Raw genomic sequence first — 72089 nt, forward strand, 5'->3', positions numbered from 1 at the left:
AGTAGTAATAAAGTTGTGATCTCATGAGTGTTTTAATATTGTTAATTCGAAGTGTTAATTAGGTGATTAATTAAGTAGTTAATTGTAGTTAATATTTTGTCAATAATTCTAAGTGTTAGTGTCTTAACATTGAGAAGTAATCATATATTGGTGAGTGAGTTTAATTGAACAATAATTAGTCTGAGTCTCTGTGGGAACGAACTAGAAAGTATTATATATTACTTGCGAACGCATATACTTGCGTGTATTATTAGCGCGTGTTTTCGCCCTAACAGGAAGCACAAACATAGGCACACCCATAGGAACCTACACATGTTGAGCATGTTCCTTCAAAATCTGTAGAAGCTAGGAAACCAACCACCTCATCTTCCCAAAAGGATGAGGTGAGTAAAAGGAAGAGAAATGGGGTAACCTTTACAGTTATAACTGAGAGTGGTGAGGATCAAACTGAAGCTGAGTCACCCTTGGTCAAGAGATCAAAGAAGAGTAAGAAATCTGAGCTGACCACTCAAGCCACTTCTGTATCCTCCCAACAGGATGCAGTTGTAAAAATGGGGACTAAACAGACTCTAGATACATCTTCTCAATAGGGTGTTTCTATTGAAAAGAGTATTCACCCCAATGCACCTTGTACAGAGTCTGCACAGCCTGCACCTGAAGCAATTTAAGTGTATGGTAAGAGCAATAAGGATGGCACACACAGTGAGGGCACATCTTTTAAAGCTCCCTCATCCATTCAGGGGGAGCTGCCAACACTCACATCTGAGCAACAATCTCTCAAATCTCAAATTTCTTCTCTACCAACAGCACTTGAATCCAATTCTCAAGTGCAAGCTAACTAAAGTGACTTGGTTCAAGAAACCTTACTCACCACCCAAACACTTCAATTAGATGGTGAGAGGCTACTAGCTGGGGTAGACCTTGATGACACCTTCAAAACCATCGGGGATTCATTAGTTTTTACTGAAGACCTCATGGAGATACTAAATGCACCTTCATGTGCAAATCAGTCTTCACAGACTGTAAGGTTTGAGGGTAGTACTCCTGAGGGGGAGCTATCTAAATTCTCTCTAATTCAATTGGAGGTTCCTCATGTAGGAACAACTCCCCTCAAAACCCTAGCAGAAATTGCTTTGGCAGTTAATGCTAGGAGTACAATTGTCAATGATTCTGCTATGGGGGAGGCAAGTTTATCACATTCAAGTGATAGTGCTTTGCAAGAAGCACAAGGGTTTGAATTGGTGCACATGACAGTAACCCGGTCAAATCCCCTCCAATTCAATTGGAGGTTCCCACTTTATGTGAGGAACAACAACTTGTCAAAACCACTGAGCAATCTGTGAGTAAAACTGTGACTTCAGTCACAGGTGGTTCTGATTCAAAACCATCTACTTCTCAATCACACCTCATCTCCCAATGGCTCCAAGACACTGAAAATCAACCTACTACCATTGAAGATCTTAGAGTTGATCGACTTGGAGGCCTGGCGCAAATCTCACAACAGCTACTCACATCCAATATGTCCAATCAAGACTACCAAGCTATCACGCTCTCATACCAGGCTGATGTGGAAGATAATCAAGCAAAGATTGTTGATGAAGCTGATCAGAATGTTAAATGTGATGCTTGGTTGGACAAGGAGTTCACAATTGAGATGGATGCTATGTCGGCAAAATTCAGGGAGGAGTACATTACAATCTTAGGAAGCAATTCTAGATCCCTCACTCCACAAGAGTTATAAGATGCCATCAATGAGGTCTACAAGACTCAAATCAAGGCTTTCCACAACTTTGGAAAAGCTCTACAAATAACATTGAATGGACATCAAGACAGAGTATTAAAGATGGTTAGAGAAAAGATGGACCATATTATCCATTCACAAACTGAGATCAAAAACTAATTTAAGATCTTCTCAGAACAAATGTCTAGGTATGATCTCAGTGGGATTGACAAAAGTATAAATCAACTCAATGAATCATTTGTAACCTTGCACAAAGTTGTTCAAGATCATATCAGTAAAACCAATGACACAAGGTTGAAGTTGGATCAAATGCACACTGCAAGATACACTCCTTCACCTTTAGTCATGGATGAAATTCAGAAATTTGTGCAAGCTACTTTTGGTCAATCTACTGCAATCTCTACTACAAGCTTTTCTTCTCAAGATATTCAAGAATTGAAAACTCAAGTAGCTTCTTTGGAAAACTCCAATGCTTCTCTCAACACTCAAGTTCAAGCTTTGACTTCTCTAGTCAAAAGCCAACAGACAAACATCAAGACCCTGGTGGACTCTCACAAGCACCTCCAAATACAAAGCTCTATTGCTTTGGGAGCCATCATGAGAAAGCTCAACATCCCTCTACCATCACTCCCATAATAGATTAGGCCTGAAATTCCTACTCCCCTTCTCATGCCTGCCAATAAGACTAAGGGGGGAGAGAGGCAAGGCTAGCAAAATCAGTATCATCTACTCAACATGTCCAGGGTGCTGAACAGAATTTAAGTCAAGAAGTATATATTAGTATGGAGAGGTTCATTAGGGCTGCTGAAAGACCAAGTCTGAGCAGGGAATTTGATGAATTACTTAAGGCTCTAAGGGCTTCTCTCAACAATAATCACTTCACCTACAAAAAGGCCTTGGACAGGACAATCAATTCATTAAGGGTGATTTTGGTAACTAAAGACAACTTTCAGGAGAAGAGGATAGTGGTCAATATAAATGATTCTTGGGTAGATAGGTGTATGCACGTGTCTCTCAATTATCTTATCTCAAGGAGGGCATCTGAATTGGATATTCTGATAAACAAAGTCAGAGTTGTGATCCATGAAGACACCCAATTGCTAGGTGAATTGAGAAATGCTCAAATGGCTGCTTTTCCAGAAGCATACCTTCAGCCAAGCAAGGGAATAACATACATTTGTCCTACCACCAAGCACTTTAAGCACTTCCAAATCCCTAAACAGTGTGTCATGGCCAACAAGAAGCTAATCATGATTCTGGAAACTGCCTTAAAGGTAAAAAAGAATAAGACTTTTGAGGATGTAGAGATGATAAAGCTGTTGGGAAGATTTTTGAGTGATGTTGAAGCCAACTTGCCTAAAATTTAAATCAATAAGGATAATTTGGATGATGATGAGCAGAAGAAAGGTGATCAAAATCCTTCTGGCTCAAATCCAAGACAATCCACTAAACCATCTGGAAGTAAGGATGGAGAGAAGAAGGAGGATGAGAAGAAAAATGAAGAGAAGAAGAAGGCAAGTGAGAGAAGAAGTAAGAGAAGACATGATGGCTCAGAACTACAGCAAACCCTAAAAATCCAAACAGCTTTAGCTCAACCTCTAGCCAAAACTTCTGTGCCAACAACCTCAATCAACAAACCACTTTTAACCTCTAAGCCAAAATTTCTATACAAATAAACAGTTAACTCTTTCCTAAAAATTCCAATCACCACAAGCCAAATATCTCTAAAGAAAATCTCAGTCCTACCTCTGTCAAACCATCACACAAAACTCATTTCAAGACTGTTGGGAGAAAACCTAAGAAGACCAAGTCTGCTGAGAAAGTTGAAGTTACTGAAATGGTCATCTGAAACCGCTTCGAGCAAAGTGACTTTCTACCTTTAAATTGGTGCATCTCAGATGAAGATTATTTCCAACATCTACCTGAAGAAATAGTTAGTGTCTGAGTTGTATCTCTAAGGGAAGTTAGAATTTACTATGAAGATGGGTCTTTCACCTTTCTTGGCTATGATTTAATGGATTCTCTTTCTCCCACAGAAATTAAGAGAATGGTAAGTTTGCTAAAGGACAAGGATACTGCTACAAGGGCATGAAGATCAGTTCAAGTTGAATGGCTGATTACAAGGGAGGTAAGAAGAAAAAGAAATGAGGTTGAATCTGAAGAAAGAGTGAGGAAATATGATAAGGAAATTGAGATGTTCATAAAATGATCAGAAGAACTCAAGGCCAAAAGGATGAGTAGAATCTCTAAGGATGGGAAATTTCTAAACATCAAGGTTGGTGGATTCTCAAGATTTAGGATTGATTTACTAGATAATGGTTATCCAAAGGTACCAAGACAAAAACTTGTAGAAGCTCTAAGTGGGACACCTATAATAAAAGAACTTGAAATTCTTGATCACTTAAAAGATCTCCTTAGAGAAGAAGCAGAAGCAAAAATTGTCTTTACCTGATACTTGTAACCATTCAAACTCTGTAATATTCTAATGTATAAAAGTTATAATTCTGTCAAGTTTTATGTATTAATTTCTTTTTCCATTTTAACTTGGGGTTAGTCGTGTTAACAGGCATGAATTTGTGTTAAGTAATCTTCTCACAAATTGGGGGAGATTGTTGTACAAGACATGCCTGTACTTTAACAAGACTAAGTCAAATTGACAACCCTAAGTAAGTTGTATTGTAATCTTAGTTTGCATTTTGTATTATAACATTAAACTCTGTAAAAATGTCAAAGAGTAGACTGGAGTCTTTTTCCTTGAACAGTATCAAGCCTAAGAATTCTATCTGGAAGAAGATCAAGAAGATCATGCCTCTGAAGAATTATGAAGAAGCTTGGAGTTGAATAAATCTGTTTTGGGAAAAATTTTCTAAGTCAAGATCTCTACAAGTTAGAGATTTAGTGTTATAGAGAAGTCATTCGAGAACTCCAAATGACTTATCGAGAAGTCAGGAAAACTATTAGAGAACTCAGAGATATCGACAAGCCAAATTGAAGACATGAAGATTGGAGATATCGACAAGTCATTTTTCACTAGAGAACTTAGAGTTATCGACAAGTCAACATTCATTAGAGAACTCTGAGTTATCGATAAGTCAAATTTCACTAGAGAACTCAGAGATATCGATAAGCCAAAATTCACTAGAGAACTCTGAGTTATCGACAAGCCAAATTTTACTATAGAACTCTGAGTTATCGATAAGTCAATAAGCCACTGAAGAACTCAGAGATATCGATAAGTCAAAGTGAAGATATGAAGACTAGACATCTCAACAAGCCAAATTCTTTTATAGAGAGCTCAGAGACCTCTACAAGTCAAATTTACAATGGAGGATTAGAGATCTCGATAAGCCAATATACTTATCGAGATGTCAAGTTCTCTATAGTTCAAACTGGAGATCTCGAGGTAAAATCTCAAAGTACAAAATTGCAGTCCAGTTCAATATCCAAGATTTACAATCAACAAACAATCCAACCAGCTGGATTGACAAGTCTACAAAAAGTATGTTGAAGAGTGTGCAAGATCAAGGGTGAAGATTAACTGACAAAGGAAGATCAAAGTTAACACGGTATGCAAAGATATGTTAAGCCAGAAATGGAAGATATACTTTTCCTTAAATGGAAATGACAAGTGACAGTTTACTAAAGTTAACAGTGTTGGATTTTAATCACAGCGGAAGCATGGTAAAACACTTTTACACATATAAAATCCATATAAAAGCATATAAATCGTGATTAAAACATATGAATCGATTACTAACCTTTAATAGCGATCCAAAAGCAATGATCGGAGATCCTTAGCAGCTGCTCCTCAAATGTGAAGCACTCCACCGGTATCCACCAAGAAAACGATGCTAAGGAGGAGGAGGAGGTGGAGAGAATTAGGTTTTTCTAAAAATTTTGGGTTCAAATAAAAATAGGGTTTATAATAGTATATTTATAGGCAAAATTTTCAGCTGAAATTTTCCCATAAAATATTATTATTATTAACCCTTTATTATTCACATTAATAATTAAAACATTTTTTAATTATTAATCCTTTTTCTAAACACTTTAGAAATAATTCTCTCTCTTGATTTAAATTCAAAAAATTAAATTCTTAATTAATAATATTAAAAACTTTTCTTAATTAATTTATAATCAATTAAATCTCATTTAATAAATTATTAAATTTGCCAATTAATTATTTATTTCATAAATAAATAATTATTAGCCATTATTAATTAATTCCTCCACCATTAAATCATTCTCTTTTATGGTGTGACCCTGTAGGTTCAATATTAAGCCGGTAGTAGAAATAAATAATAATAAAACTATTTTATCATTATTTATATAAATGCTCTAATTTATTAAATATGATTAATTAATTAATCATATTTATTCTACATCGTGAGGGATACTTCTCAGCATATCGCGACTATCTGGATAATACGAATTCACTGCTTAGAATACCAAGAACCTATTCAGTGAATAGTTACCGTACAATTAACTCCTTCTACCCTACAATGTCCCGATTAAATACAAGGCATGGAACTTGTGTCAAGCCTATCTAATCTAATCATTTGCTTTCCCATTTACTATGCTCAGTTCTATATAAATTAGAAACTCCTTTATAATTTCATTCACTCTGGCCAGAGATTCCTGAACTAGCATAAGTGGATCAGCCTTGAACATTCTCTTCCTTCACTGGAAGGGGTAGATCCTTTATTGATCATTCACTATCTTCGTGTACAAATTCCTATACCCAGTAGAGCCCTAATAATTGTCCCTGGAGACTAAGAACTAAACCAAAGCATAGTTCAGTGTACACAAGATGACTATGATGACCTCAAGTCTAAGAATACTTGTACAACTATCACTTTGTGAACAACTGCTGACACATTAGTGAACTCCATCAGTTGTTCAGCTGTGCGAGTCATGTTCAGTGAACTTATTCTATAATAAGCACCTACATACTAGCTATAGTGTCACCACACAAATATCTATGAGAACAGACATCCTTCATAATGAAGCAAGCATAGTATGTACTGATCTTTGCGGATTATTAATTACCAGTTAGTAATCCTATGACCAGGAACTATTTAAGTTTAGAGTTATCATCTTTTAGGTCTCACTATTATGATCTCATCATAATCCATAAAAAGCTTTACTCTAAACTATGGTATATCTTATTTAAACACTTAAATAGATAGAGCCCGTAATAAAAAAAACAAAACAAGTCTTTTATAAATATCAATGAAATCAAAATAGATTACATGAAAAGTTATTCCTAAATCCTCATACATGATTGGACTTAGGACATATCTCTTTCAAACAGCATGTCTTATTATACACTGTGTAAACCAGCAGTTAACTAAATTATAAAGTTAACATTGGTCCTTTGTTAGTAGTAACAATTTTAGATCAGGAACTCTTGTATTCTCTCAAGAAAGAAGCTAAGCTCTTTATCACCAAAGAGCCTAGAAATTTTGTAGCAAAACATTCTTAATTTTAATATAAAATTAAGTGAGTTTTGAAAGATCTGTGTTCTTTATTATTACATGTTTAATTTCTGCATGAACATATTTCACTACAAGATTTGATTTACTTTGTTCAAACAAAATAGTTCAAGAAAAGCAATAAAAATACAAAAACACATTCACCCCCCCCCCCCCCGTGTGTAATTCATTACATAACAATCACTGACATAAATTCCGACGACTTTTTATTTCTTCCGCCTCGATCTTCATTTGTCTACACTAAATAAATTCGATTATATTTAAAAAATTCCAGATTTGATCTTTCCTCATTGATTCATGTATAAAAATCACTAAATTGTATAACGAAAATCACTAATAATCTCATGAAAATCACTGATTGTATTATATAAATCACCAATTTGTATTGTCGTTGATATTTTAATTTTGAGCTAATAGCTGGAGTTGTGGGTGATTATAAACCACAATGATGTGTGAATAGGGGGTAATGAAGATATATATATATATAGGGATATTCCAATAGAAATCAATTTAAAATAAAACTAGAAATCGGTCAAACCCACCTATATTATATTAGGCTAACAGCCAGTCCGACCCATTAAGTCAGTCCATTTACATATTAAACCACATATACATAAACCTGTCTGTATATCATCACCAACAATACAATCGCTACTATCTTCTACATCTTCCATTACAGCTAGTCAATCACCATATCAAGTCATCTTCATATCTCTAAGTGTCATCGCCATCGTCGATCTACATCCACCATTTCCGATCTCTGATTGCGTTCCACCAACACCTTCCACCAAATTTTCTGATTTTATGCATCACTGACATAAATTCCGACGGCTTTTTATTTCTTCCGCCTCGATCTTCATTTATCTACAATAAATAAATTCGATTATATTTAAAAATTTCCAGATTTAATCTTTCGTCATTGATTTATGTATAAAAATCACTAAATTGTATAACGAAAATCACTAATAATCTCATGAAAATCACTGATTGTATTATATAAATCACCAATTTATATTGTCGTTGATATTTTAATTTTGAGCTAATAGCTGGAGTTGTAGGTGATTATAAATCACGATGATGTGTGAATAGGGGGTGATGAAGATATATATATTTTTATATGTATAATTTCTATAATGATGTTTCGTGATGATATGGAGGTCATTTGTGATAATCAGGGGCGGTGTTAATGGCTCGAATTACTGTGATGATAGTGGTTTAATATTGTGCATGTTTAAATTTTGAGCAGATGGTGAGGATGTCCAGATGATGAATTTGAATATAGTAATGTAAATACAGTGTTGGGGAAGTAACGGGTTATGGGTGGGAGAGAGATAAAGATGAAAAGAAATTTGTGCGGTCCAGATTTAATGTAATTTAAAATAATAAATGGAAATCGTATTTAAGCGACAGGCTCTGACTCAGGAGGCATAATCATAAATTCTCCGCCCGTGGGATTCGAACCTGTGACCAAGAGAATAGTTTTCCTATCTTTAAACAACTGAGCCAACCCTTGCGGGAAGGGTGACTTGTTTTGACTAGTCTATGGATTTCTTCTTTCTGTTGCCTATTATAGAACTCTTCACTTAATCCTATTTTACCTTAGGTACTTTCATGTGACTATTAAAATAGGCCACCCTGCCAAAGATTACTTCCTTGATATAGACACAGGCAGTGATCTCACTTGGCTTCAATGTGATGCTCCGTGTACAAAGTGCACACCGGTAATTCATATCGTACTCTTCCATCATGAATGTACAATACATTATAAATATAGTAGTCACTCTTAGTTCAGTTAAATATATGGTATTTTGTTCAGTTGAAAACCAAATTTACTCCAGAAGGGTATATTCACAAGGTTTTTCATAGACTTGCCAAATTTTGGTCATGCCATTCATTACAAAAATGATTTTTTTTATATATAATTTTTTTCATTAATGCAAAATATATTTTTTTTGGTTAAACGACCTATGATTTTTTGCAATCTGCTCCTTTGTGCAGGCCCCTCACACTCCCTACAAGCCAAACAAAGACCTGGTTAGATGTAAGGATCCCTTATGTGCCTCACTTCAGTCACCCGAAAACCATCCTTGTGAAAATCCAGAAGAGCAATGTGATTATGAAGTTGGATATGCTGATCATGGTTCATCTATGGGTGTTCTTGTCAAAGATTTGATATCATTGACTTTTACTAATGGTAGTGTACTTCGTCCCCGCCTTGCTTTTGGGTATGTAGTTTGCTCTCAACCCATTATCTAAATTTCCATGAAGAGTCATGTACATCCAGTATTCTGGCTATATATGTTAACTCGGCTTGTCATTATCTTGAATTAAGTTATTCTATTTGTAAATATATAGCTGTTTATCATGGTTTAGTTTCAGACTTGTTCAATTTGTACTGACACAGCTATTCAATATGTACCTTTTTTTTCTTGTGGCTACATTTGGAGATTAGTTTCTATTTAATATTGAGGATTATATTCATGAACAGAATAATTATGTTTTGTCTTTATGTCAATTTACATATGTAGCTGTGGTTATAATCAAGAAGTTGCACATTCAGTGGATCCACCTTACACTGATGGAGTCCTCGGCCTCAGGAATGGAAAATCAAGCATTGTAGGACAAATTTTTAACCTGGGTTTAACACGAAATGTGGTTGGTCATTGCTTGAGTGGCCATGGAGGAGGTTTTCTGTTTTTAGGAGAGGATCTTCTTCCTTCTGGAGTAAGCTGGATACCAATGTCAAGCAAGTCTGTGGGGTAAGAAGATTTATGGTCACATTTTTTTTAATATGGTCTTTTATTTAGATGATTTTCATAATATTTGTATATTATATATGGTTCAATTAGGAACCACTACTCCTTAGGAAATGCTGAACTCCTATATGGTGGCAAGGCTACTGGAGTTAAGGGTCTTACCATGGTATTTGATAGTGGAAGTACATACAGTTACTTCAGTTCTCAAGCTTATAAAGCTGTACTTTGTTTGGTGAGATGTGAACCACATGAGCATTTTTGCTTCGTCTTTTTCTCTCTTTTTCCCCTAGAAGAATATACTCGTTTTCTTGACATTAATAAGTCATCCTCATCTACTTTACACAAACAAATTTAATATCTTGCAGATAAAGAAGGAATTAAATGGAAAAAGTTTGAATGATGCAAATGATGATAAAAGCCTCCCAGTGTGCTGGAAAGGCACCAAACCATTTAGATCCATTGGTGATGTCAGTAATTTATTCAAGCCATTAGCACTGACTTTTACGAAATCTAAAATTGCTCAGCTCCAAATGCCACCTGAAGCTTATCTTATTGTCACGGTAAGGAACTTTTAAATGTTCTTGCACGGTTCCGGTTTTCTCAAGTTACAATGAATGAATAACCAAAACAGATTCTTCACACGTAAAAATGTCTGTTTCAGGGTCAAGGAAATGTGTGTTTAGGTATAATGGATGGCTCTGAAGTTGGACTGGGAGACTTCAATATAATAGGAGGTACATGCTTGAACAAAATATCTGCACCTGAAACCTGTTATTTGCATTCCGACATACAGATTTTTTATTCTATGTTAATTTTGTAATTCTCTTTTTCTTTTTCTGTTTTTAAATCATTTTTTTTTAATATAATCTCACTTTCATTGTCAGACATTTCATTGCAAGATAAAATTGTGATTTTTGATAATGAGAAACAACGTATTGGATGGGCTCCTGCAAATTGCGAGAGGCTTCCCAAGTCGTGAGCCATTCTCAATCTCTGAATATATTTTTTTAATTCTTTTTATATAAGTGCCATCCTTACCACAGTTTTTTAACGTGTTCATAACAGTGTGGATCATGAAGCAAGTGATTATTTTATGCAATCATATGGAGTTGACACCGGTAGATTGCAGGACTATTAGTGAGGCCATGAGGGTGTATAGTTCAAGTAATGTACTTAAAAACTTTTTGTCAATAATGTTGATAAGACCTCGAGAGAGATAGTGTACAAGATGACTGTAAGATTCAGATGGTCTGTAAAATTTTATAATAATATCATCCTGTAATCACTAATCAGTCTATGCATATAATACAAGGAAGTACTTTCTTATGGAAGGAATTTGCTGTTGTGGTGGAATCATGATTTCGAGATAGCCAATGCTAGCATTCATTTTTCAAAGCAGACTGGGGATTAAAGTAGATTTTCTTCTATCTTTTACTCCAAAATTAAGGTTTGCAAAATTTTTTTGAAGAGAAATCAATTCTTTATATGCTGATATTGGTACCGTCACCAGTTTTAGCATAATATATTATCCCTTAAGCAAAATATGAAGAAGAATCCATGTTCTGAATATATTATCCTTTAAACAAAATACAAGGAAGAATCCATGTTTTCTTTTCTATAGTACAAAAGTTGTAAACTCTGTAATGGGTCCATCTGATGTCTAGTGTGTGTTTATGATGATGTCTAGTGTGTGTTCATGAATACACCATTGCACTTATTTATTTAAAAATTTCTTTGCAAACGGTACTATCATAATTAATAATAATGAAACCAATTAAAAATTTCTCACCAAGAAATAAAAGTTGTAAAAATGATTAATAGAAAACACTCGTAAGACACCATTGAAAAATCATTATAACAATGTTTCTAATCTTATCAAGTTGTGAGAAAACCGAGACATAATCTATCAAGTGAAATAGATTAAAGCTCATTCACTTACCTTCTGAAGTGATTAATTAAATAGACTCTAAGAAATAGCTGTAAATCATCTCGCGTCCAAAACTGACATTTAGAAAATGCTATCTTAATTTCACATAACTGGAAATTTCAGCAGCTAGAAGTATTATCTACTCCGATTATTTCTGGGGCTTCCAAGATGAATGAAAGTAACATAAGGTGAAAGATATATACTTTAGTCAGCAGGTTTCTGAACCTTTTTGTTCTTTCTAAAGTTCACGTAATAAAATCTGTACATGAGGGATACCAATAAAATTTGTTACAACAGTTCAGTACAACATTGCCACTATATCTACGGCCTTGCATCACCAAAATTAGGATTTTGGCTCTGAAGTACTTGAATGTTCTCTTTCTTTGCATAACTGTTAAACTGTACATAAATACGATTTGCCGCAATAACACTTGTCAACCTGTCAATTATTCAGAGGAATTATCTTTTAAAGTTATTGCAAATGACATGCAGCCGGTACCAAAACGGCAACTAATATTATTAGGGAAATAATGAATATTAACAAAATTCCACATTCCTACTTAATTTAACTTGATAATGAAAACACATATATTATAACAAATTGCTTCACCGACAAGGCAGCATACATAGACAAGCGAATGGCGAAGTGGAAAATTTAATGTTCATAGTCACCTATATAGGTAGGCAACATTAAACATGATAAAAATATTAAATAGAAAAATACTACCAAGGACTAGTCGTATTTGATAGTAATTAAAAAAATATAACTTCCACTAGGAATAATTAATACTGATGTAAAAGAAATATTAAACAGAATTATAAAGTTTTTGAACACAACTCACCTAGATCTTTTCATAAACCTCTTTTCCGAATGCTATACAAAATTACTCGAACACTGCACAATTTCAAACACCCAATATTAGTGAAAGATCCATTATCAAGCACAACTACAAACAACACCGATAACCTTACTATTTCAGTGAAAAGGCAAGTGTAGAATACATTATAACACATTAACACCGAATCGAAACTGATAACAATTCAGACCTTACAAATTTATAATGGAAATCTATATTAATAAACTAAAATATTTAATCTCAATTAAGAGGAATAACTTTCCAAAAGAGTATAAATGTTCCTTAAACTGCTATAACAAAATTAAAAACACACTTATAATTGCCCTACAACTTGGAATCCGGGTAATTATTCCATTTTTAATTAAAATATAAGTAATTACCAGAGTAACAGACCCCTTAATGTACTAAAAATATATAATTATTATTTTGAATTCTATAACCACAATAGCGGTCCAGGGGAATATGGTTTGATAAACATTTACTGGCTTACTCATGACCCTAAAATTTTTGCAGAAACTAGCATGATTAGTTTCTCAAACTGGTGAGTCGGTTATACTTGAGTGCTGGTTACCATATAAAACACAGCTTAAAAGTAACCTTAATTCTTCCTATATAAGATTTATGGTTTACACTGTAACACCAATCCACCCAATTATACAGATTAACAAATATATGCTGAGGCGCAGAGGCTATCTATAACCTCCCTATGAGGAGAATAGCCAAGGCCGACGAGTAGTTACTTCAGAGCCTGGCAATCCAACTGAAGATTACTAACTAATGACAACTGACAACAGATATGAGGGTTAACCAATACAGAACTTGTACACAAAGTAAATTCAATTATTAGATATAGCTCTAGATAACAGAGAGGAATGCGTCAACCAACAAGACATCAAGAAAGCAAATATCAATAATTTTCTGGAAGCACGTATACACAATATATGCTATTATGCAAATGACAAAAGGTAAAAACACGCCATCCATGCAAGTATGCAATACACACACAAACAGACCAGCCATATACAGAATTACATGTCACCTTTGCGTGGCAGATTTTTGTTATGGCCTCAACATGGAGGTTTTGTAGCTCTTCTAGTGTAGTCATGTCCAGGCCCCGAACATCATCACCCTGCAATGAGAAATGTTAATATTACTTCTGAGTTCTGAAAGGTGCAAATTCAGTGGTAAGAATTTCAACAGAGAAATAGCAGTAGTTCTATCAAGTGAGTACATAGCCATGACGTCTTTAGAACATATAGTAAAATCATCATGCATGCTAAAAACAACTTCTTTACCTCTGAGCTTTGGTAATGAGCTCTATAACTAGTCAAAAAAAGACAAGGATTTTGCCTCCTACAAAGCCAATGCTACATGAAATTTTGTGCACTAATAGATTGATGTTGTAAGTTTTCCCATGATCTCATTTGGCATTTGAGGGTTGGTTAATCAGGGGACATAATAGGTGTTGTTTCCGCAACTGGAGACAAATCGGAGCCAGCGGACCTCTTTCCTTCTATAATCCCCCAGTTTTCTCTATTTATTTTTTACAACCCCTAGTTGTTTCTAAATTCTATTTAAGCCCATAGTTCCTTCTAAATTCAATTTTAAACTCATAATTTGTTTTCTTCCACTCCAGCTTTTTAACAAGATGATTCGTCATGTGCATTAAATTTCTTAACACAACTTTAACTTTTAAGGTCAGAGAGTAGGAATTTGTATAGGGCACAAAATTTTATTCAGTGAAAAACTAACAAAACTATTAAATTATTAGGACTACTAGTCCACCATACTCAAGGATGGAAAGAGCGCTAAATTATTTCTCATTAGAGATGAGATCTTTTGTTAGTCAAGCACATGGTCATGAGAACCTTGTAAGTTTGATGCATGAAATTATGAATTCAACCAGGATATACACATTAAAAATGGAATGGATATTATTATATTCATGTATGCTTATATCATTGGATAATAGGTCGAAAGGCATATTGGTCCTGTAAACTATTTATGACCTTGCCTATATAAAGCTAAAAGCTTTTATTAAACGATCTTTACGTCAAAGGCGAAAATTGTCCATAAATGTGTATCAGAGGGAAGTAACATACATAAAGGTGATCAAGATTCAGAAAGTACGTATTAGAAAGGATGAAGTTATATAAAAAAAGAAGATAACAAATGTAAAAGACCGTAAAGAAAGGGACGAGAAATTTGTACCATTGCATACCTTTAGTCTTGAAATTAAACCCTCCAATTCCTTGCATCTTTGCCTTTCTTTAATGTACTTCACTTGAAATTCTTCCGATGTTCTAGTCCTGTCCATGCTTTCGGGGATCTCATTTCCATTCAGTAATTCCTTCGTTTGACCACTGGCAATATATTGTTTTCCGCCTCTTGTTTGCAATTTTTCTGATGTATAAACCCCTTCGGATAAGGTTTCCGCAGAATGACTTCCAGACTCTCGTAAATTTGCAACAAGAACCCACATATTTGAAAGCTCATTTTCGAGATCTTCTTCATGTTGTTTTGCTTCATCAAGCCTTTTGCGCATCTCAGCTTCTTTCTCATCTCTCTCGGACAAAGCAGAAACTAAGGAAGCTTCTCTTTGGTACATTGCATCAAGCTCTTGTCCCAATTCCTCCACTAGTATTCCATCTTTATGTTTTTTCAATCGTTCATCGGGTCGTCCTCCAATGCTTCCATTTCTCTTTACATCAAACATGGAAGCACTCTGACCAAAACTAGACTTACTGCTTATCTCTTTTGCAGCAGCAAGGTCAGCGGTTAATTTGGCATTTTGGTATGAAAGCTTTGTCACTTCTTCAGCCAAGTTTCGGAGCTCAACTGCTGCAGCCGCCGCAAGTTCTTTTGCATATGAACCTTCTTCAGCAAGTTTTTGGCTATGAATCACAAGCCCATCTTTTTCTTCTAGCATTTTAATCTGCTCTTGCTTCAGTGCCTCGATCTCGGCAGCCTGAGTGAAATGTAGAATAAGTTTGAAACATATACCAATAAGTTATGCATCTTGAAATTATATATACACACACGCGCGTCACATGTATGTGATTTACTAGTATTAACAATGAAAAGACATGCAGATAAAGAGCATGCAACACCGTGAAAGCAAAGAAATTACAAAAATAACCTGTCCGAGGTGAGAATTCATCAAGGCATCACTTCTCAACTCTCTGGAGTCTCTTGAGAATATTCCATTCAAGCTCATAACGCTGGTAGGTGTACTTTGATCAACATACACTTCTTCATATGCGTCACCATTTTTAGTTCTATATTTTGCTTCCGCGGGCTTTTCCAAACCAGTTGTAGATGTGGTAAACTTGCTGTCCATATTTTCTTGTAAATCCTTAGAACTTTTAGCAGACAACACGGAGTCAAGCTGACGTCTTAAAAGAAGAATGGTTTCTTGCATCTCAGCATTCTCCGATACCTTTTCGTGGCAACAACTTACTAATAAATAGCAGAAAATTTTAGAAGAAGAGTACGCACGGTAAGAGAAGTACCTTTAGCTGCAACTGTTCCTGAAGTATCCTGTTGTCTGCTGTTTTGATCTGGATAAGTCGCAATACAATAGGAACAACTTAGTACAAGTTCTGCTATTTGATTTTAGAGTATCATTGCAAGTTTGCAACAGTTGACAGGCAATAAAATTTGAATGTACCTCAAGATCAAACGTTTTCTCATTGAGTTGTGAAGCAAGCTTGGATAGAGCCTTGGATTAAAACATATATGCATTAAAATAATCACGGGTAAGACAGAAACCATAAAAAGTCGAAAATCATATAACAGAAGTTCCATAGAGAGAAATCAGTATATATTGAATTGTACAAATAGCTTGATGACACTCCTACAAAGTGGGAAATCAGTAAAAACACACACACACATATTGATAAATGAAATCAGTATATATTGCACCGTACAAATAGCATAATGTCACTCCCACTCCTTTTGAGAGCGATGGAATTTGCACCTTTTAAATGCTCAATTGCTATCAGAGAGACTTCGCCAAACACAAAACAGTGAAACACTAAAAAGTGAATGTTTTAAGACATCAACAGCCTCTACAAAATTCATCAATTAAAGGCAGCAAACTAATTGCAAGACATATTACCATTCTTACGGTATAAGAAATTTCAAGTCCTTGTATGAGTCGTATGTATGGTAACTTTACTATATGAATGTTAAAGTTAAAATTTCTAAGAATAAATTAAGGAATTACCTGAGACATTTCAGTGATAGTTGAAGTACGAGGAGCAATTTCTACGGATCCAATCATGTGTTGCTCCAGTGTACGTATTTGAAGTTTCTTTTCTCTAATTTCACCCTTCAATCTTCGCATGTCTTCCTATATTTACAAATATGACTATCAAACTGAACCTTCAGTAATTTATTAAATATAAATCATGCCCAAGAATTACTAGCTAGCAAGATTGATATTCTTAAAATGTTAAACATTTTATAAAAACCAACCTGATGTTGCAAGTCGTCAGGATTCCTTGCTGTTTCTTCTGAAAGTCTTTTCAGTGAACTAGTACATAGTGCTACCTCTCCAGCTAACATTTTCACTTGCTCACGGAGAAGATCCATTTGATCAGTAATAGTTGTTCCTGTCTGCACAAGGCCACTCAGCATTCTAGCAAAACATAACTCAAACATATAGAAGCACCAACCTCAAGAGAAATCCTAAACTAGTTAAGAAGAATCCAACTTTTTTGGGAAAAAAATAACAAATACTGATATGATATGGACACATGGAGGGGGACAAAATTCTGATACACAATATACTGAGATTTGAGACATCTGAATGACAAATACATAAATCTTTTGTCACTGTGATATTGGCCTGTCCAAAATTTAATGAATATCATGACTCGAGAGGCACAGATACTATTACAATATTTCTAGTAAGGAATAAACTGGACAAAATACACTTGTAGATTTTAACACATCACAATGCAAGTAAAAAAAATCAAACGAAAAGCAGGAGCAAGTACAATAGCTGGAGAGCAATAATTTTTTGGTAATTAATTACACACGCACACACCAGGAGTCGAACTCTTTGACCTCCCGCAAGGGGGACAAGTGCTCAACCACTGCACCCTTTGTTGGCGAGAGCAGTATTCAACAATGAAAGAATACTCTTTACATTCAAAGGCTTGCAGATATAAAACTAACAACCAAAAATGAGTCCGGAATAATATAGAAGACAATGTCGTCCTTCATTAATTCATTATTCATCTACAAGCAAAAAAAGTACAATTTTCTTTTGGATATTGGTTTACATAATGTGTTAATTTTTCAAGTTCAACCAAGCCAAACAAATCCAGTATATCCCGCTAGTGGATATTTTTTCAAGTTGATAGTATATGTTTTATCTTATTCCACCACCTATTAAATGGCATTAAGTACAATAAAATAGGCTCTTACCGGAGGTAGATGGCGAGTTCCAGCAGTTGCACTGAACAGGTCGCCTGCCAGGGTTCTCGCTGGTAGAGAATCAATAACAGAAGAATCTTCCCTCTTGTTAATTGAACTTCTTTGTCCATCCCTTGTATCACTGAAGGTGACTCTATTTTGGGATGATTTTGCTGACGAAGCAGGTGAACCACTTGCGGAGCTCTCACAATCGGTACTAGTAGATGACCTAACCGTATTCTCCGGTTTCTGCAAAGAAATGGAGAAAGCTTAACACAAAGAAGTGATTCTTAAATAAATATAATGCAACCCATGGTGAAATTATGTGATTGCTCTAATTCCGCTTGAATAGGAAAAACTGAAGCACTCCGTGTCTTCAGGTATTAATTAGAAACGGACGGGAAGGATGAAAATGAGTTGGTCAGTAAACAGAAAATAACTTATTGGAGATGCATTTTCTTTTTATCATTTTCATTCAAACTCCAATTTCAAGCGTGTTGCAGAAAGTTAGAGCTTATGGTGCACGGTTTTCCTGTCTTCCTCAAGTTATCATCAGATGCTCCCTTGTTTAATAGCTTGACCTTTCACCATTTGTTCAATGCACTTTGGCTCAGTAAATATCAACTGGCACCTTAATACATTCTCAAACAGGAAATTTCAACCAAGGTACAGTAAACTCTAAGAACAACACCAAGTGTCAGCCGCGCCATCATAAATTAATTCTACATAGCAAGTTAAGCCCTGGATTTCTGTAAAATTCAAGGTTGAAATTTAACAATCACCAATAGCCTTCGCAGCTTAATCTGATATTAAAGAGCATGCACTGGTAAATATTTACAGAATTGTTGTTTCTTATAGCAGATAAATAATCTAATTTTTATCCAGAAAATTCAAAAAGACATTCTAGGATCATAGAGTATCTTTAACCAGTTTATTAATAATAAAAGGGTTACCACAATTTAGCCAAAAAAAAAGGGTTACCACCAGCAAACTTCAGCACGAATGAAGCAAACAGAATCAGACAACCAAGAAAGCGATAACAAAGGGTAAAAACAGTGTTTTTACAAAAATTACTTTTAGTTTAAACCAGCCAAGCATTCCTCTCTTGGTGTTCTTTCTGTAGTCCTTCATCAGTTCATCAAGATCGGTAACCTCACTCCTTCCATATGCTGAAGTTTCCGAACTAATGCTTCCAGCATCATCATCAAGCATCAGTTCACGTTTTCTGTCTGGCAAGTAGGCTAGCTGCATAAACATTATTAAAAAATTCCTATCAACTGAAATATGCTTGCCTACTATTTTTCACTATCATAATGGGAATTTTAATATTGCCAAGGTACAAGCATGGTGGTAAAAAAAGCTTGCTACGAATTTCACACATGGACTGGTATAATGTAGAATGATTCAGAATATTGTTCTTCACAGATTGATGATATTAGGTACCTCATCTTCACCAAAAGAATGTCGCCGCCTGTGGCCCGACTTTCCATGAACACTGGATGGCAATGTATTTTTGGTGGATACCAAGATTAATTTAGTAAGTCTTTGAATCCTTCCCAATAATGCTGCTTTGGCCTCTTCTTCTTCTTCCAGTCTTGACTGCAGTTTAACCTGTCCTGCTTCTAACTACGATACAATAGAATTTAACATTAAAAAGGAACATATTGTAGAACAGAAAGTCGGTGTTAGCTTTTTCTGAAACAGGAAGATACAAATTCACCAATGACCTCTTGGTCTACAGGATGTTGAGGGTTAGAACCTTGTCAAAGACAAGGTGAGTGTATGAGTGTGTTAAACTAACCAAAGAAAAAAATAATACATATTCAACAAATTAAAATACCAAAGTTTAAATTTATTCATTTCTTACAGAAAAACAAGAACTGAAATGTGCCACATTATTAATGAAACAGCAAATATTTTAGAGTACATAGTACATACCTGAAGCTTTAAGTTAACCAAGTCTTCTTGGTTAGGTGCCACTGCTAATGGATTTTCCATCATGCCACGCTTTAATTGCTGAAGCTCTTGCTTCAAAATTGAAATTTCCTTTTGATATTTTTTAATAAGTGATTTCTCATCCATAATCTGATTATGAGACCACAAGTGTAAAGATTAATATATGTAGGTAAAAGTGATATGTAGCAGCATTCTACAATTTAACAAATCTGCCTAGCTCACCTTATTCTGGGAGGCTTTAAGTTCTACATGCTTACTTCGATGTGCAAACTTTAGCGTATTGTGTGTTTCTTCGGTATTGGTTGAAGCGGGTGTGACGGTGCAAATAAGCTGCAGAACATTCACAGATAAAAAAAATAAAAGAACAGAAATTATTAAAAGTATTCTTAATAAGTATAATATCCAATGTAAAGAAGGATCATATAGTGAACTTGAACTTGGATACTCACAGAAACTCGTCCATGGCCACTAAGAGATGACTGCAACAAACGTGTGAGTTTTGAATCTCGATATGGAATATGAGTGGCCTTACCATCAGTTAACTTAGATATCACCTGCGGAAAAAAATAAGAAGAAAAAGGGTTGAAGAACAATCATACGTCAAGTAGTAATAAAATTGATCTGAGATACTATTGGAATAAAAAAAACTGCTTAATTAAAGTGTCAACAATGAACTAACAATACTATGTCAAACAATAGAAGGATACTTGTTATTATATCAGAATCTAGTCCTGCAGAATGACTAAAGTCCTATATGAATACAAGACGACTGATAACTTACGGTGCCAAGAGTTAGCAAGCTTTTATTTATGTATGATCCTTCTTTTCTCCGCAGTCCAGTAGTCTCTGTTTTAGAACTTTCGGATCCTGCCAGGTCGATCAAATGCTACAAAGAAAAATTAAGGATAAATAAAAAAACTGCAAATTGCTAAACTGAACTGAAAGAAGAGAAAAAATGCACTTGCTTAGGTAATAAAAAACACCGACAGAAAAGATCAATCAATTATATGTAAAATTTCAATTTCGTATGGTAACTTTACCAACTGTGACAAGGTCACCTCCTCCCCTTGATCCTCGCCACATGGACTGCTTTCAATAGTCTGGAGAACAAAAAGAAAAGCCCCAAGGTTAATTGATTTCTTGAGAACTTTTGTTCCTGAATTCTTACCTAACAACATAATGCTTTAGCTTTGCCAGAGCTCCAATTAAGCAATCAATACTAAAGTACTGAAAGATGAAAAAGGTCCAAGCTAGTTCGAAACTACATATTGGCATACGGTAAGACTCTACTATATCATGTCAATAGGTATAACAAATTATGTGATCGATAGACTAAGCAATTTGCATTGAATTCATTTAAAAATGATACAATCCCATTGTGCGTATATATATACTGAGGAAAAGGTTACTGAGGGTGATAAAAGGGTTCCAAAAAAAATATATCAAAGGATAAAAAATTACCAAGGTGAATATTGTGTGGCTGCGACTGCTTAGTAAGTTGAAGTTATTAGATCCGACATGCCTGTGTGCTGCATTGTTATGAATGGAAGGACGCGGAGCATTCAGTACTTTTGATTTGAATATGAAATTTTCTCTAAAATTATGAAATAAGGATGATTCACTTCTTAAATTGTTTGGTTAAAAAGGATATTTTCTCTCAGCAATAAAAAACAATTGTGTCTACCTTCACCAGATGCGATCAGTGATAGAGCATGAGCAGGAGATAAAACAACTTCCTCTTTGATTCCTTCAACATAGGTTCCCTGCAATAAGTTAGACAAAAGCACATGCATGCAAGGGTAAAATATATGTATACACAAAGTCCATGTCATAGAGCCCTCAATAGACTCGGGATATCTAAATCTACCACCACACAACAGAGAGCAATATATCAAGAAACAATATAATAATAACCCACCCAAAGTAGGCTTAGATTCATATCATTTCATTCTATAGAGGGAGAATAAAAGCAACGGAACAACATAAAATCTAAAATTGTTTTTCCTTCGTTCTAATGATATTAGAGTTAGAAACACAGCTCTGTAAAAACATTTAGAGAGAATTCCATTGCTTTGTACAAATAACATAATTTCATGGTGGAATTAGCATACAAATGATTGGAAACTAAAATTAAATTTTACACGTAATGTAAACGAAGATATGAACCTGAGAATCCTCCCTTATTTTTAGATTTTGCCCTATTGGATCAAGCAAGTCGTTGATAACCTAAAATCATCAACAATACAATATCAGTCATTTAGTTTTAGATAAAGCTATGACAAAAAGTAATTTCTATTCAAAAAAAATAAATTACATCACTATTGAGGACACGTGCCCCCACCGAAAAAAGTTATTAACTTTTTCTTAGTAATTTTGAGTGTAAGTATGTTTATTATATTGAGTGCCCCCATTAAAACTTGAAGTGTCCCTGTACTTTTAGTAATTACAACAAATTCTGAACTATATTAAATTTCATTTAAATTTTATATTATTTAAAATGAACATAAAATGGTTGAATACCAAATATTTTAGCGCTAACATATTAAAAATATGTATATCTGCGTTAGAAAAGGCAAAAGAAAATTTTAATCTTGGGGACAATCTTATGAGTTATGACGTAATTCTATCTTGTTGATAGTGCCCCCCTCGTGAAATGCTCTTGCATCCACCACTCACCACTGTTGAAAAATCTGAACTTACATTTATGTTGTGTTGAACACTAAGGCCATGTTTGTTTCATAGTATTAAGTCGGGGATAGAATTATAATCCTTTAAATTTTCTAATCCCATGTTTGTTTTGTAAAAATATAGTGAAGGTTTATCCAAAGATTATAATCCTTTAAATTATCCTATCACGTGTTTGTTTTGTTGTAGTAGATGATAGGACTATAATCCCCTTTAATACTTGGTTTTGTTTATTCCTTCTTACAAATCATTTTTTAAAGGATTATACTACCTTCATTGTAATCCCATGTAAAACAAATATAAGATTGGAAAATTTAAAGGACTATATTCCAATTTCCAATCCCAAATATTATCCCTCAAAACCAATATAGGATAAAATTTTAAAGGATTATAGTCCAATCCCATACCTAATCCTTTCAAACAAACATATGATAGGATTATTTATCCATAGGACTAATTTTAATGGATTAGTTATCCCCGGATTATTATCCCGGGATTATAATCCCATGAAACAAACATGGCCTAAGCACTACTACAAGCACATAATGTGTTGCATGCAAAATACATGAGTAATACTTTATATTGCATGCAACACATAGCATTGAGTTGAGATTTACACTAATGAAATGTGGATGATGGTGGGATAAACTGTTTTACCGGAGTGTTATATATACCTTTATTCAAAAAGAATAAACATGAAAGAATATATGTAATATGTAGTGCTATAATCACGTCTAAGTTTTGCAATTATACATTTTATGTTGTATACAACGTGGATGTAGACTAATATAACCCAGGGCTATTAAAATTATACTTTAAAACGAAGTAAATAGTGACCATTAGATTAGATAAAATGGATGTTCTAGATTTGGTCTCCAAGTTTCAAAAAACCATGTGAAACATGTGATTAAATATGTGAAATTTCTTTAATTTTTTTATTCACTAGTAAATTGATCATGCTGGCTAGCATATTAGTCCTGTCAATTTTCCCAAATCTGTGTAAATGTTGAAATGATAAATTTGTAACTAAAGTGTGTATTAACAATTATTGCTAAATTAGCATGTAGGGTATTGTAGGATATTAATGAACATGCAAGTTAATTCTTAAAGGAGGTTAATCTATTGGCCTAATCCACCTATAAATTTCTAGAAAAGTTAGTCGTCCAGACCTCTCTACACTTGCTTCGAATTATGTGTTATACATGATTTATAAGGAATAAAGCTAAAAGAGATTAACAACCATAACATAATAAAAACAAAAATAGTACTAATCAACTAACCTCGTTGTATATTTCCAGATATGAAACACGAAGAAGATACTCCCGCCCCGGTGTCTGAAAACAATTACTTAATAAAGAGGTTTAGAGGATACTAACAAAACTTAACGCATCTTTTTCACTTTTGATTTATCTAGTAAAACTAGAGCATGCCAAGAACAGCCATAAACATAAATGAACTAGAATTTGTGCAACTATAAGTTAAAGAGGCGTGTTTTACCTCTTGTATTATGCCAAACACATCCTTCACTGCCAAAGGAATGATCCCTGGTGACTTTTGTTCACCCTAATACAAAACACAAAACATCATGCATGCACAGTACAATCAAGGCATGTTAGAGCATCTCGAATATAGGTTATCAAGGGGTTGCCAAATCTTATGTAGCATGGCAACCTTGGTTGCCACAACTTGGCAACTTCCCGGATTGGTTAAAATACATATATAGTGAAAAAGTGTATATCAATAATACTCTTTTTACTTTATGAATCATTTACAATTTTATTTAGGGATCACATAGGCAACTTCAAAAAGTTGTTAACTATTGGAGTAGAATGTTGCCAAGTTGATATGAAATAGAGTGAAAATAAAATATTAATATATAGGATGATTTGGCAAGATTGGCAACCCCTTATTAGAGATGCTCTTACAAAAAGCTTAATAAGAGCATGCACTAAGCATTGAAGTGTTATGGGACCAACAAATCCTAAATGCATATAATTCTATTTTCAACTGAAAGCACAGACAAATTTACTATCATCCATACAAGGCTTACACCTTAACTATTTTTGTTGTGGACTTGTGGGGATTATTTTAAAGCTTTTATGTATAACCTAATTCAATTAACACGCCACGAGTTTATAAGAATTATAATCATGGAATTAAATTTCAGATTATATTGCAACCACTCTTGGCATTAAGACGTTAGTCTATTAATATAATCTATTTATTTTTGTTTAGTATATGCATCTAAAAGATCATTTCTGTGTTTGTTTAGTATAGAAAACATATGAAATAATCCACTCACTAGAAAGGTATATCCGTAAAAGAGTAATAATTGGTTGCATTGGTTATCTAAATTATTTACGAAGGATGGATTATTACAATAGCATCAAGATAGCTTGTTCTCGTGCATAAATAGTCAAATGACTCATATCCTAAATGATGCATGACAATGTTAAAAAACACGAAAAAAGATAGATAAATGTGGATTAACTGCAGAAAACCCATGCCTAAGGTGATATAATCGAAGAAGAATCACTACCCCTAGGATTTCTCACCCGCAAAAGAGAGGTATGTTAATTTTCGCAATCCATAACAGTGAGAAAATTCTCAATTCAATAATCAATCAATTCTATCCTTTAAATAAAAGATTACATTAGTTTATATAGCCACATAAGAGTGAACCCTAAACTTAGTGATCAAGTAACAATCTTCTAATAAAGAAAACAAATCATTTCTTACTTTCTATCATAATCTAGAATATTCCTGCACATATATAATACTCCCTCCGTCCCCCTCAATTCTTTACATTGGGGGACGGGGGCTCGACACGCACTTTAATGCTCTTATTAAATGCAGTTGCATAAATTTTTTTAAAATTTTTTTTCTTCTAAATAAAAATATGATGTTCAAACTTTTATACAAAAAAAGAAAATTTTAAAAATAAATTACGGAAATATACTTTATAGTTACCTTAAAATGCGTGTCAAGCATGTGAAAAAAACTGTAAAAAAATGAGAAGGACGGAGGTAGTATGATATAATATTAAACGAAATAACATTAAACCTAATCCTAACAAATAATATAAAATATATACAAACTAATATTTTAATTCTTCGTTTGGCATCATTCTCCTCACTTGTCCACGAGTTTTATAATATTTGAGAATCAACGAACAAAGTAATGACTTGTCATAGCAATTAAAGACATCTAATTCCAACTCCATAAGCAAGATCTTCGAAAACAACACGCACATAATAAGAAATTCCGATGTGTTAATACTTGCCAATATCTTGTCAATGCCTTAAAAATCAACATATTTAGCCTTGACGATGTTGTTCTCATGGTTACAACTTCTTCATTTTTAACGGCCTCTTCTACCTCTTCTTCTTCACGTTAAAACATTGAATATACGCCTTTTCTCCCTCTTCTTTTTCAATGTTAATACATTGAATTTTAGGCACTACAAGAATTTGATTTTTTTCCAACAACTGGGGCTGGTTTTTTTACAGGTCGAGGTGGAGGATTATGCCGCACACCAAGTTGATCCATAATTACTTTTCATGTTGGTTGCACATCTTGCATTTGCAAACTCAAATCTTCCAACTTATTCTCCAAATTTCGTAACCCCGGATTGTTTTGCTCGATATACGTATCAAGACGGTTATTTACTTTGCTTGCATTAACCATTGTGTAAGATTGAGGATCGGTTTGGCAAGTTCTGAAAAATTCAGGGGTCGTTTGTTACTTTCAGGCATCTTGGGGACTATATTTTAGCTTTCTAGTGGCTGCTACGACAGTCTATGGAGGCTGTTGATGGTTGTTGGTGGCTGGTGATGGTTGCTGGTAGCTGCTGGTGTCTATTGTGCTGGAGGTGGCTGCTAGAGCTGTTAGGATGCTGATGGCTGGATACGGCTGCTGTAAGTTGCTGTTGTCGGCTGATAATGGCTTCCGGAGACTGTTGGAGCTTTTTTTTCTTTTTATTTGTAGGGAAGGTGTTTGATAAAAGGTTTAGGTGAAGGAACGATGGCTCTTGATACCACTTGATGCATGACAGTATTAAAAAACACGAAAAATGATAGATATTTTTGGATTAACCGCAGAAAACCCACGCCTAAGGTGATCCAACCAAAGAAGAATCACTACCCCTAGGATTTCTCAATCGCTGAAGAGAGGTTTGCTAGGATCTCAACCCATAACAAAAGAGAAACAATTCTCAATTTTAATAATAATCAATTTTATCCTTATAATAAAATATTACATCAGCTTTTATAGCCACATAAGAGTAAATCCCTAAACTTAGTAATAGTAATCAAAGTAACAATCTTCTAATAAAGAAAACAAATCATTTCTGACTGCCTATCATAATCTAGAATATTCCTACACTACACATATATAATATAATATTAAACCAAATAACATTAAATCTATATACAAACTAATATTTTAATTCTTCGTTTGGCATCACTAAACTTATACAAGCTAAGCATACATGGCCTTAGAAATATTAACTTAATTTTGCATACCTAATATACCCTTGCCATTGCATTTGTTATTTTATTTGTTTAAGGAGAATATTTGATCATACTAGTCTTTTAGTGAAGCAAGAATAATCATATTTTAAACATAATCACATTAAACAAACATAACCAACAATAAGTCAATAACATAAACTAAAATTACTCTAGATCCATTATTATTAGGATAAAATGTAATACCGGTTCTCGCAATGTAGTAAGAATTCTTGCCTTCATAAAAAATTAATCACAACTCATCAACAGTTCTTAGTTAAACTAGTGTGTACTACCTAGTCAAATGTAAACAAAGTCCAGTTAAGATTCCTTCTACAAAAAATTATAAATTATTATTTTAATTTTAAATTAAAATTACAAATTATAATTTAGCATGCCTTGTTTATTAAGGATTAAATTTTATTATAGGTTGATGTATTCTTAAATTAATTAGCATGTAATACATGTTCTCTATCTAGGTACTGCATAATTATTACTTCATTACTTCCTTCCTTTTTTATTTTGAAATTTAGTCAAATGTCACTATTTTCATTCATCTGTGAAGGGTAAGCCTTTAGATAAGATAACCAGCCAAAGCAGGTATGGCATACCTGCTTACAGTAATGCCTCCAAAGTAAAGCAGAACACTAGTATTTTATTTTCACCAAGAAAAGTGGTCATCTATTTTAGAATGGAAGAAATGTTGTACGATATTTGGAAGAGAAAAATTCATCTGCAGCTTACATGCATTGTATGTGTCTTCCCACTGCTAGTTACACCATATGCAAATACAGTGCCTGCGCAAATGATAACGAGATTGTAAAATATAACTTTCTAAGAAACTAATGCTGCAAAGATATACAGTATCATAAGATGCATAATATTTGGTATTTTGGACAATGGAAATTAATTACCATTTATTCCTTCCATTGATCCACTTACAACATGTTGAGCTGCTACATCATAAACATGTCGAGTAGTTGTTGCAGGACCGAACACTCTATCTGCAAAAAAATGATAAAAATTTGAGTGCAAAAGTAAACAACATGAACATGACTATATGAGAATATAATTAAGCAAGTGAAGGATAAAAAAATAAAGTTTAAACAAAAAAATGAGTTAGCACTTGTGATTGCCAATTCATTAAGCTAAATAAAAATAGAGTGAGAAATGAAGACATTAGGGCTAAGGTGGCGGAGCTCCCTTCAAAGAAAAGGTTTAATCATGCACAACATAGCCTAGAAGTGCACCAGTTTGGCGAAGGAAAACCATAAATACTTGGTCAGAAATTATTCACAAGATCAAGAAGATTTGGTATTAAAGAGACTAGTCATGGACCTAGTGATAAAAATAAATTAATGGAACAGAATAATTAAAGAAACCGGCCTTGCTTAATATGTAAGCTTTTTTCATGCTAACCTGAGACTTGGACTATCTGGAAATCTTCTCATCTACTTTTTCTTATTATCCAAACTCTTCATTAAAACACACATCTCCCCATTCTAGTTACATGATTGAACAAAGTTACATGATTGAACTCGGATAAAGGCAAGTTTCCCCTACATAAGTTATATAGAAGTAATCACTTGTTCTCCCCATTAATTTTCTCCTTCCAATCAATGTCTACTTGCAACTTTATCCATTTTATTACAAGAACCACTGCATATGTTGTAGCCTTTTAGCCACACCGTTACCATGATACATTGCCTCCACCCAAAAATGGTGTCAAGTCTGTGTCAGACTTATGGCCGCAATATCAAGAGTAGAAACTAGATTGTTGATATAAAAAAATGACATTGTAGCTTACCTTTGAAATGTTACTTCCAATTCTCAAGTTAATTTTTAAATTTAAGCAGCAAGGCCAACCTTTTACTCTATAATAATTAATAACTAGTTTGAATAGATTACTTAATTATTTATAGCTACTGAAAGTCCCTGCAACAATAGCAAACAGCAATTGTCGAATTGAGAAGGAAAAAACTAACCAAATCCATAAGCAATAGACGAATTATACTCATTCCGAACCGTATAATCTCCGTCAGCAAACCAAGCAATCTCATCGCCTTTTCCAATTTCTCGAGAACTGTAACAATAACTCAAATCTAGTTAGCACTTAGCACACACACACAAAGCACACAGTAATTGACGTAAATGTGTGAAATCAGTACCTGAGCGGTCTAAACCTAACTGTAACGGTGACACTCTCTTTCGATTTGTTGGAGTCGAGACGGTCGAACACCGGCGGCGTTGACGGACTCGGCGGAGGTCTCGAAGATGACCTAGAAGTAGACGAAGAAGAAGACGGCCGAGTCGTGGAGGATTTCGTCGCCGGTGGAGGTACCGGTGCCGGCGACGGCGACTTTCTCGATCGGAACGGCGAAATGGAAGATCGGAGCCTCGAAGATGAAGACATTGGAGGTAATTGTGGAAAGAGAAAGAGTTAAGTGTGCGTGTGTGGGGAGAGAGAGAGAGAGAGAGTTTCAGTATAGTTTTGCCGCCCTTGCTTGCTCTAAAATGTGGTACGGGGGTTCTTTATTTGGGCATTTTGAATTTTTCCTCTAGGCGTTTAGGGCTTTACTTGCCCAAACTAGTTCAATTATTACAAGTCTTTTACCCAAACTAGACATTACTCTTTTAACAAAAAAAATTTACGCGGATATACTTTTTCACATATATTAGAAAAATATATTTAAGTCACTAAGACAACATAATAAATATAAATTTATGTATATATGTTTTTTACTCAATGTAAATATATTTATAAAAAATAACGAAAAATATATTTGTATACAAAAAAGTTCCTTTACACTATCGACCCGATTATAAATGTAATAATTTATTTTTTGAATCTAATGTATATATTTATATGATTATAATTAATTTAAAAAAATTGGTTAAATTTTATAATGTCATAACTTTTTGTAACACTCAATCTCATTTTTGAATATACAATAATTGAAATAGTACATACATCTTATGACATCAAATTATCATATCAAATATGAATCAAGGGAGCCAATCTTAAGAAGTCAACATTCAACGCAGATGCTGGATGCGACGATGACAGAATTTTTGGGCTCACAAACTTGGTTGGATTCTCCCAATACTTTGTTGATTGAAATGTGGACCTGAGACTTTGTTCCTTGAAAGAATTTGACTGACTAAGACTTAAGCATCTATTTTAAATCAACTTCATGTCCTGGTTTATGCAAATGAAACTTAACCAATTAATGTGGAACTTTAGTATTAGAAGACACCAATTTATTTGTCAAATTGATACATTCAAGACTTACCACTTACAAATACCTCTATGCTAAATAAATTGTATTGTATATATATATGCAATGCACTTTTCAGATTAGAAAGCACGTGTATAACAGAATCATACTCAATCATTAATGGACCCAGATAGTCCCTGTGGCTAGCAAAATTTATGTCAAGACATATTAAGTCACTTATGAACATACCGCTTCTAGGAGTTTCCTTCAAAGCAGACGAAGATAACTTCTTATTTCCTACTTTTGCTTCAGATAATTATATAAAGTGCTCAAACTGTATTTTCATGTTAAAAATTTCTTTCTCAATGTCAAGATCAATGGCATCAAGCAGCATGTCGACAATGTCTTCCAAGTCATCTTCATTATATACAAAAAAATCACCGTCCTCATGTTGATGGCTGAGCCAGTAGTTATAGAACCATGTTGAGGTTTTCATCAATTGCCACCATTCTGATGAGAAACCCTTCACTTGACGAAGAGCAGTTGAAATAAAGAGTGGGCCAATTAAACTTTAATTTATTTTAAAAATATTTTAAATTATACAATTTCATTTATATATTTTGTTATGAATTTATAATTAATTCAATTTAGATAGGTGCCAATATTTTGTTTATGTTTCATTTTGTATCGTTCACCTTTTCAGTCAATAAATATTGTTTACACGATTTTTTCAGTTTATAAATATTGTTTAAGTTTTTTCAGTTAATCAATATTTTCTCACATATATGTTTTCTACATATATTGCTTAAACATATGAAACTGAAATCATTTTTTGTCAATTACTCCTCTAACTGTATTTCTGTATATAAATCTCAAATATTAAAAATTAGTTCAATATTACTCGGCGTCGCCTTACGGCGACCCCTCGCAGTTTAAAATTTGAGAAATTGAAAAAATGTAAATACTCAATATAAGTTATTATAAAATCATTGAATTGAAAACTGCAATGTTACATTTATATATATATATATATATTGCTTAAACATATGAATTTGAAATTAATTTCTGTCAATTACTCTGTAACTGTATTTCTATATATATAACTTAAATATAAAAAAATTAGTTCTATATTACTCGGCATCGCCTTACGGCGACACCTCGTAATTTAAAATTTGAAAAATTAAAAAATGAAAGTTCTCAATATAAGTTATTTTAAAACAGTTGAATTGAAAACTACACTGTTACATTTCTACATATATTGCTTACACATGTGAATTCGAAATCATTTTTTGTCAATCACTCTCTAACTGTATTTCTATATATATTACTTAAATATAAAAAAAATAGTGTAATATTACTCGGCGTCGCCTTACGGTGACACCTCGCAGTTTAAAATTTTGAAAATGAAAATATATAAATAATAATATAAGTTATTTTAATACTGTTGAATTGAAAATCACAATTTTTAACTGAATACATATACAAAACATATAAATTAGTGCATTGAAACAAAAGTCATTATTCTGCTAAAGGAAATTTTTTATTCAAAAGTATTTTAATATTACTGCGACGCCTCGTAGTTTAAACATTATACAATTAAAATATTTCTTTTATCAACACAAATCCATATCAATGCTCTATAATTTGCAAAATGATTCTCCAATTTTCTAAAAGATTTGCTGGAAGCCTCTTGAACTGTAGATGTCATGGAAATCACAAATTGATTCCAAATAGCTAATGGCACGATTGCAAGCATATGTGTGTTCTGCAAATGTTTTTAAAAAAAGTTAGCGAAAAATATAGATATGAAACAATATATTATACGTATTCACGTGCTGATTCTATTCCTGATGTTGAATTTGCCACAATATTCTATGTGAATTGTAATCATGGAGAATATAATTGAGAGTTAAGATTGTAATCACATCCTGATTCTAATCCTGATAGTGACAAACCCTGATTCATATCCTGATCCTGATTCATATCCTATTGCATAAGAAATCAGGATTTCTCAGCATCAAGATTAGAATCAGGATGTTAATATGCAGAGTATGCGCCAATAGATGTGAGAAGTGGTATGAATACAACTGATACAATTAAATCACACGTTACAGTCCAACAGAATAAGATTGTTCCTGACTACCTCCCCACGGTCATTACTTAATATCCACATTCTTGTCGCTCGAACCTTCAATGTCCAAACTACTTGAGTAACATCCAGAGCGGACAAATTTTGATGGTCGTCCATATCTGAATGCAAGAAAATGAGAAACTTAATAAATTACTATGGAACTTCAATATATATTTGAGGAAATAAAAAATGTGTAACTCTATTACCTTCTTTTGATGTTTGAGTATAGGTTGAGAGCCTAGACATTTGAATATATTGTAAAGTTAAACGAAATTGAATATGGTAGAGTTGCATAATCTTTTTAACTTTTAAACAAATATACACTATTTTCATTGATTAATTGACTGAGGGTTTGTGTAGCCATAATATTCTTTGTGAATTGTAGTCATGGAGAATCTAATTGAAAGTTAAGATTGTAATCACATCCTAATTCTAATCATGATGCTAACAAACCCTGATTCATATCTTGACACTGATTCATATCCTGATGAAGGATAAATCCAGGAACATATCCTGATTTTGATTCATATCATGTTGCCGAAGAAATCAGGATTTCTCATCATTAGGAATAAAATTAGGATGTTAAGAGTATGCGCCAATAGATGTGAACAATGGTTCGAATGTAACTGATATAATTAAATCACGCCTCACAATCCAACAGAATAAGATTGTGCCTGACTGCCTCCCCACGGTTATTCCTTGATATCCACATTCTTGTCGCTCGAACCTTCAATGTCCAAGCTACTTGAGTAGCATCCAAAGCGGAAAAATGCCGATGGTCATTCATATCTGATTACAAGAAGAGGAGAAACTTAATAAATTAATATGAAACTTCAATGTATATTTGAGAAAATCAAGAATGTGTATCTCTATTATGTTCTTCTGATGTTTGAGTATAGGTTGAGAGCCCAAACATGTGAATATACAGTACAGTTAAACGAAGTTGATTATGGTAGAGTTGCATAATATTTTCAACTTTTAAACAGATATGCACTATTTTTATTGATTAATTGACTGAGAGTTTGTGTATCCACAATATTTTCTGTGAATTGTAATCACAGAGAATATAATTGAGAGTTTAGAAAACTTGCTTCATGAATATTGTGTCTAACACGGTAAGAAATTGAACAATATAACCGGTCACGCGTAACTTGCATTTGAGGGTGATGAAAATGATATAGGTATAAAAATACGCACATCGATAGCATAATCACCCGGATAGAAAGCATATTCATTAGTTCCCCTTAAAAGAATTAAATTCTGAAAAGTTTATAAGATATGTTGTATTTAAACTTGCCACTAATAAACAGATGTAGTATATGCACTTGTTTTAGATATTAACCTTATAACCTACTTTAGTTAGATTATAAAGGGAAAGAGGGTTCTAACAAAAAATATGACGTTATCAAATGTTAATCAGGTTTGAAAATGACACAGATGACATAGAAGTACTATAAGGATGGTTGAAATTGTTAGTGTATACTGAAAATATTTATTTGAAGTATGTACATTTATTTCTGGCCAGTTTATTTGAGAATCATTTGAATGTTTACATGTTGTCTAATATTATATATTGTGAACAATCTAGTATCAAATGGGATACAGAATATTAGATTGTTAAATACGGTTATATAATATTATAAGGTTCACATCACAGGTGGTGTTGGACAATCCACTGGTATGGCTATAGTATTATTTAGATTAGTTTATATTGACTAATAAATAATACTAGTATACTTTGTGTATATTGAACAGGATCAAATTTAGAATTGTTCCATTAATACTGATTAAGAAGGAGAACTAAGATTCTATGTTAGGTTCTTAATCCGGAAATAGTAATTGACACGTGTATATTATTTACATGCTTTGATTTATATATGAAATAATTCTTTTGAATTATATTATTATATTTTGGGTGATGGAATTATATACATGGTGGATATTATTTATTGAAGGAATCCATGTCCTGATAATATTCGGGTTAATGATGTCCCCTTGAAAGCTCAAAAAGATTTAATTATGTGAAACCCTGCAGGTGGAATTTATTCTGGCATAATTAAATAAAGGTTGAGTGGATGATCAAGGATAAAAGATATTAATTAAATAAATTATCAGTAATTTATTTAATTAATGTACATATGATATTTTAAATATGGGGAATTTAATAAGCAAATAATATTAGAACCGAATTAATTAAATTACGGTATTAGGAAAGGTAGTGCAAATATTAATTTTTTAGTGGATTGAATTAATATTTAATTACATTGGGCTAGGCTCAAGATGTAATTAGAAGGCCCAACCTAATTATCCATGGTCCCTATTGTAGCCTATATATATTCTTATTCTCTTCTTGCTTGGAATTGTGTGAAAACTTATTGTAGCCACCAAGGAGCAAGAAGAGAGGATAACTTGAGAAGACGGAGGCCACACTTCGCTCAAGGGAATTTTGGAATACAATAGAAGAGCGTGGAATCAACCATTAACAAGGTAATCCTCTTTTCGTAATCTTTATCGTAAAACGTAATAACACCCTAAGTCCGTGGTTCCCAACAATTGGTATCAGAGCCTGGTAATGGGTTCTACGTTTTATGATATAATGTCCATTTCGTAATTATATATGCGTGTATATAGTGTTTTGCTTGTATTGGTTTTGATGCAGGTTGTTAATCCATTATTATGGCCATGTATATTTTAATTATGTGTTTGGTTTCCACGTGGTTTAATCGTGGTTAATTTTTGTTTTAGTTTCCACGTGGTTTAATCGTGGTTGTAATTTACACGAGGGTTGATCGTGTTAGAATAGATTTTACAAAATTAGTTTTGTATTAGATCTATTTTTTTTTGTAATTGTTCCGGGTATTTTGTAATAGTTATGTGCGATCGGAAATCAATTCTGGTAGTTTTTTGTTCCGCTGTGCGATTACAAGGGGCTGCTGTTGATGTTTGGATCGAACAAAATCAAAACAAAACTCACAGAAAAGCAACAGGCGCGCGCTGCGGCCGCTGCGGCAGCTGGGACTGCTGGGGCTGCTGCGGCAGCTGGGACTGCTGGGGCTGCTAGGGTGTCGGAGCGCGCTTGGGGCAAATTTTTTTTTGAGAGCTGATTTTTTTTTCAAGGAACATAATAGTGGAAAATTTATTTTAATTTTTTTCCATTAAATTTTAATTATTGCTTTAATTTATTGATTATGTGTGTCGTTAATTATGTGTGTAATTCTTTTAAAATTGCATGTTTAACTTAATTAGGACGACATGGACATAAAATTTATTTATTGCTTTAATTAAATGTTATATGTTGCTAAAATTATGTGTGTATTTTGAATGCATGATTAGACATAATTATAACAACATAGGGCCCCATTTAATTTTAAAATTCCTCAATTTTAATAATAAATATTCTAAGTGGGAGAGGGAATTAATATGAAATTAAATCCCATGGTCTCCATTATTGGTTGTAGGTAATTTAACATAAAGACGAATATAAATTATATATACGTCACCCATCGTGGCATATAATTTGTGGTGTCTAGAATGTTATAGAAATTACTAGAACAAACTTCTTAAATTAATAAATTTTGAAAGGAATAAATACGGATTTTCTTTATTTCTGATTTGGGGCGATTTTGTCAAAAACGGGTTCATCGAACTTGTAAGGCTGTGGGTTTTAAGCGAGACCGATGTGACTCCTCCACTACCTGAAAATCAAACCATTGATGAATATTGAATTGAAGTATTCTATTCAAGGCAAAATTACGAATATTGGAAGGTATACACGCCACCCATCGTGGCGTACCAAGTTCCATAGATTTCGAATAATTTAAGATTTGATGATGGTATACACTTAGCTATGAAAAATAATATAGTCCACCCCAACGTGGCATATTGTTTAGTAATAGGACCGAAGTAACATTTAAACAAAATTAGGTGGTATTCACACATCGTGGCGTACCAGAAGCTTATGGTGTTTAGATGTTAGTGCATTAAATTTTAATAATTTAGATCTTAATAATTAATGCACCCTTATTTATGTGATGTTTTTATGCATGATTCTCAGGATAAAATGGGCTTTAATCCACTATTCACCATACTTAAGGATAACAAACTTACCGGACCTAACTATATTGAATGGAAACGAAATTTGGACATTGTGTTGACTGCTGAGGAGTACAAGTTTTGCACTTATGAACCCAAGCCTGAACAGCCTGCTGCTGATGCTCCTGAAGATGAGAAAGAGTATTATAAACGGTGGATTAAGGCTGATGAGATGTCGCGATGTTACATTCTGGCAGCAATGTCGGGTGTTTTGCAGCATCAGCATCAGTCTATGGCCACTGCTTCGGATATGCTCTTTAATCTCAAGGAACTTTTTGGAGATCAGAATAGGGCTGCTAGGCAAGTAGCCATGAAGGCTTTAATGAACACTCAGATGGCTGAAGGCACACCTGTAAGGGATCATGTTCTCAAGATGATGTCGCATCTGAATGAGATAGAGATCCTTGGTACTGAACTTGACGGGGAAACCCAGATTGACATTATCCTTATGAGCTTGTCCAAGAGTTTTGAGCAGTTCCGCTTGAATTACAACATGAACAAGAGGCAGTATAGTCTCGCGGAACTGCTGACAGAACTTCAGGCAGCTGAAGGATTATTTCGGCAGAGTGTTCAAGTGAATGTGGCTGAGAAAGGTTCTTCCTCTAAGCCGAAAGGTATTAAGAAGAAGAAAAAGGCTCAGACACAGAAAGCTGTGAAGGCAGTGGGAGTTCAGGGTGGTGTGAAAAAACCTAAGGGAAAGTACTTCAGATGCAAACAGTCAGGTCACTGGAAACAGGATTGTCCTCTTCCTAAGAAGACAAACAATACTGGTATGTCTCTTTCTCTAGTTACAGAAACATTTATAGCGGCTATATCTACGAGCACTTGGTGTGTAGATACAGGAGCCACTGATCATATTTGTAATTCTATGCAGGGGTTCCAACTATCCAGAATGCTTAGAGATGGTGAGATATACGTGTTCATGGGAGATGCTACAAAAGTAGCAGTAGTTGCAGTAGGAGTTATTCATTTATCTTTTGGTTCTGATAGGATTTTGGTTTTGAACAATTGTCTTTATGTACCTTCTTTTAGAAGGAATTTAATTTCGGTTTCTAAACTTGCTTTGGATGGTTATAATGTTTGTTTGGATCGTAATGTTTCTATTATGATGAATAAACGAATCATATGTCCTGGTACATTACAAGACAATTTGTATATAATTAATCCTAGTCAACCTGCACTGCAACTGCAATTTAGGGAATTGAACAACACATCTTCTAACTCTACTAAAAGAAAGGAACCTTCTAGTTTGAACCAAACATATCTTTGGCACTTGAGATTAGGTCATATTAACTTGAGGAGGATTCAAAGACTGGTAGTAGACGGGCCTTTAAGCTCATTGGCAGTGGAGCCATTTCCAGTTTGTGAATCCTGCTTGGAAGGTAAAATGACTAATAGGCCTTTCAAGGCAAAAGGGAATAGAGCCAAACAACTGTTAAAATTGGTTCACTCTGATTTATGTGGACCCATGAATATCCAAGCCCCATGAATATCCAAGCAAGAGGTGGTTATGAATATTTCGTCACTTTCATTGATGATTATTCTAGATATGGGTACGTTTATTTGTTGCACCATAAGTCTGAGTGCTTTGATAAGTTCAAAGTATACAAAGCTAAAACAGAGAAGCGACTTAATAAAAGTATCAAGTCACTACGATCAGATCGTGGTGGCGAATAGTTGCTTGGAGAATTTAGGGAATATTTATCAGAAAATGGGATAGAATCCCAGTTAACTGCACCAGGAACACCCCAGCAGAACGGTGTAGCAGAGAGAAGGAACCAGACTCTTTTAGAGAGTGTTAGATCGATGATGAGTTATTTGAATTTACCCAAGTCGTTTTGGGGACATGCCTTAGAGACAGCAGCTTATCTTCTGAACTTAGTACCTTTTAAGTCGGTTCATAAAACCCCCTTACAATTGTGGACCGGGGATAAACCGAGTCTAAGACATATTCGAATATGGGGTTGTCCAGCACATGTGATTAACAAGAACGCGACTAAGTTAGAATCTCGTACAAAAGTAAGGTTGTTTGTAGGCTACCCCATGGGAACGAAAGGATATTTATTTTATAGTCCGAAGAATCGGGATGTCATTATTAGCACCAATGCAAGATTCTTAGAGGAGGAATATATAATGAATCACAAACCCATCAGTAGTGTCGTTTTAGAGGAACTAGTGGGAGGGACAAATAATACCCATGAAGCTGTAGTACAAGTAGAACAACCACAACATAATGTACAACCTGTCACTAATACTGCACCAGTGCCTCGTCGTAGTGGGAGGGTTGTTCAACAGCCTGATAGATTCATGTTTCTGGGTGAGTCTTCAGACTTGGTCTCTGGTGAACATGATGATGATCCCCGTACATACGAAGAGGCAACACAAGACAAAGATGCAGATCTTTGGCAAAAGGCGATGGAATCTGAGATAGAATCAATGTATTCTAATCAGGTCTGGGAGCTCGTGGAACCACCCAAAGGTATAAAACCTATTGGATGTAAGTGGATCTACAAGAAAAAGAGGGGATTAGATAAAAAGGTGAAAGCCTGGAAAGCAAGACTTGTTGCGAAAGGGTATACTCAGAAAGAAGGTATCGATTATGAGGAAACCTTTTCACCGGTAGTCATGCTTAAGTCAATCCGTATTCTTTTATCTATAGCAGCTCATCTCGATTATGAGATTTGGCAAACGGATGTCAAGACAGCTTTTCCTAATGGAAGTCTTGAAGAAATCATCTATATGCAGCAACCAAAAGGATTCATTAAGGAAGGCCAGGAGCATCTGGTATGTAAGCCTAAGAGGTCTATTTATGGACTTAAACAAGCTTCTAGAGACTGGAATATTCGTTTTGATCAGGCAGTCCAGTCAAATGGATTTGATCAAAGTCCAAGCGAATCGTGCGTGTATAAGAGAAGTGAAGGTAATGCAGTGGTTTTTCTAGTACTATATGTAGATGATATTTTACTCATTGGAAACAATGTTGAGATGTTGTCATCAGTAAAGGCATGGTTGTTCAAACAATTTGACATGAAGGACTTAGGTGAAACGACATACATCCTTGGGATCAAAGTTATAAGGGATCGCAAGAAAAGGATGTTGGCTTTATCTCAAGAGCCCTACATTGATGAAGTATTAGCTCGTTTTAACATGCAGAACTCCAAGAAAGGTTTTCTACCTTTTAAGCATGGAGTTGCTCTATCTAAGAAGCAGTGTCCTTCGACACCTAAGGATATAGAGAGCATGAAAGCAGTTCCTTATGCTTCAGCATGTGGAAGCTTAATGTATGCTATGTTATGTACGAGGCCTGACATCTGCTTTGCTGTAGGCATGGTTAGTAGATATCAGTCGAACCCAGGTCAGGAACATTGGAGTGCAGTAAAAACTATACTCAAGTACCTGAGAAGGACTAAGGAGTATATGTTAATTTACAAGGCCTCAGATCTATTTCCTTTGGGATATACTGATTCAGATTTCCAATCAGATAGGGATAAGAGGAAATCAACCTCGGGATATATTTTTACTTTGGGAGGTGGAGCCGTTATATGGAAGAGTGTAAAGCAGAAATGCATTGCAGACTCTACCATGGAGGCCGAGTACGTGGCGGCCTCTGAGGCTGCCAAGGAGGCTGTATGGTTCAGGAACTTCCTTTTGGACTTAGATGTGGTACCTAATTTGCCTAGGAGCTTGACAGTGTATTGTGATAACACTGGTGCTGTGGCAAATTCAAAGGAACCGCGAGACCACAAAGCAGCTAAACATATTGAACGTAAGTATCATCTCATACGAGGAATCGTAAAGCGAGGGGATATAGTTGTGGCTCACATATCATCAGAAGACAACCGAGCAGATCCTTTCACAAAGAGCTTGCCAACCAAGGTTTTTGACAAGCATGTGGAAGCGATAGGAGTCAGATGGATGGACACATAGATTTTTATGTAATAGTGGTTTAAATAAACACTGATGTACACATAGAATATTTTGAGTATAAGTGGGAGATTGCTAGTGTATACTGAAAATATTTATTTGAAGTATGTACATTTATTTCTGGCCAGTTTATTTGAGAATCATTTGAATGTTTATATGTTGTCTAATATTATATATTGTGAACAATCTAGTATCAAATGGGATACAGAATATTAGATTGTTAAATACGGTTATATAATATAATAAGGTTCACAACACATGTGGTGTTGGACAATCCACTGGTATGGCTGTAGTATTATTTAGATTAGTTTATATTGACTAATAAATAATACTAGTATACTTTGTGTATATTGAACATGATCAAATTTAGAATTGTTCCCTTAATACTGATTAAGAAGGAGAACTAAGATTCTATGTTATTATTAATGCTTAGGTTCTTAATCCGGAAATAGTAATTGACACGTGTATATTATTTACATGCTTTGATTTATATATGAAATAATTCTTTTGAATTATATCATTATATTTTGGGTGATGGAATTATATACATGGTGGATATTATTTATTGAAGGAATCCATGTCCTGATAATATTCGGGTTAATGATGTCCCCTTGAAAGCTCAAAAAGATTTAATTATGTGAAACCCTGCAGGTGGAATTTATTCTGGCATAATTAAATAAAGGTTGAGTGGATGATCAAGGATAAAAGATATTAATTAAATAAATTATCAGTAATTTATTTAATTAATGGACATATGATATTTTAAACATGGGGAATTTAATAAGCAAATAATATTGGAACCGAATTAATTAAATTACGGTATTAGGAAAGGTAGTGCAAATATTAATTTTTTAGTGGATTGAATTAATATTTAATTACATTGGGCTAGGCTCAAGATGTAATTAGAAGGCCCAACCTAATTATTCATGGTCCCTATTGTAGCCTATATATATTCTTATTCTCTTCTTGCTTGGAATTGTGTGAAAACATATTGTAGCCACCAAAGAGCAAGAAGAGAGGATAACTTGAGAAGACGGAGGCCACACTTCGCTCAAGGTAATTTGGGAATACAATAGAAGAGCGTGGAATCAACCATTAACAAGGTAATCCTCTTTTCGTAATCTTTATCGTAAAACGTAGTAACACCCTAAGTCCGTGGTTCCCAACAGAAATACCCGTCGACACAAATTTTGATTCTCCAACATGACTTCCTTTTCTTGATCCAAACTATTGAAAATGTAAATTTTGTACCTTTTCTCTTGACTGGTCCAATAGCTCCTTAAATAATTTTCCCTTAAATGATTCAACAATTATGCTATAAAAAACTATTTTTCTACCTAAACCTTTCATTCATAGACACCGGGATAGAGTTAATAATATAAGGTAACCATCATCAAATATGTAAGTAACAACTATGGACATGGATGTAAACAAACCATGTGAATACATATATATTAGTAGAAAAACTTACACAAAAAGAGTGTAGCCTAGATAATAAAGTAGATATTATTATTTAGAAATAGCATATGGACAAATCTTATAATGTGAGAGATAAGAGGATTGCCATCTTAAATTGACACCACCAATTTTAAACATTATAAAATTATTTCTTCAAAAAGAGATAATAAAATTAAAATATTTGTTTTCTCGACACAGTTTGATGTAAAAAAAATTTAAAATTACATAAATTACCTTAATTGTCAAAAGGTAAATATATACTATAGACAAATAAAAATTATATAGTTATATTCAAAAAAGCTGAATTTTTATATATACAATTTAGTTCAATATTACTCGGCGTCACCTTACGGCGACACCTCGCACTTTAAACTTTGAAAATAAATGTAAATACTCTACAGAAATTATTTTAAAACATGTTAATTGAAAATTATTATATTATATTTGATGTATACAATTTGTAAAAGTAAAACATTAGTGCATTTAAATTATTTTGCAACGAAAATGTTTTATTAAAAGTTCATTTTAATATTACTGATAGTCACCTTAAACCGACACTTTCAATTTTAAACATTATCAAATTAATTCTTTAAAAAAAAGATAATAAAATTAAAATATTTATTTTCTCGACACAGTTTGATGTAACAAAATTTAAAATTAGAAAAATTATATTAATTGTCAAAAGGTAAATATATACTGTAGAAAAATAAAAATTGTATAGTTATATTCAAAATAGCTGAATTTTGATATACAATTTAGTTTAATATCACTCGGCGTCGCCTTACGACGACACCTCACACTTTAAACTTTGAAAAAATAAATATAAATACTCTACATAAGTTATTTTAAAATATGTTAATTGACAACTATTATGTTATATTTGATGTATACAATTTGCAAAAGTATACATTAGTGCACTAAATTTATTTTGCAATTTTTTTTTATTAAAAGTTCATTTTAATATTACTCATAGCCACCTTAAACTAAAACCTCCAATTTTAAATATTATAAAATTAATTCTTCGAAGGAAAAAAAGATTATAAAATTTAAAATATTTCTTTTCTCGATACAGTTTGATGTAAAAAGTTTTAAAATTACATAAATTTTATTAATTTTCAAAAGGTAAATATATATTATAGACAAATGAAAATTATGTAGTTATATTCAAAATAGGTGAATTTTGGTATATAATTTAGTTCAATATCACTCAGCGTCGCACACCTCACACTTTAAAATTTAGAAATAAATGTAAATACTCTAAAAAGGTTATTTTAAAATATGTTAATTGACAACCACAATGTTATATTTGATGTATACAATTTGTATACAATTTCCAAAAGTAAAATATTAGTGCATTAAAATTATTTTGCAACAAAAACTTTTTTTTTATTATTTTTTTTAATATAATTGATAGTCACCTTAAACTGACTCTTCCAATTTTAAACATTAAAAAATTAATTCTTCAAAAAAATATAATAAAATTAAAATATTTCTTTTTTCGACACAATTTGATGTAAAAAGATTTAAAATTACAAAATCACATTAATTGTCAAAAGGTATACATATAATATAGACAAATGAAAATTATATAGTTATATTCAAAATAGCTGAATTTGATATACAATTTAGTTCAATATCACTCGGCGTCCCCTTGATGCGACACCTCTCACTTTAAATTTTGATAAAATAAATATAAATATTCTACATAACTTATTTTATAATATGTTAATTGACAACTAATATGTTATATTTGATGTATACAATTTACAAAAGTATATATTAGTGCATTAAAATTATTTTACAATGTAAACTTTTTATTAAAATTCATTTCAATATTACTGATAGCCGCCTTAACTCACACCTCCAATTTTAAACATTATAAAATTAATTATTCAAAAAAAATATAATAAAATCAAAATATTTATTTTCTCGACACAGTTTGATATAAAAAAATTAAAATTATATAAATTACATTAATTGTGAAAAGGTAAATATATATAATAGACAAATGAAAATTATATATGTATATTCAAAATAGCTGAATTTTGATATACAATTTAGTTCAATATTACTCGCGTCATCTTAGGGACACCTCACATTTTAAACTTTGAAAAAAAATATAAATACTCTACATAAGTTATTTTAAAATTTATTAATTGGCAGTCACAATGTTATATTTGATGTATACAATGTATAAAAGTAAACATTAGTGCATTAATTTTATTTTTCAAACGGATATTTTATTATTAAAAATTCATTTTAATATTATTGATATCCACCTTACATTGACACCTCCTATTTTAAGCATTATAAAATTAACCGTAAGAGCAGCCCCGCCGCCACCACGAGTTATCTATATTAAAAAAATATGTACATCGCATGGGTAATAAATTGATTGATAGCATATACCAAAGTATTTAGATTGGATGAGAAATTTTTTAGAAATGTTATTCCTAGGTTGGAAAGTCATCTATCTATATTATTATATTAAAAATCAAATAATAAATTATTGTTAATAGTCATTTTGATGTCATGTAATTATAATAAATTTAAATTAAAATAGTATCATATGTTAATATTCACAATATAATTATATAAATATAAAGAAAATTATAATCTGTATAATCGTGTTGGGTTTAAACAAAATAAATAATATCCACCCGTGTTAAATAAATTATAATATTGATCAATCTTTAATAAAAAAATTAAAAAAATTAAATGTAGTTGGTTGAATTTGTTGCCGACAAAATAATAAATAATATTGCTCTGGCTAAAAAAATATACAATTGAAACAAAACAAAATAAAAGTTTGAAAGATAATTCGTTGAAAGATATAGCTAAAAAGATAATATATAGTTCCTTGTATAATTATGGGGGTTTTCCAATTTTATAACTGCGATAATATTCTTATTAAATCGAAATTAGAGATAATTCGTTAATCAGCATCAAAGCGTAGACATAAAACAAATGATATATATTCTATTATTCGGGCTAAAAAAGTTAATACAACTAATCCAGGATAAAACAAGACTAAAATCAAACAATATTTGGATCAATAAAATTAAATAAAGTGTACTTTATTTAGGTTAAAATAAAGAACTTACAATTAATCCGGGTTTAAACAAATTAAAACTAAAATAAATCTGAACAAAAATAATTAAATTTGATCGGTATAATGATACTTAGACTAATATAAAATAATGTATATCACTGATACACGCTAAAAAAAAATAAATAAAATCATAGATGATCGTTAAACTATTGATTTGAGCTAAAATTTACTTTTTAACTAAAACATAATTATTTTTTCCAAGAAGAAACCTAAAAATATCGATAAAAATATATCTTTTAATAATGAATATTATTTTTAAATTAAAATATCATTTATTTTAAAAAAATCATTAAATTATACATGTGCATATTTATAATTATTATCAAATCATAAGTAAATTTAATATCTGAATTTTTTTACTTCAATCTAATTTAAAAAATTAATATAATATTAAATTGAACCTATTATTATCTTAAAATATAAATGGAATCAAATGTTTGGCTTAAAACTATCGGATTTTCTGCGGTGTAATGTACTGTATCAGCCTGATACTTCAGACAATGCACCTTTTGGAAGAGAAATGCACCTTTTGCAAGAAAACAATCACTATCATTTCGAAGGTATCCATAATTCTTGTTAGACAACTCTGGTCTTCTAAAACACGCTTTTTTTAATCACTCTCGTTTAACGTTTAAGTAATAAAGTATTAACAATCTAAACATTGCATTATACTTGGGAAAACATTTTTTTTTTAAATTTATGCTTGAAACTTTATGAAAATCGAAGTGATTTATAATCTAATTTGGACCTAAACATGCATTTGAGCATTCTCTTTTTGATAATGACTTTTATACCCAAAATTTGGCATATGATTGACTCGGGTCAAACGCGGGCTAATTATAGTCAAACTCGCTGTTACATTGTAGAGGACTAGGACGCGTCCAGCGACAGAGGACGCGCCTGTTTGAGAAGGGATGTGTTACGAAGCGAAAAGAATGCATGGTCAAGGAAGGACGCGCCCAGGCTACATGGACGCGTCAATGTTATGAAAGTGCTTGACAAATGAGATCTTGTGGCGATGGACGCTGTAGGACGCGCCTACTTTAACATGACACGTCATAGGAAGTAAAATGCTGTGTATGATGGTTTTGAGGAGATGGTGCAAGTCTAATGAGGGTGAGGACGCGCCCTAAGTTCTAGGACGCGTCCTGTATTTGTTCTATGTGTTCTTAATGGAGACTTAAGGACAAAGCTTGCCTGGAGAGCAGCAATGGAAGTTATTTTTACTAATGTATTTGTTGCAGGTACTCTTTGAAAAATTACCTCCTTGAGACGGTCAAGGAGGGGGATGTCCGTGAAAATCTTGAAGGCCTCTAGGGGTATGCCTGATGATTGAAGGCCTCCTCATGTATTCAACGGGTGTCCTCGTTGGGGATGCGGGGTTAACTTTGGTGTGTGATTTAGGAACTCTGTTCTTGTATTCAACGGGTGTCCTCGTTGGAGAACTTTGGAGTCATCCTGCACTTTGCACCCAAGAGTTTGGGATCACCTGTCCAGCTATCTGGTGGGTTATCCTCATTCGGGGGACAGGGACGCGTCTGGCACTTGGGGTGAACCGTGGCTATACCTGCGTTCGTAAATCAACGGAGATAGCTGTAGCGGAGTGTTATCCTTGCGCAGGGAGATGCACTATCCGTGAAGTCCTGCGATTACGGACGAGCCTTGGGCCTTCGCGGTTGGGCCCCATAGTTGGATATTCCTAAAGCTAGCGGAAGACGGACTTTTGATGGGCTTCTACTGGACCTAGGAATAAGAAGTCTAAGTCCATTAGACTTCCTGTTCTACGAGAACTACGTCAGGCTTGATCCCTATATAAAGGGTACGTAGGCACATTGAGAGGGTAAGAAGTTGAGAGCTGATAAGAGAGCCACCACTTACTCTGATCAATCTCAGCCTAAAACAACCACAATCAACCACACACTACTTAAGTTTCCGGCAAAGAACCACCATCACAGATCTTAGTTCCGGCGAGAAACCTCAATCTTTGTTGTTACCAGATTCCTCCGTCAACTAATTGGCGCTAGAAGGAGGGGTGCTAATTAAGGTCGTAATCTTAGGAGGAAAAGATGTCTTATAATCGTGATGGAAGTTCTTATAATGGAAGTGACAACAGATCTGAAGGAGAAAGCGGGGGAGGCTACACTCGCCATGAACCCTACGTTCCCAGAAACATGGCGGATCCACCAAGAGCTCCTGATGTGGGGGGGACACCTCCAGTTCTCATCAGCAACGCTGATATCTTAGAGCAGTTGTATCGCATGGGGGATACTCTTAACAATTTTCACTCAAGACTGAACACGGTGGAGCGTCGAAGGACGAGGAGAGGTCGTCGTTTCCCCCGTCACGGTCATGCCTTGGGGAAAGCCCCTGTAGTTGAAGGAGACACCCAGGGCAGCGGGGAAAACCCGCGAATCACTCCACGGCGCTTGGAATATTCTGATGATGTAGAGTCTATTGTGGAGCTTGTTGATGAGGACACCGATGGTAGGGAAAGGCCTCGTCTTGGTAACCAAGTGGTGCCACACCCACATAGGTCTGGGCGTACGATGGACGAGCGTCGTCGTGCGGAGAACCCTCAAAACCAAGATGAGGAAGGAAGGGATCTTTCAGCCTTGAAAAGAAGACTTGGCATAAGGTTGGAAGATGACGATTTGAGGATGTTGCTGGTAGAATGGCAAAAGGAAGGAAACGTCGGAGAAGCGAGGCCCCGTGACACAACGCGTGTGCCCCCTGCATTCCAAAGGGATGACGGGGCGCGGCACCGCGAGCACGAGCATGTCTCTCCGCGAGGAAGGCTCGGGAATTACTATCGGGGATATCAGAGGAATGGACGAGGAAGAATGGGATATCAATATGGAAGAGCACCCTACAATGGTAGGAGAGGTGAAGCACCCTCCGCTGGAGAAGCCCCTGCCGTTATTCCCGTAGCTTCCCATAGTGCTACTGGTAATGGGTCTGGGACGCGTCCTCATGACCAGGACGGCGGTCGAATTCAAGTAAGAATGCAAAACAATGATGAAATTCCGCGACGCGGTCAAGAGGAACCTCGTGTGCGGGAAAATATTCAAAACCGAGATGGTAATAATGCACAGCCGCAGCCTCAGGGCGAGGGGCGACGAGATCCACCGCCACACCCGGGGGGTAATCAAGGGGAATTATAGCAAGTCGCAGAGCAACCCCAACAGCCTAATGTTCAAACCATTCCTGGGATAGGGACGTTTAATGTGAACGACCTCAAGAGGTTGCTCAACCATCTTGAAGGAGGAAGAGTAACGGCGACTGCGCAAGCTCCTTCTCCTTTTGATGCTGCTGTGAGGGAAGCGCAATTGCCCGCAGGATACAGGAACACAACCAATGACTTGCATTTTCATGGGAACTCTGATCCTGTGGAATTCCTGGGGCATTTTAACATTGAAATGGACGTATATCAAGTACCTGATTTGGCTCGATGCCGTCTCCTGGCAGCCACTTTTAGGGAAGGCGCTCAGCAGTGGTTCCAAAAACTTGGTCCAGGTGTGATCACATCCTCGGAACAGATGAAAACTTTGTTTTTGACACAATTTCAAGCCGCAGTGAAGTACACACCACCTGTTACCGTACTGGCTAATGTGAAACAAAAGGAAGGAGAAAGTTTGACTTCGTATTTCAAGAGGTTTAATGCAGAATCCACTTTGGTGAGGGGTGCAACTGATGAGACACTGAAAATACTGCTTATAGCTGGGTTGCGTGTGGGAACAGATTTCTGGAAGCACCTGCAAGGGAAGGACCCCGTGTCACTAGCTGACGTGCTTGCGCAGGCGAAGTCGTTCAAAGCAATTGAACATTCGCTTGCAGAAACAAAAAAGAATGACATTACCCATAACTCCAAGGGGCGATCCAAGAGAAGGGACAGATCCTTGAGCCCAGATTATCGGCGAAATGCTAGAAGCCCTAACAGGGTGAATACCATGAGCTCGCGGAGAGAATGAAGCCCACCGTCGAACTATGAGAGAAGGGTCAGCAATTATACGCCACTGGCGGCGTCCATTGATCATATCTTTGAGGTAAATAAGGATAGAGGAATCTTCAAGAAGCCTGACCGTCTAACTTCATGGCAGAGCAGAGACAAAAAGAAGTATTGTGACTACCATGAGTCTACTGGCCATGACACCCATGAGTGTCGTCACCTGCATGATGAAATTGAGGAATTGATCAAGGCTGGATACCTAGGAGAATGGATTGACAAGGTGAAGCGATGTAGGGGAATTGATGACAAGGGTAAGGATGAAAGACATCCCCCGCGGGAGGAAGATGTTGAAAAAATAGCAGAAGTCAAGTTTCAGAGGGCTGGCAGCATCAGGGCAATTTTTGGAGGACACCCTTTTGTTGGTGATAATAATCAAGCACTGGAAAGAAACGCGAGAGAAGCGCGACATCCACCACTCACCAACATCCACAGCTTGGAAGACAGACCTCCGAAGGTCTTTAAGGGAGAGTCCTCTAATATTACGTTCAAGGTAAAATAATCAAGGTGGGTGCATCATCCTCACAACGATGCGCTGGTGATTACCATGCTTATTGGGGCAATGAATGTACATCGAGTCTTCTTGGACAATGGGAGTTCTACGAACATCTTGTACTACAACACTTACAAAAAGCTGGGTTTCCCGGATAGCGATATATATTTTGAAGATGCGCACGTCTATGGCTTTACTGGGGAAGCAGTGAGAGTTATGGGTTCGGTCAGGTTTCCCGTCACGCTCGGGGAAGGGGCTTTGTCAGTCACTCAAATGATAGACTTCAAAGTGCTGGATCAGGATTCCGCGCACAATGTGTTGGTTGGCAAACCTTGGTTGCGAGCATTCAGGGTGATAACCTCGATACATCACTTAATGATAAAGTTCCCAACGCCAAACGGGGTGGGTAGTCTGAGAGGGTCGCAGTATGAGTCACGCGACTGCTATCATAAGACTGTTAAAGAATTCCGTAGGAGAAGGTATGAAGGAAAAGGTCTCCCATTTGAGGATGTAGAAGATATTCATACAAAACCAAGCGGAGAGGTTCATGCCCACTATTTTGTAGAAGGCCCCGAAGAGGAAGAAACCTATGTCTCTGGGAACTCTTTTTGGACGCTGGGGCATGTTTTGAAGATCTGTAGCGTGGAAGAAGTGATGGTGAATCATGCAGAGGAGATCATACAGAAGGAGGTTGACGGGGAAAAATTGGAAGGAAGAAGTGAGATTTTGCAAGGTCTCGGAAATAACTTCAAGGTGGATGCTCCTCAAAAGAAGGACGCACCCTTGAGGCATGAAAATGGAATTGAGGTTGATGCTCCTCCAAATGAGGACGCGCCATCTTCATCTGCGTTGCACAAAGCTATGCCCTGTCTTGAGGTGGATGCTCCCACTCATGAGGACGCGCCCTCAGATGCAAAAGTGGAAGTCGAAGACCCCCGAGACTTTGATTTCGATTTGGATCCCAGGATCCCTATGCCCGCCGAAAAGACAGGAAAGTGGGATCCCAGTTAGATGATGAAATGAGAGGAAGTCTTACCCGCTTCCTAATTGCAAATCTTGATGTCTTCGCGTGGAGTCATTCAGATATGATTGGAATCGACCCAGAAGTAATGTGTCACCGTTTGAATATCTTCCCGAATTGCAAGGGCATACATAAAAAACGCCGCCCAGTAAGTGGGGAAATGGCGATAGCATTAAAAGAAGAAGTAGACCGGTTGTTGGAGGTGGGGCTAATCAAAGAATCGTTCTACCCCGAATGGCTTACAAATCCAGTGCTGGTGAAGAAGCCGAATGGGAAGTGGAGGACATGTGTGGATTTCACAGATCTCAATAAGGCTGTCCAAAGGATAACTTCCCGCTGCCAAGAATCGATCAGTTGGTTGACGCGACGGTGGGGGCATGCGTTGCTAAGTTTTATGGATGCATACTTCGGTTACAATCAAATTCCGATGTATGGCCCTGATCAAGAACATACATCTTTCATTACTGACAGGGGATTATACTGTTACATAGGAATGCCGTTTGGTTTGATTAATGCTGGCGCAACCTACCAGCGGTTGGTAAACATGATGTTCAAGGATCAAATCGGGAGAACTATGGAAGTGTATGTGGATGATATGCTGGTAAAGTCCGAGGTGGCGAGTGACCACATCAAGCACCTGATGGAGATGTATAACATTCTAAGGAGGTTTCGTATAAAATTAAATCCGCAAAAGTGTGTGTTCGGCGTGGAGTCGGGCAAGTTTCTCGGGTTCATTGTCAACCACAGGGGAATTGAGGCCAACCCCGCGAAGATCAAGGCATTGTTGGATATGAAGTCACCCACCAATGTGAAACAGGTGCAGAGTTTGACTGGGAGAATCGCCGCGTTAAATCAATTTGTTTCCAAGTCGTCCAATAGATGCAAGGAATTTTTCAAGGCAATTAAATTAGCGGGCAAAGACTTTGTATGGACGTCAGAATATGAAGAGGCTTTCAAAAGAATCAAGGAGCAACTGGGAAACCCTCCCATGTTATCAAAGCCGTTGGATGGGGAATCTCTAATACTGTACCTCGCAGTGTCTGAATATTCGATCAGTGCAGTTCTGGTAAAAGAGGAAGATGGGCAGCAGTCACCGGTGTACTACGTGAGCAAGCGGTTGCACGACGCTGAAACTCGCTACACAAGCATGGAGAAACTGGTTTACGCCCTGATTCTTGCATCAAGAAAGTTGCGGCCGTATTTTCAAGCCCATAGAATTGAAGTCCGCACGGCGTACCCGTTACGGCAGGTCCTTCATAAACCAGAGTCATCGGGAAGAATGCTGAAATGGGCTGTGGAGTTGGGACAGTTTGATTTGGAATATGTGCCCCGGACAACGATCAAAGGGCAAGCCTTAGCCGATTTCTTGTTGGAATTTGATTCCGAAGTTGACGACAAAGCCTTGGTAACGCTACATCCACCTCATGCTGAGGAGTCGTTGGAAGAATTTCCACATCCCTGGTGGATCTTGCATGTGGATAGGGCAGTTAACAATGGGGGAGCAGGCGCGGTGATAGTGCTTGTGTCTCCCGAAGTTAACAATGCAACGAATAATGATGCGGAGTATGAAGCACTGATCAATGGCCTGAAGATTGCTTTGGAGATGGGGGTGCGAAACCTAATTGCAAGAAGTGACTCAGAGCTGGTGGTGAATCAGGTGAACGGGGATTTCAAGCGTGAGGCCCGCGAACAGAGTTATACTTGAGATGTACACAGCGCCTGATTGGAATGTTCAAAGAAGTTAGGTTGGAATGTGTTCCGCGGGAGAAGAACAGTAATGCAGATGCTCTGGAAAAAATGGGGTCGAACAAGAGGCTGTGTTGTTAGGATCCATCCCTCTTGAAATCCAGGAGATTCCTAGTATCCCAGAGATAGAAACTATGCAAGTGGATGAGGCTCCCAATGAATCATGGATGACGCCCATTCTGGCTTACATTCGCAAGGGAACACTCCCCGATGATAAGTTTAAGGCTCGCCGACTCCGCTATCAGGCTACAAGGTATGTGATATACGACGAAGTTCTATACAAGAGAGGGTTCAACCAACCTCTGCTTAGATGTGTTGAAGAAGAAGAAGGAAATTACATCCCAAGAGAAGTACATGAAGGAATATGTGGCAATCACTCGGGGGGTAGCTCGTTGGCAATGAAAGTTTTGCGCCAGGGATATTATTGGCCCACCATGAAAGAAGATGCTACAAATTTTGTCAAGGCATGTGATCGCTGCCAGCGCTTTGCAAACTACTCTTCTATGCCGGCGACACTCTTGACGCCTATGGCAAGCCCGTGGCCGTTCACCATGTGGGGAATTGATCTTATCGGAGAATTGCCGAAAGCTAAAGGAGACGTTAAGTATGCAGTGGTTGCGGTCGATTACTTTACTAAATGGGCGGAAGCTATGCCACTGGCTACTATCACCACAAAGAAAATCAGGGATTTTGTTTTCAACTCCATCGTATGCAGGTTTGGAATCCCTTACAAGCTTGTCTCCGATAATGGAAAGCAGTTTTATAGCAAGGAGTTGCGACAACTATGTGAGGAGTTGAAAATCAAGAAGGAGTTTGCAGCGGTCTATCATCCTCAAAGCAATGGACAGACAGAAGCCGTTAACAAAATAATAAAGCATACCCTCAAAACCAAACTGGAGGAACGCAAAGGGAATTGGCCTGAAGAACTCCCGAAGGTGATGTGGTCATACAACACTACGCCACGATCTACTACGGGAAAAACGCCGTTCATGTTGACTTACAGCTATGAAGCTATGGTCCCCGTGGAAGTTGGATCGGGATCACTTCGCAGAGATTGTTACAGGAAAGAAGATGCTGAGGTTAATCAAAGGCTTCATTTAGATCTCTTAGAAGAGACGAGGGAAAATTCTCAGCTAAGGCTAGCGGCGTATCAGCAACGCGTCGCAAAGTATTATAACAATAAGGTAAATGGATAATTGCTAAAGGTGGGAGATTTGGTACTTAGGAAAGTGATGCCCAACACAAAGAACCCCCAACATAGAGTGTTTGGAGCTAATTGGGAAGGACCGTACAGAATAAAGTCCATCATGTGAAAGGGGACTTATCACCTTAAAGATATGGAAGGGAAGCTGGTTCCGCGAGCTTGGAATGCGGAACATCTTCGAAAGTATTACCAGTAAGGCGCGACTTTGGCCCCTTACGTACCTCTTTTATTATATATTTAGGGTTATGTCCGGATTATAGGCTAGAATTAAATAAATTCCTCCTAGCCTAGGGGGTAGTGCATGTACTACTTACCTTGAAACTAGTTAAAGGGTCATTTTTTTGAATTTATTTCCCCACAGAGCATAGTAGCCGCGGGACTGGTGCACTTTTAACACCAGAGCGCATTATAAATAAAATCTTTGAAATTTTTCCCAGAAAGTTATTTGCTTTGTTTGCTTGGTTGCATGAAGCGTCCTAGCCATAGGGCGCGCCCTGATTGATAGTTCTATGCGAATGCTAACTGAATTAATGGTTGTCAAAAGGACCAATAAAACTCAAGTAAAAATGGAACTAGGAAGTGTACTATTTCCAAGGACGTGCCCAAGTTATCTTGGTTAATGCTCTTTTAGACCGAATGTTACTGTAACTTTGACAAAACATGATTAAAAAGGAAAAGTCCTTGCTAAGGACGCGTCCTTCCTGAAGGATGATGTGTTTTTATATCGAAGGTGAGGCGCGTTAAAACCTTAAGACGCGCCCAATTGTGCTTTGTGCCTTGATTAAATACGCAGGTACAACATGGTGCCATGCTCATATATTTTTGAAAACAAAAATATTCATTAATTAATTAAAAGACGTGTCCAATCAAGGAGGACGCGCCCAAGACGTGTATTTGCTTGACTTGTGATAGTCAAAATAGACACGTCCTAAGAATAAGACGCACCCATATGAATGGCAAAATAGAATACTGAAGTAAAAATATGCATGGATAAGGAAAAGAGGTTTTATAAAAAAGTGCAAGTGAATGAAGTTCAAAAATAGATACTACAACTTGCAAGGCTTCAAGGGGCCCGCACCCTTAAAATAGTTCAAGTACAAAAAAAACAAAGGACGCGTCCTAAGCAGGAGGCGCGTCCTGTGGCTTGTCTTGGTGTTCCGCAGGGGGAGGCTGAGTCTGAAGCGAAGCAGGATCAGGGGACGCGTCCTCTTCCTCTAAGCCCAGAAAAATCCTTTTGTTCTTGATAGAATCTGCGGCCCTGACCCTGAAATCATTGACCCATATTTGGGTGTCTGCATCAAACTTTGAAAATGTATACCCTGGGTCGTTGACAATGAACCCAGAGCACCATTCCTCAAACCCAGCCTGGAAGCCGTGCTGGTAAACTAGGTTTTTCTCCTCTGTCCATCCATGCAGTCTGTCATCATTCAGGGTGTCAAGCTCCAGCTGCATGGTGGAATTCAGCGCGATGACATTGTCCATTTGCTTCTCCATTGAGGAGACATTACCTTCCAACACAGCTTTTTCCGACTCTAGGCGCGTCCTCTCCCCCTCCAGGCGTTTGATCTCAACATCTTTCTCTTGGACAAGCAGGGTAATGTATCTCTCCAGGGATTTAACCTTGTCTTCGACCTGGCTCCTTGCAGTGTTGGTAGCAGCAAGACGCGCCCTAAGCCTTGCAGCCATATTAGCACTTTACCTAGCGTGCAAGTGGAGCTCAGCTGCAGCCCTCACCATGGCCTCTTCTATTTGCTGCTCTGTTCAGAAGGTACAGCCTCTGACTTCATCCTCTGTGAAATCCCCAGTTGAGGACGCGCCCAGATATCGAAGCACGAAGGATTGATCATCTGGCACTACCTTTTGGCGTTTGGAGGGCGCGTCCTCCAAATTTTCGGGAATGTCTAACACAGTAGTGTCAATTATCTTTGGTGGAGGAGAAGGAGTTGCAACAGGAGGAGGGGTTTTTGCCTTCGGATCAACCTTTGTAGGGGCCTGTTTCCTGGCCCTTAGCTTTTTGGAGGCCCCAATTGCGAATCCTTTGGGAAGAGAGGCCATATCTGTGGTATAAACAAGAAAAAAGTATTGGTTAAGTACATGAAGACGCGTCATGGGAACAAGACGCGCCCATATTATGGTATAAAATTCTATATGCATGACAGATATAGACGAATGCAAAAATGTACAGATATATGTGCCTCCTAGAAAAGTGACGCGTCTTACCTAGGACGCGCTTCGTATATATGGAAAAGCATAAATAACATCAATAGCAAAACCATATAATTTTACAAAAAAGACGCGCCCGGGGGGTAGGGCGCGCCCATGGTAACAGCGCAGATATAAAATAGCGTTTATAAGTCGGGTTAGAATTAAGGAAAGGTGAGCACAAAGAGACGCGTCTTAAAGCCATGACGCATCATGTGTTTAAGAATTCCTTACCTTGCTCTAAGTCCACCTTTTTGTTGGTGTCTGGCTGAATGATTTCCGTGGCTTGGAGCCCTTTGGATTTTTCGGAAGCAGCGAGAATGGGTTTCCCATTATGGAAGTCTCGGAATTTGCAGAGAGAACCCACTCGTGGAGACAAAGCTCCCTATTTTCTTCAGTAATCATGTCCTTGAGATTGAAATGTTTCTCAGCATACTGTAATACCTACTCTGCCCTCTTCTTCTTCTTTTCTGTTAGCTCTTTTTGAGTTCTTTTATCTAGAGAAGGGAGAATAGGTTACAAAAAGAGGAGAAAGAGGGTAATAAAGGGTAAGACGCGTCCTGATACACAGGACGCGTCCGAAATATTGAACTTACTTGGTTCCAAGTTGAAGCGAATGCGCATCCTCTTGACATCATAAATATAGAAAAATGGCTCCTTCCAGTCTCGCTCGTGGCTGATTTTACCTTTATTAAATCCCTTGTTGTTCAACCATTTGTTGACAACCAGGAAATGGTACCCGTGAATTGATTTCCTGATGCTGTAAAAGAAGCTGAATTCTTTCATTGAGGGCGCACCCAATCTCAAGTTATGGTACATAATGTACAAAGCCCAGGCTAGCTTGTATGAATTTGGTGAAAGTTGGACTGGGGCCACGTCGTACCATTTCAACATTCTCTTAATGTATGGATACAAGGGCACGCCCACATCCAGGGAAATTAACTTTGGTGTAAGCACCATCCTTGGGATCCTTTGGTTCCCAATGTTGAAGATGTGTGGCCTCATGGTTCGAAGAGGGCGCGCCCAGATGCCCTCCATGTCATAGTACTTCATGTGCCATTGGATTTCCCAGTCGGTTGCGGTCGAGTCAAGGGCTATGCAGGCTAGCTTACCTTCTTTCTTCCTTCTGGCATTTTTCTCTGCTTCAGTTAGGGCATCAAGCCTGGCCCAGTCACAATCTATTTCAACGTTTGAAGGTTCCCAATGTTCCAGGGGAGAATCAGATTTTTGGGGGGACACAGGATATGTCTCGGGGTCGGGAACCCTCTTTTCAAATTCGCTTACACTAAGAGGGGACGCGTCCTGAGAAGGAGCTGCGCCTTGGGAATCTGACGCGTCCTGGGAACGGGACGCGCCCTCGTCTGAAATAGCTGTTCCTCGGGGCTTTTGGCCTGTGGTAGGAACAATTTCATCGTCCGTCCAATCTTCGATGGCGGCCCTAGTATGGAGAACTGAAGTTCTTTGCCTTTTGACTTCCTTCTTTTTCATTCTTGAGCTTATGAGAACATGGTCCATGGAATCAGAGCTGAAATCAGACATTATAGATCTTCTTGATTTAAGGGAACCAAAGACGCGTCTTTCTGCTCTAAGGAAGGCACTCGTCCTGTAAATTTCGGGAAAATCGGGTTTGAAAGTAATCAAGTGTGGGGAGTAGATACCAAGGCGTTTATTGAGAACTTTGAATGGATGTAAAGGGGAAGAAGATGACGCGTCCTCCAGTTGCAAAAGAAGGAATAAACATTTGAGGACGCGTCCACAAAAAAAAGAAGGAAAAATAAATGAATTATGATGAAGGAAAATACTAGAGACATTATAGGACGCGTCCTAAGAACCTAACATGCGAAATGCATTACGTAGACGCGTCCTAGTAAAGTGTTGCTCCTATGCGACCTTTAGTTAAAACGGCTTAAACATGTGCCGTAAAACAAAGGAAAATAAGGCGCGCCTTGACAGGTGGACGCGTCCTACGTGGTTACAATGCGGTGAAATGTTAATCGTCTGTTAGCAATTTGGGGGAAATGTAATAAAATCCTAGAAACATGTAGTTGGGAAATCAGGGAAGCTATATATGGTATATTTGCATATACATACGCATATACATACAAAAGAACATGAAGAGTAATTGATATGAACATGAAGCATACTAACGGTTTCTTGCTCATTAAAACCAATGTACTTGGCCGAATAAAGAAATACGAGAAGATTTGTGTACCTTTTGAGTTGAGGAGTTGATTGAGCAAAAGAAATCAAGTAATGGGCGGTTAAATCGTCGGGAATTTGAACCAAAAGCTTGAGAACTGCGGCAATGGTGGTTTCCGGAGAGAAAAGGAGTAAGGTGCAATTGTGGGTTGGAAGAAGATATTTATAAAGGATAGTCGGCTTACGTGGGCGACAACTGTACACCACGGATATGGAGTAAACGCAAGGCGCGTCCTCTGCCAATGACGCGTCCTGTGAGCCAAATTTCGCTTTTTTGGTTTTATGGAAAGAAATTTCAATTTTGTTTTCAACTGCAAATGGAATTTGGGGGGTAGTTGTTATACCCAAAATTTGGCAAATGATTGACTCGGGTCAAACGCGGGCTAATTATAGTCAAACTCGGTGTTACATTGTAGAGGACTAGGACGCGCCCAGCGACAGAGGACGCGCCTGTTTGAGAAGGGATGTGTTACGAAGCGAAAAGAGTGCATGGTCAAGGAAGGACGCGCCCAGGTTACATGGACGCGTCAATGTTATGAAAGTACTTGACAAATGAGATCTTGTGGCGATGGACGCTGTAGGACGCGCCTACTTTAACCATGACGCGTCATAAGAAGTAAAATGATGTGTATGATGGTTTTGAGGAGATGGTGCAAGTCTAATGAGGGTGAGGACGCGCCCTAAGTTCTAGGACGCGTCCTGTATTTGTTCTATGTGTTCTTAATGGTGACTTAAGGATAAAGCTTACTTGGAGAGGAGCAATGGAGGTTATTTTTACTAATGTATTTGTTGCAGGTACTCTTTGAAGAATTCCCTCCTTGAGACGGTCAAGGAGGGGGATGTCCGTGAAAAGCTTGAAGGCCTCCAGGGGTATGTCTGATGATTGAAGGCCTCCTCCTGTATTCAACGGGTGTCCTCGTTGGGGATGCGGGGTTAACTTTGGTGTGTGCTTTGGGAACTCTATTCTTGTATTCAACGGGTGTCCTCGTTGGAGAACTTTGGAGTCATCCTGCACTTTGCATCCAAGAGCTTGGGATCACCTGTCCTGCTATCTGGTGGGTTATCCTCATTCGGGGGACAGGGACGCGTCTGACACTTGGGGTGAACCGTGGCTATACCTGCGTTCGTGAATCAAGGGAGATAGCTGTAGCTGAGTGTTATCCTTGCGCAGGGAGATGCACTATCCGTGAAGTCCTGCGATTACGGACGAGCCTTGGGCCTTCGCGGTTGGGCCTCATAGTTGGACATTCCTAAAGCTAGCGGAAGACGGACTTTGGATGAGCTTCTACTGCAACTAGGAATAAGAAGTCTAAGTCCATTAGACTTCCTGTTCTACGAGAACTACGTCAGGCTTGATCCCTATATAAAGGGTACATAGGCACATTGAAAGGGTAAGAAGTTGAGAGCTGATAAGAGAGCCACCACTTACTCTGATCAATCTCAGCCTAAAACAACCACAATCAACCACACACCGCTTAAGTTTCTGGCAAAGAACCACCGTCACAGATCTTAGTTCCGGCGAGAAACCTCAATCTTTGTTATTACCAGATTCCTCCGTCAATAATGACAATAATATTTATATTCTGAAATAAAAAAGAAAAGCAAGAATATGAGAATAAAATCAAAACTCATATAGGAAAAGGAATAGGACCACGCTCCCAGGACTCGGTCCTCGCGCTTACTCTTTCCTCCCCCCTCAACTCCAAATCATTAACATCAATTTCATTACAGCACATCCGCGTTTACACTCTTTGTCTGTAATGACTGCTGTTTTTTATATTACACACGCTGCTGTTTTTACACGCACACGTATTTATTCAAATTAACACCCTCATTTTCTCCCTTGAACTCACCATGAACTCTTCTTCTTCTTCTTAATGACTACTCTCCATATCATCCTCTTCTCTCTCTACATACTCTTATTACTACCCATCTCCATACTCTCTCTACCCACCTTCTCTATTTCTCACTCTTCTGATCATAAAACCATTATTATTTGTTCGCTCATGCAACAAAACCGTCACCTCAGCTGCAAGACTTTTCGAGGACTAAATAATGACTACACAACATTAACTAATAATATCACTACTATTTCTTATTCTGGGGTGGTTGGTGGTGATGGCTTTTTTTGCGGGTTGGATGATTCTCAAACTAATTTGATTTGTTGGAGGTTTGATCGTAATGGTGGTGTTGTTGAATATAAGAGGATTTATAATGGCCCTGTTCTTGATGATTTGGATTCTGGGAGTTCAAGGATTTGTGGGGTTTTGGGTGGTACTGGAAGGTTAGAGTGTTGGCAGTGGAGGAAATTTAAGTCTAGTGTTGAATTTTCTAGTTTAGCTGTTGGGGGAGACTTTGTTTGTGGGTTGAAGGGTTTTGGGGAAATTCGATGTGTCGGGAATTTGAGTAATGTTGGTGGTGGGAGGTATAGAGGGAATTATAGTGTTGTTGCTGCTGGTTTACGACATTTTTGTGCGATTTCTGTTAGGGGGAGATTGAAGTGTTGGGGGGACAAGGTGGGTGATCCGCCTAAGGCTTTGTTTAAGGGGTTGGCTTTGGGGGATGGGAGAAGTTGCGGGATTAGGGTTGGTGGGGATGTGGTTTGTTGGGGGGAGAATGGGTTCGGTTTGCCGGGGTTTCTTAAGGGGATTACTTTTGAGGCGATAGAGGCGAGTGGAGATGTTTTTTGTGGGGTTAGGACGGAGGATTATGGTTTGTATTGTTGGGGGAATGAGGTTTTTGATGCTGATGCTTTGGTTTTTAAGGATGTAGTGCCAGGTGCGTGTGCAAGGGAATGCCCTTGTGGTGCTTCCCAGCGAGGTGGGAAGTTTTGTAGGCCAGGATTAATGGTTTGCAAACCGTGTGATCCTGAGTCACCACCAAGGAGTGAAGGTAGTGGTGTTAATTGGACTTGGAAAAACGTTACGTTGCTGGTTGTTGGATGTGTTGGGACTTCTTCATCGCTTATTCTTTTGGTTGTCTTGTGTTTTCGTTGTAACAAGGGAACTAGGGGATCTCATCGAGTTCATGATTCAGGACCATTGGATGATCTTGAAATGCCTACTCAGCTTACGACTACTAAACAAGTTGCCCATGCTCCACAAACGCCACCTCTTCTTGTTAAGAAACTGAGTCAAATGTTTAGTATGGAAAACGGGGGTAACTTGGAAGATTTCAGTTTCTCTGTCTTAGTTGGGGCAACTAATAATTTCTCAGATCACCACAAGATCGGGAGTGGGAGCTTTGGGTCAGTTTACCGAGCTACATTATTGGATGGCCGGGAAGTAGCTATCAAACGGGCTCAATTGACTACGTGTCCATCTTTCAATGGTGCTCGTGGTGGTGTAAATGCCAATATAACCAAACTTCAAGATGAGAATGAGTATGCATTTGTCAATGAACTTGAATGCCTATCACGCCTAAACCACAAAAACCTTGTTCGTTTACTAGGCTTTTGTGAAGATTGCAACGAGTATGCACTGATCTATGAGTACATGAACAATGGCAGTCTCCATGATCATCTACATAATCCTCAAAGCACTGATACCATGTCATGGCCAACCCGTATTCAAGTAGCCTTAGATGCAGCCAGGGGAATCGAATACCTCCATGTTTACGCAGACCCACCAATCATTCACCGTGACATCAAGTCATCAAACATACTACTCGACGCCACATGGACTGCTAAGGTATCAGATTTTGGACTCTCATTAATGGGGCCTCAAGAAAATATGTCGCACCTCTCACTACACGCTGCTGGCACAGTCGGTTACATAGACCCCGAGTACTTCAGATTACAACAATTAACAACCAAGAGCGATGTTTATAGCTTTGGTGTTTTGTTGTTGGAGCTGCTATCAGGTTACAGGGCAATCCATTTAAATGAGGAGAGAATGCCAAGAAACGTAGTGGACTATGTCGTTCCATATATAGTTCAGGACAACATCCATCGCGTATTGGATCCTGCACTGCCCCCTCCGACGCCATTAGAGATAGAAGCCATAGCATACATTGGGTACCTTGCTACTGATTGTGTAATGCTCCCAGGCCAAGATCGACCAACAATGTCCGAAATTGTAAATAGCTTAGAAAGAGCATTGCTGGCTTGTTTTGCAACACCAGCATTACCTCATTCTTCCACAAATTCTTCATTGTAAATTGTAAATTTTTTCATCAAATTCTTTCTTAATATATATTGTTTATTTAGGCTTAGAATGTGTTGTATAATCAGTTTGTCTAAACATTTTTTAACGACTTGAACGTCGTGAAGAGGGAAAGACAAGTCACTAACAAAATATTACTAGTAAAGTTTAGAAAATTGGAAAGACAAGTCCAAATCTAATCAAATATATATTACCAGTAACACAGATTCTGTTAAAAAAAAAATCTAACAACGTTTTGCATGAAAATTCACATATTTAACATTTTACATGCATATTTGGAAGATGTAAATATCCGGTTTTATTTAAGCCGAAAAATATAATAATATCCTTGATCTCATTTATGCCGAAAAATTATCATATAGTCTTTGTGTCAAGTATATTACAAAGTTGTTTATTAGTATTATTTAGGATTAGTCTTAAATTGAAATTCTTGTGGTCAAGATTTGTGAATTCTTGATAAAAACTAAAAAGAAGCATTACCGGCCTGAAACAAAACATATACTAGTACTCTAGTAGTATTCTGCAGATGTATTCCGGGACTTTGTGAATAACTGAAAAGATATAAATTAGCAGAAGAGTATTATAGCTTAGATTTCCTTCCTTTGAACCTCCAACACGAGTATTCAAGAGTATTCCTTGGGCCAAGAAATTTAGTACTATTGTAGTATTTGATTTCCTCCCCCCACACCACACACTCCTCTTCCAAGTCAAGTGAAAATGAGATGAATACATGGTTTAAAATGTATTGAACCCGATAATTATTACTTAGTGGTTAGGTTATTGAACAAATGGGATTGACTATGTAAAGTTGGAGCTTGACTTGTGGTTTCGGGTTATTTTCAGTCATTATACTTACATTACTGGGTCAACACATTCAGTTAAAAGTAGATACAACCATTTTATATATATGTAGACTTTGAATGTTTCCAACCAGTTAAATAATACTAGTATTCCTTATGATTTGATAGAAAATAAATCAAATAGCTCTGTACATGGAACTACAAGGTTGAACTTGGTCTACAGCCATAAGATGATGAAACATATTTTCATCAGCAAATATGTATTCCATCCAGTATTACTGATGCATTTCCCAAAAAAACCCAAGTAAATGACCCCCAGGCCCCACGGCAAGTCACGAGACAAGCGGGGAGATGAGCCCAATCTTCTACTAGTACAATTTAGGTGGTGGACTTTGATTATTGACTCGTTAAATTATAAAAAGATGATTCATATTAAAAAAAATAACTTAATAGGAGATATTTTTTGAACTAACTTATTTTTCATTCTAAATTAAAACTTGTCACAACAGTTGTAACCTGGAACAAAAAAACTCAATCCCGCGTGGTCTTAAAATGTCCGGTTTTTCAAAAACGGATCGGGCCATGTTTTTTTTCAGAAATTGGGTTGAATCAGGGAGGGTAGGATCCGGTTTCCTCTACACTATGTAGCTCGTTTTAGGCCTGAGAGCTGGGCCAGATTGAGCCAAATTGGGCTTTATCCAAAACTTTTTATTTGTATATTAATGTTAAACTAGCTCTATTACCCGTGCAAGGCATGGACTAGCTCTATTTTGACAAAAAATATTGGTGATTTTACTGTACTCATTTACGATATTTGTGTGTTACTAATACGATACTTTGTGATTCAAGTTAGAACGATTAATACGGCGATGAATATACTTGAATTTATAAGTTAATCACCTGACAATAAGCCGACTAAGTAGATCTTTTACAATAATCAGTAATTGTGGAGTGTTGTTTGATCGACCTTCTTACAACGTTTCTCAAAGAACATGACGTTGTTTTAGTGAACGATATACAACGATTAGTATAGCCCGAAACCGTTGTGTTAAGGTAGATAATCTATTGTTAATCATCTAATAATGAGTTGAGTAAGTAGATGTATTTTAATAGTCACTAGTATTGGAGTGTTGTTTGACGATCAACATTCTTATTATATTTCTCAAAGAACTTAGTGTTGTTTTCGTGGAAGACACACAAAGCTGGTTGTAGTTTGAAAACATTGTAGTAACGGAGATTACATATTGATAACCACCTAAAAATACTTGATTAATTAGATGATTTACAATGATCAGTAGTGCTAAACTATTGTTGCATCCAACCTTCTTACAATGCTTTTTAAAGACATTGTTGGTGTCTTACCGAATCTGAGATAACGATTACGTACCGTTGTTTGCTATAGGTCTCAGACAGCATCTCGATACTCAACAGTATTTGAGGGTCTATGATAACTGGGATAAATCGTTGTTACATCCTATTTTCCTTGTAGTGTTATATTATATCGCTGATGTAGATTTTAGAGTGTAGCATTATAAATGAAAATAATGTTTTACTATTAAGTTAGTGATTTGTTTCTATGGAGGCTATTAAACTACGAAGGTTGAAACATAAAATAGCATGATTAATAAAGTATAGTTCACTCGTAATATATTATCGAAAAAGTATTATTTAATGTGTGAATGTCTATGACTAAATTTGTTAATAAAATTCTATATAAATTAAAAAAATGATCATAATCATATTGTTGTGCACGAGTATAAAGTTAGTATATTTAAATTAGTTAATCACTCAAGTCTCTATAATTAATAAATTATTACTTATTATTATTATCAAAAAATTATATATTTAATGTATGCATGTCTGATTCTAAATTTGATTTTAACATTCTATGTAAATTAAAAAAGTAATTATAATCATATTGGCGTACATGAAGTAAGTATATTGAAATGTGCTAATTATCCAAATCTTTAATCATTTTATTTTATATAAATATGAAAATAAATTGATAATAGTTTTATGTAAATTACAAAAATAATTATAATTATGTTGTCGTTTCAAGATATTCATTATTTTTTTATGTCTCCGTCATATTACACTTTCAGCAATAGTGACTGATTCCTCCGTTCAATTCATGGGCATACTCTACAGACTACAACACATATAATATGATTATGAGTATAAGTGATTCCAGTATTATATATCCATAAATATTATTTAATGTTCACATTTTTGCAAAAATTACCGATTGATATAAAAAGATCATTAGCTCTTATTATAAGATTGTGATTAAATTTACATACGTTTTGACATAAAAAATAATTTCCTTCAATTCTTTAATTTTAAATCTATTTTTTATGATCTCCTATGACTAAAAGAGAACTGAGTCGCCCAACCCGTGAATTTTTTACTCTCGTCGGGATAAACATAACTATTTGGTTATAATATAATACATATATAAATTATACGTTAGTTTTAATGACCAAAAATTGATCAACTATAAATTTGAATTAAACTTAGTATATCGAAACCGGTTAATTAGCCAAGTCTCGAATTATTTAATTTTATATAAGTACTAAAATAAATGGTAAATTTAATAGTTTCCAGATTGATTGGGGATCGTTTTCTATATCTGATAACCCTAAAGAGGGAAGACACACAGATATATAAATCATAAAACATGATTTTATAATTTCTCTACAATCCATAACAATTTACACATAACAGTTATTTATATATATTTAAGTATCCTATCATATTAATCGCATACCAAATAAGCAAAACCATTTAAACAATTATAAAGTTGATGAATCAAGAACAGCTCACCGGAGTCCCTGGTAAATGCTATGCCCTATTTCGACTTCCCCGTCATCTTGGGCTCTGCAACTTCAGGCGTCTCAACGGACTATCTACCGTTCCTTGCTTCTTCATCTTTATAATTATTATAATAGTAGATGTTTATTAGGTACTTGATCTATATGAATTTCAGCTTATATATATATATAAACTGTATGTTATCTTGTTATAGATTGTAGATGTGAGGTTTTTAGCTTGCCATTAATGTATATAGAAAAGAAATTTGTATAAGAAAATTCAGAGAGAAAACAACTAAGCCAGTGATGGATTTTTTAAACTGATAAAAATACTGCTGATCCTTTTTTGTTACAATTCTCCTCTTTTATAGAGGGAGATATTCTTATTACATGATATGCTTTCCCGACATAATATTCCTTTTCTTTCCTTTCTTTCCTTTCATCCCTTCCTTTTTCTTTTCTTCTGTCTTCTTTTCCAACGTTTGCCAATTTTTCTTTTGCCTTCTTTTTCTTTTCTTTTGTCTTCTTTTTTCTTCTGTCTTCTTTTTCAACTTTTGTAACTTTTTCTTATGTCTTCTTTTTTCTTCTTTCTTTCTCTTTTTATTCCTTCCACTCCTTTTGATGCCAGCTGTCTTTTGTCTTTGTCTGGAATTCCATAATTTTTTGGCTGTTTTTATTACAGTCACCAATTTTCATTGGGCCGTAGAATTATATATTACAGTCACCAATTTTCATTGGACCGTAGAATCATATATTACAGTCACCAATTTTCATTGGGCCGTAGAGGCCGTAGAATCATATATTACAGTCACCAATTTTCATTGGGCCGTAAAAACATTTTCTAATATGTTAAGGTCACCAAACGTCGTTTGGGCCATAAGGTTACTATAATATTACATGTTGAAATAATAAGAGTTATTACAATCTTACTCGAAAGGATTAGAACATGCTCCTTCCTTTACTAAGGGTTTTAAAACTACTACACTCTTCTTTCTTTGTCCTGTAATAATAGCCTTGAAAAACTCCTTGGTTTGTGGTGCATGATTGTAATTTCCACATGTTATCCTGTTATGCATACTTGCTAAATCACTTGTATCTGTTTTCAAAACATCATTATTATAATATAATGTTAGTATTTTTTTCTACGTCTCCCTTCATACTTGTTCCTAATACACATGCCTTCCCCCCTTTTATAAGATCTTCAAGTTTGGATTTTAGAACTGATAATCCAATTGCTCTTTTATTTGACATCCATTCTTGAAATCCTTCGATTGGGCATGGCATAGGAGACTTGAGACTAGTATTATCGCCTTTGATAGTAGTATTCCTACCATACTTGAATATCTGACATATTATTATCGGTTTTCCTACAAAGTCGGTACAAGCATCAAATACCTATACTCCATATATTCCTCCTGGTCCATATGATTGCATCATTGCACTAACACTTTCAACTATTAGTGGTGGAAGTTTTGATATACTTCTTAATGTTTCATCAACCATGATTTTATCAATAAATCCCAATATTAATAAGCTTTCTACCACTTTAGGATCAGCGTCTTCTATAACACCCCCAAATCCAAGGTCGTAAATTCGGGTCGTTACGATCACTTATTAATTAAATAATTCTCTTTTCATAATATTACTCGCCTTTTATTCAAACTCACACACACACACATGTTATATGCTTGGAAATAGTATCAAATAAATCATCTCCACTTATCTACCTAACGGGGCTGGCGCACAAAAAGCTTACAGAACTTATGAGCGTTCCTTACCCGCCTACGGACAGCAGTCCTGGTCTGATCCATGCTGGTAGTCTTTTGTGATATGATATATAAAAGCAAGGGTGAGCATTATAGCTCAGCAAGGTATATATCCCCATAATTAAGTATGTAAGGATAAATAAAACCAATAATTATACTTTGTATCTCCAAAGCGTTCTGAAAGTTTATATGCTTGTCAAATTTATAATATTCTCAAAATCAACTACAATAGTATATCCACTGGATACTTGTATTCATCTCTTTCTCAAAATCATTTTATACTCGTACTCATTTTATTTTAAAATCTCAAGATGTTACTCGAACCAAGATTCTCAAATGGGTATGGTATATAGTCATCAACATCCCAATTTAAAACTCAGCCTTATTGGAAGATTTCTCAAATGGATTTGATATATATATTCATCAATATCATTGTTTAAAACTCAGCCTTATCGGCTCTCTGTTGTATATTTCACAACAGTTTTTCCAAAATAGAAGAAAGGGACTATACTGGAATAAATCACGTATCGGTGATCAGTCGAATACGAAATTTTCTCTTCTAGTAGAAGGAATACAAACCTAGCCGCCTTTGGGCTCATCAAAACACTACACGGTGGTTGCCCATTGTCGTGCAAGTCCGAAAGTCAATGGTCACATAGACCATATAACCGTACAATGCGCCACTCCGCGCTTGCATAATGCGCCACTCCGCGCCTGGTCACTGCCCGATACCACTCCGTGCCGGGCAGGCCACATTCCAGTCCCAAGACAATTATATCTTTTGCTCAAAATCCTTTTTCGAAGGAATAGGTCGTTAAAAGTTGACCTTTAAATAAGATGATTTATTCATCACTTTTAACTCAATTGATCTTTGGGAGTTGTCGGAGTTTTGAATTTAAAATCATTTTCAAATCCCTAGATGTAGTAGGGTGACACATATATTACTCACTTGTTCTTTATTGAACGAGGAAGCAAAACTCTTATGCTTCTAGACTAAGTTCCCTAAGGTTTTGATACGTTTCAAATGATTAATCTCTTTCAAGAGTTTTGAATAATTTAGAAAGTACCTTTAGGAACTATGTCTATTTTTAAATAAGTTTTTAGAAGTCCGAAGATATTAAATATCTAAAGTCTCATAATAATTTAAGAGGGATTCAATGAATTGATAAAATCTTATAAATAAAACATCTCTGTATAAGGTTCAATGAATTGATAAAAACCTTATATATAAAATATCTCTGAATATGGTTCAATGAATTGATAAAATCTTAAGTACAAAGTATTTCTAATTAAGGTTCAATGAATTAATAAAAAACCTTAAATACAAAATATTTCTGAATAAGGTCCAACGAATGGAGACACCTTAATCAAATAATCAAAACAGGATTTGGTATCCTATAATTGCTCTTTGAATAGTTAAATCTTTATTAAATAATGTGAAATGATTTATAAACTATTCAGTATATTTTTAAATACTTTCTGGATATTTAATAATCCCTTAAGTATCACTTTATAAAATAATCAATCAAGTAAGGGTGTCCCTTAAATGAATAAACCAATATTTCTCGAAGTTTAAGTCAAAATCTCAATCGTTCGCTTGATATATATATTACGCGAACGTACTTTGTTTATCGAAATAGAAATCTTTCACGTCCGGATCTCTTCGGAATTAAACCGTTATTAAAATATCTCCGACTCCCTTTATCATATATTATATTTGAAATACGTTTCAATTTCTCATACTCGTGTAAAACGAAATTTTTTTTTGTAAACAATCGCATAATTCGTATGCATTGATATCATAGACAAGCATATATATTTGAACTGTAAATTATGGCATCAATATCACAACAGTATATATATAGCATGGATAGTATGAGATAGAGTTTCGAAAACTTGCCTCGAGTAATCGAAGTGGTATGGTGTCTGGTGTTTGGTTGGCGATCTATAAACAAGAACCACCGGTCTAAGTTAGTACGCGATTAACGTCTCGCTTTTATTAAGTAACTTTCGCAACTACTCAAGTATAACGAATCTCCGATCGTCACATTCTCAACACTTATATTATCACTTTATAACATGGTCGAGTTTTGAAATCGATCGTTCGCTTTAGAAAGTCCATTTCGAGTTTTAAGCTCGAACATGAGAAAACGCGCGTCAAAACTAGGTTTTTATGCGTTTCTCGCTTGCGCTCGCTTTACCAAAACATTTTTATAAAATCAAAAAATTAATATTTTCTCAAAATTCTTTTTGAAAAGTCTTCTCTACTGTCATATCCATTTTTCATAATTTTTTTCCAGAATCTCGAAATTATTTTAAGTCCTTCAAAATCACCATGCAAGTGGACTTCAGTGCAGTTGGCTAATCGCAGAAATGTTTTACACTAAAACGACCATAACTCCTAAACCGCAAATCTCCTCATGATGATCTACACATGTATAGAAACTAAAAAACAAGATCTATCTAGTCATGGCTAGTGGTTTTCAAATTTTAACCTTTTTTATGGCCGAATGTCCTGCAGAAAACAGATCAAGTGCAAGAATTCCCAAACTCAATTTCTACTACTTGATCTTAACACAATCACTACCTATAACCATCATAAACACAAGTACTTATGAAGATCCACCCAGATACACCTTATATGCTCTATCTAGTACCACATACATGGATTACAACTCAACATCTCAAGCCTTTAGCAAGAACATAATCAATACAAACTCAAACAAACACAATCCTTTGGATCTTAACACTACAACAAACATAACTCTTAAATCCAACCATAAAACCTTAAAGGGTTTAAAGTTATACCTTCTTGGACACTGGGAAGGTTAGTTCTAGGATGATTGAGGCTTGGTTTGCTTAGAAAATACTTAGAAGGGCTAGATCCTTAAGAAACAAAACCAAGAAACAAGTTAGAATTTCGGAGTTACCTTTCAGCACCTCATTCAAACATTTTTATAAACTTGAGAAAAAATAATTTGAGGCTGAAATTTGGTACGAAGGTTACCCATGATATATAGAAGCTTTGGTAAAATTTTTATGATATTTAAATGAGTATATTTTGAGTTATGAATTTTTCTTTCTCCCTTACTCAGAAAACCCGAACTGCTGGAATGAAAAATGGGAGAGCTTTAAATGAGGGAAAAGGGGTTGTTTTCTTTTGTGGATAAAGTGTGGGAGTGTATAATGAATATATGGGATGTATGTAGCAGATTTGAAAATAATTTGGAAAAGGTATGGGTTGGTTTGATTGTGTGGTGAAGTGAGAAAAGGGAGAAGTATGGCTTGTGTACTTGTTTGTCTCCCATCACTATTCAACACTATTCCACTAACTATTCTAGTTAACTTCTAATCATCTAGTTACACTCCTAACTACCAGTTAGGAATTGGTTATGCATGGCCAATTTGCATGGGATTTAATTTCTCATTCGTTTATTTATCGTAAACGCAATCGTCGTTCCATTCCGATAGTTTCCACGTATAACGACTTGTTTCGTAGCGATTTCTTTTATCGCTTATAATCCTATAACCAATTCCATTCCTTCTCTTGATCATAGAAACACCTTGATATATTATTTATTTCACGTAGTATTCCCGGTTCTACGCCATTCTTTACGGATATGAAAACACGTAGTATAATCGTGAATCTTCGAATTCCGTCGGCTTTTACATTCACTTATTTTCCTCGATAAACAAGAATATAATCTCGGATTCTCAAAATTACACTATTCATTTTATGATGATCCCCATACATATTACTTAATCAGCTCAAGTTACTATTCACAGAAGTTTTAAAATATTACAAAAATCAGGGTTCTTACAGTCTCGCCCCTTAAAAGGATTCCGTCCCGGAATCAACTCACAAATAGATGGGGGTACCTTTCTCGCAGGTGGCTCTCTAATTCCCAAGTCGACTCCTCGACCTTGGGATGTCTCAACAAGACTCTGAATAACTTGACACTCTTGTCCCTGAGTACTTGCTTTTTTCAACCAATGATTTCAACTGGTTGCTCAATGTAGGACAAATCTAGTACTTACTTATGTTTCACTATATTCTTGGTATCCACATTATACTTTCTCAACATTGGCACATGAAAAACACTATGAACCTGTTGAAGATTTGGAGGTAAAGCCAATTCGTATGCCACGGTTCTATTCGTCACAAAATCTCAAAGGACCCATATATCGGGAACTCAGCTTCCCTTTCTTTCCAAACCTCATCAGTCCTTCCCATGGTGACACTTTCAAAAAAATACCTGGTCACCCACTTCATACTCTCTGTCTTTTCGTGCTAAGTCGGCATATTTACGCTGTCGGTCTTGGGCTGCCGCTAAGCATCCTCTGATCAACTCAACTATGTCCCTCGTTCTTTACACCAAGTCGGGACCTAGTAACTTT

The 72089-nt window shown here is 35.8% G+C and overlaps 3 protein-coding genes across 3 annotated transcripts; 2 read left to right on the plus strand and 1 right to left on the minus strand.

The window, feature by feature from the left end:
- The first annotated feature begins 3850 nt into the window (after positions 1–3850).
- On the plus strand, positions 3851–11327 carry LOC141714674 (aspartic proteinase Asp1-like). Its single transcript, XM_074518179.1, has 9 exons — positions 3851–3869; positions 8776–8957; positions 9235–9461; positions 9765–9995; positions 10086–10224; positions 10358–10552; positions 10654–10726; positions 10877–10967; positions 11058–11327. Exons 1-9 carry the CDS (start codon positions 3851–3853, stop codon positions 11128–11130), a joined length of 1230 nt encoding a protein of 409 aa, XP_074374280.1. The 3' UTR covers positions 11131–11327.
- Positions 11328–12122: 795 nt separating this feature from the next.
- LOC141712894 (kinesin-like protein KIN-7C, mitochondrial) lies at positions 12123–29896 on the minus strand. Its single transcript, XM_074516013.1, has 26 exons — positions 29518–29896; positions 29335–29432; positions 28264–28353; positions 28094–28146; positions 24339–24404; positions 24122–24175; positions 22323–22382; positions 21841–21919; positions 21618–21685; positions 21197–21256; positions 20938–21042; positions 20606–20710; positions 20379–20486; positions 20139–20285; positions 19644–19826; positions 19275–19445; positions 18213–18449; positions 17256–17396; positions 17005–17130; positions 16447–16497; positions 16289–16336; positions 15916–16215; positions 14998–15744; positions 13816–13905; positions 12762–12814; positions 12123–12358 (listed from the first exon to the last, which is right to left on the minus strand). Exons 1-25 carry the CDS (start codon positions 29760–29762, stop codon positions 12794–12796), a joined length of 3453 nt encoding a protein of 1150 aa, XP_074372114.1. The 5' UTR covers positions 29763–29896; the 3' UTR covers positions 12123–12358; positions 12762–12793.
- A 30056-nt stretch (positions 29897–59952) lies between these two features.
- On the plus strand, positions 59953–62382 carry LOC141712895 (serine/threonine-protein kinase-like protein CCR4). Its single transcript, XM_074516014.1, has one exon. It carries the CDS (start codon positions 60030–60032, stop codon positions 62307–62309), a length of 2280 nt encoding a protein of 759 aa, XP_074372115.1. The 5' UTR covers positions 59953–60029; the 3' UTR covers positions 62310–62382.
- Positions 62383–72089: the final 9707 nt, after the last annotated feature.

This window comes from Apium graveolens, chromosome 3, assembly GCF_009905375.1.
Source record: "Apium graveolens cultivar Ventura chromosome 3, ASM990537v1, whole genome shotgun sequence".
NCBI classification, from domain to species: Eukaryota; Viridiplantae; Streptophyta; class Magnoliopsida; order Apiales; family Apiaceae; genus Apium; species Apium graveolens.

Coding starts and splice junctions, on each gene's coding strand:
- LOC141712895 (XM_074516014.1), top strand. CDS start 60,030: ATGACTACTCTCCATATCATCCTCTTCTCTCTCTACATACTCTTATTA.
- LOC141712894 (XM_074516013.1), bottom strand. CDS start 29,762: ATGTCTTCATCTTCGAGGCTCCGATCTTCCATTTCGCCGTTCCGATCG. Junction 20,487..20,605: donor GTGGCCATGGACGAGTTTCT/GTGAGTATCCAA, acceptor AATGTTCTGCAG/CTTATTTGCACCGTCACACC. Junction 17,397..18,212: donor GAACTCGCCATCTACCTCCG/GTAAGAGCCTAT, acceptor GGCCTTGTGCAG/ACAGGAACAACTATTACTGA.
- LOC141714674 (XM_074518179.1), top strand. Junction 8,958..9,234: donor CGTGTACAAAGTGCACACCG/GTAATTCATATC, acceptor TCCTTTGTGCAG/GCCCCTCACACTCCCTACAA. Junction 10,553..10,653: donor AAGCTTATCTTATTGTCACG/GTAAGGAACTTT, acceptor TGTCTGTTTCAG/GGTCAAGGAAATGTGTGTTT.